Raw genomic sequence first — 72,089 nt, 5'->3', positions numbered from 1 at the left:
GCAGATTGCATGTAATGGTTAAAATGTTCTTTCTTTGATTCTCTAAATGCTTAGCACTCGATTTGATCAAAGTTTAGTCAGGGAGTGATCATGCAATCACTTCAACTTCCTTTAGCAAACAGTTATCACTTTTAGAACAGTTTCAGTGCCCCAGGAGGGAGATGTTGATTAATAAGTGGAAATGAACTGTGTGGAAGAGGAGTGAGTCTCCCTAGTCAGTCTTGTTCACTCAGGAAAAAGCCGAACAATCCCCTGTGTATAATCTAGTCTGATCCTTCAGGACTACAAACTCCGCCAAGGTGGATTCTTCAGTTCCTTGTTGATCTGAAACAGCATCCAAATACTCCTCTTGACTGTATCTAAATCCTCACAAGAACTCGTGACCCCAGTGGCTGGTGCCCTATAGGGGCTGCCACGACTGTAAATTCTGTCTGGGGCAAGAGAGTTGGATAGAGAAGATTGAGTGATTTAGTTTAATTTGTTGTCGACTGTTTAATCTGGCTTCAATTGGAATTAAGGAAAGACTGGGTGCATCTCCCTTGGAGTCTTCAGATTCACCACCACTGTGCTTCACTCCATGCCCTTAAGCCTAAATCCCCCACTGAACCTGAGCATCTACATATTTCATACGAGACTTCAAAAGACCCTGTAAGATCTTGAAGAGCCACCCACATTCAGACGCATGTCTATCTAAGAGGTCTAAATCTGGGCGTGTGAAATATTCATCACTGCAGGGACCACAGACAACATCCCTTGATTCCCTGGGGATTTCTTGTGACATTGTTGAGCTTGAATGTGTTCGCCTTGACATCTCTCTCTAATGTGTTTTCCTTGTTTCCTCTGACTTATCATTGCATTCTAATATAACCAAAAATGAGAGCTGCTTTATATTAGCCTGCCACATTGGTTATTCTGGGCTGGACTTAGTACGCAATGGGGCCTGACTGTGAGTATAGCCCCGCATCTCTTATATAACTTCCTCAACCGGGAACACAGAAAACACCATATCAGACAGTTAAATTTGTTGAAGGTCACCTAATCTCACATATAGAATTCATTGGAGATAGCTGGAGAACTGATGGTTGTTTAATCTGACAGTATGAACATAGACCAGTGTAGGAACTAAATAATTTCTTATGGCTTCATTATGGCTGATATGTCAGAGCACCATGAAAGCCTGTTTGAGTAGTCAAGGCAGAGTAACGTTGTGTTTCTCTTTAATTTTGTCACTATGTACTGCTATAAGTCTGATTGATCCCTGTCACAGGGGCCTCTAATCAACAGAGAGCCATTGATTTCCTCTCCACAGAGCCTACGAGGTGCCTAAGACACCTGCTAGCAGCCAGCTGACAGACACTAATGCCTGCTAACCAACAGCTGACACGAACTGATGCCAATGCACTGTGCTGGAGAGGGTGAGTCACACATGCTCAGATAGATCCCACTCTCAGGGATGCTGGATGCCTCACAATGTGAGATCCACTGTACTGTCATTCTGAATCATATCTGATGCACGTGGTATGTCACAGATGGAGTCTCGGTTAGCAGTGGTGTTTTGTAATAAGAATGGACAATCTTTTGTGCGGGCAGAAAAAAACCAATATAAAATACCCTGAAGATCATCTGGTGTGGTGCGAGCTGTGGAAGACTATCCTTCCTAGAACAAAATGAACTCTGTCATAGCTAAGTATTATTGCAATCTCAAGCTTATCAGCACTGTACGTCTGTAGTGATTTCTATCTGCTGGGAGACTGCTTCAGTAAGCAGTTTTCCTGTGGCAGTCACATGCTCTGGGCTGGGGCTCACAGCCTGCTGTCCCCATCATCAGTTCACACAATGCAGAAGCTGTGTCCAAGTGAGATTTAAAGCCACATGTGTGTTGCACAGGCTAGAATAAGCATAATGTCGTTGATCTTCAGCATTACAACATTGCAAACAAGGACGAAGACCTAACCTGTAGGTTGTACCAATGAACAACTCCATGAAGAGTAAATTACAAAAGACGGAAAAAGGCGGCTGCACAAGGTACCCAGAGTGATTTTCTGCGGACAATGTTTTCACGTCCCAAACTGATGGCACTGTTGAGCTTTTGGATGTAAAAATTCTCACATGAGGTTTTATGAATTCAAAAAGTTAGTCTCCAGACTCCAATTCATTATCAGTGAAGCAGCTCCAGGCCATACAGGCTTGGTTCTTTGAGTTCGACCTGCCTATGTTCATGAAGACTGCTTTTATTGTCTGGTCTCAGGAATAACATATTTATTATATTCTTAAATTGAGTGGTATTCTCCTTAACATTCCAGCTGATTAAAAGTAATTTCCTGCTCATCCATCACAATAAAGTAACAAATTACAGTATATTGGCACCAGATTGATTTTCTCCATCACCAAGTCTACTGATGTCCAATAGCGTGGGAGGAATACCAGAAGTGACCAGTCAAGTGTAGGATGGGAGAACAGGAGGCTTTTAACACAAGTCCCAATTCAGACAGTTTCTGACATCGTCTACAAACTTTCTAAAAATGTAAATGTCAAATCTGTTTTGCCTACCTACGAGGAAACTGATTACACAGCATGTATCAGAGCATCACACACCTTTGGGATACTAAACTATAGATAGTTCCCCGGAAAAGTTGAAATGCCCATATGTCCTTAGGGGCTTGACTGAAGCAAGGAATAATTCAGAGATGAGCGCTGAGTGGAGACCGCATTGCTGCTCCAAGACTGAACATCAACCGACACCCCCCACCCCCCCTCCCCCAACGCCCCCCTCCCTCCCCTAACGCCCCCTCCTCCGATAAAAACACGCACAACCACGCCTCCGGAGACACGCACACAAGCGCAGGCTCAGACACACCTCCTGCTTGCTCTCCATCACACACACACACGCAGAGCCATAAGCGACGGAAAGCATCACCGGGTGATTTGGACAACATGTAAGAAGACAGGATGAAAGACGACTGGAGGGCTCCGGTAGGCTCACAGCAGGTGCGGTAGGCTGAAGCTGCACCTCGCAGAGAGCAGGCTGCATCGGTAGACCATGTTCAACGCATCCGATCAAGTCACTGACGAGACGGTAAGGCCCCCTTTCTCATTGCAAACGACACATAATATTGCAAAACTTACAGCCTGACTCGTTTTCTCTTTCTGCTTCGCGGCGAGCTCTGCCCGGATTTGAACCCGCTGCTGCTGCTTTCTTTCTCTCTGTCTTTGCAAATGATGTCATCCCGGGCTCAAAGGCATTAGGTCAGCCACAAAGGATGCAGGGCCGTCCGTGCCGCAGCACCAAAATAAAAGGGGTGCTCAAGTGCGTTAACAAGTATTTGGTGACGTTTCAAAACTGAATTCGCCTCGATTTGCCCCACGGCGAGTTTTCAGGCAAATCGAGATCATATTCGATATTTTCGCTTCTAGTTTGGCAAATGTCTTGCACAGGCTACAGTCTATTTTTTTTTTCGACTGTGAAGTTGTTTATTTTTCGTTCCACGAAATAGCGCACTAAGTAAGATTACTATCCTCTAGGCTAATATAGGCTACTGACTATAGTTTAGGTGGAGGCCTATAACCATAGCACGTTACGAAAAAAAGAAACTATACTAATATCACAGCAAAAAGTCCCTATAGGAATATTATAGTGATACCATAGGACGTAAATATACCATACAGTACGATAAGGTCACAATAAACTCACTGTTGAGTATCACAGACGCACTACAAGCCTGCAGGAATATTATATGAGTATTGCAGTGAGGTGACTATTTCTCTGACTGAGATTTTGTCCCTAGTCTGCTACTCGGAGTGTTTCATGGTTTCATTGCTGTGTGCTGTAGCCATGGAGACAGAGGTATGTGGCATGTGGGTTTATACTTGTGCTAGAAAGTATAGTCCCTCTATTGAAGAACAGCTTTACAGGCGAAGATGACGGGGAAATATAAACAATTATATAAAAAATAAAAAATAGTCTAAATATATTCTGTCCTCTTATTGCTGATAATTTCAGGGATTTTTCTCAAGTCACAGATCAGTAAGATCAATTAAATCCTTCCCAAGCGAAAAACCATTATAATATCCCTACAGGGTCTTAAAGTGTCTGTGGTGCTCAGTAGTGCAGTTTATAGTAACATTATTGGAGGCTTAGCCTACTTTATGTTTTTTGTTTTGTTTTTTATCTCCTATGGTATCCACTATAATACTCCTATAATGTACAGGGACTTATAGTGTGTCTATGGCACTCAATAATTTATGATGACTTTATGGTGTTTTTCTATCTCCTGTGGTATCACAATAATATTCCAAAGGGAACTTTGCTGTGGTATTTGTATATTGTCCTTCTAAAATCATTTATAGCTCTTTTTCACAAGGGTTGCATTGGGTTTAAACAGCATTTGAGATTGTGTGACGTGATGGGCTTACAACTTTATTGGGAGCTGATAGCTATTGAGACTGGACAGCTGCTTAAGACTGATGGGCACCAAACGTTGTTCACTCTTCACCATGCACCTTATTACTTTTATGCAGGCTCAGTAAGGACTTACTCTCTTGCTGACATCTCCATTAATTTAAAACCATAAGGATGTTAAGATAGAGAGAAAGATGGGTTTTAGCAACTTTTTTCCCTGTTCAATGGCATATAGTTTAGACTTCAATACCCATCCTTTTCCTATTTTTCACTAATAAAGGATATTAATAATGGATTTCTCCCTGCTATTTTGGGACAGCTGACACAGACTTAGTCCCAGATCGTATTCCTGCTATTGTGACATTCAGCCATCAATTAGACATCAGTGACCCCTGTGAAAACTGCAGAGTCCCTGTGGAAATGGAAAAGCTGAAAAAAAAAGTATGTAAACTGTACGTAAAAGTATGTAACCCCCTTTTTCAAGACCAAAAAACTTTTGGAAAATGATAATGTTCAAAGGTTTTGAAAAACCATAGAAATTTGTTCATAAGACACATCGCACATTTCTTGGCCACATATATTCCAAATGTTAGTTTTAGCAAGCTAAATCAAGACCTGGAATATTTCCATCAGGCATTCAGGGGAAACACTCACATTCTAACATGAAGAAAATTGTATTTATCATGTAAAGTTGCCATATATAATTAGACAAATGTCATGAGATCTCTTCGGAAACACTAATGGAATATGATATGTAGAAAATTGATATCTTAAATTGTTGTGATCCATCTTGCCAAAGACAGTATGATTAGTTATTTTTTGCATAGAAAATGTCATTACCCATTCATACCCACTGATGAGAATCTAGTAGCAATCCATTAAAACAAAAGCATTAATCCTTGTATACCAATAGTAGTTGTTATGTGTAATTTTAACATCATCAATTAACAGCACCAAAATGTACACAGTACACAGAGTTAGCCTGCCATATAACAAAATTCAAGTGAATAGCTGGTAGGTTTATGCTTGGCGTCTGTCGAGGTTATGGTTGTGTGTGTGAACAGACGTGATATTTAGGTGTGTTGAGGAGACATGACAGGGAGATGGTTGGTCAGTCCTCTCTCATCAGGATGAACAGATGGTAACTCAGGGTTAGCTCATGGGTGAGTGCCAACAAAAAAGCCTGTGTGTGTGTGTGTGTGTGTGTGTGTCTTTGTGTCTATGTCATAGACACGTAGAAATCCAGCAAACCAATGTTGGAACTGATCTTTTTCTGCATAATAATCAATGAAGGCCTACATAAACAATGGCATCTTTTAGGCAGTGGTTGACAGTAGTTGACTATCTTTGTTTGATTTCTTTATAAGACATGAATAGTGCAAACAATATACCACAGGCATGTTTTGTTCACATTGCAATGGCTTATGTTTCTGCACAGTATGTACATGATTTATTGTGATCTATCATGCCTCATTAGCTTTTATTCCTAATCCATTACCATTTACCTAATGCAATTTAAATAGTGTCAAGACAATCAACTATAACCATATTTACCCATTATTTGTGTAAAATGATTTATAATCTCTTAAAAAAAAAAAATTCCCTTCAAGCATGTTTCTAAGTAATATGACAAGTAAAGACCTATTTTCTTTTTAATTAATAATAATTTTGTAGCTAATTTCAAAATGACCTATAATCTTTTTCATTTAAGAAAGATGACAAAAAACAACTTCTGTTAGTGCATGATAATGTGAATAGCTTATTTTGGACCAAAACATCACCTGTATAATTCAAGGTCTTGTTAGTTTTTATATTTAGATTACAGATACAAACCAACTCCACAAAAATACAAAGTGAACTCAAGATTTTAAAATAATTACTGGTCTTCAAGTTAAAAAGGATATGGCAACTATTAACTGCTGTGGCTTTTGCCATGAAGTCTTCCATTAAATTGGTTAGTAAATCAACAACTAAATCTGTTAAATTTAAACCCAATTATCTTCATAGGTATCAGACCAAAAAATCCAATATTGGTCAGGCCCAAGTATCGTTGACTGTAAAGTTAAGCTTTGTACACATATTTTCTAAAGAAGTTACTGTCTGCCTCTTTTTTTCAGAACACCAAATCCAAAGCTATACATTTCAAGTGCATATTTCTATTATTATTCTATCTCTTTCTTTTCACAGGTTGTGTTGATCTTGAATCACAGTGAATGGGGACTATTGGAGTTCCTTTAAGATGACACGAACACATCCCCCTGATATATTGGTATCCACTCTATATCAGGACATTACTCTAAATCCCATCACTGGGCACTCCATTTCTCTCCACTCCTCTCAGCAATGTGACTTGCAAATGATTGACAAACCAGAAATCATCAACAAAAGACACTGCCGTAGCTTTGACTTCATTGAGTCACTGGACGACCCACAGTCCTTCTCTTCCTCAATGGAGTACCCTTACAAGAGGACTGAGCATCAGACACTGAGCAAAGATGCAATGTGGAATGGGCTGGATCAACCGGGGCACCTTCGTTTCTCGTCTCCTGATCTGTTTAACACTAGACAATTCCAGCAGCACACCAGCCAAGACAAAACCAGTCATATTACATGGTCTGATTCTAAAAAGAGAACAAGATCTAAAAGTGCTCCCAGAGTCAAGACCACCCTCACTCCTGTGCCCATCTCAGTTTCCCCTCCAGGAGCCAGGAAGGGGAGGGATGCACCTCAGGCTGCATCAGACACTCTGAGGACTTCTGAAACACATCGAGAGTCCTTTACCTCTAACAGGACTTATTTGAACGAGGTTCATCCAATCAAACTGCAGCCCCATTCTCCCCTCTATGTCTCAGACTGTTTTGAGGAGGACAAACAAGATAAACCAGCCATAACTCCTCATGTCAGATGCCGTGTGGATATTAAACCAGATGCTGCTGTACTACAGCATACATCCAGGCAGGTCCCCAGTGTGCGAACTGAGCATCCTTGGCAGAGATACTCTCAGTCCAGTAGCAGTAGAGGGTTGTATGTACCACGGCAGATTGTCTCCTCACCAACGCCCACTCCAAGCGAATGCTACAGCGGAGATTTTAGACAAGGATACCACTACACCACCAGCATGTCTCCCATCTCCTATCAGCATCTAGACATGCACAGAATGCCGTCCCCAACAGTACCATATCTAAGTAGAGAGCAAAGGGCATACTCAAACCCTAACATACCCACTAAGTTCTTCTATACTGAGGACCCAGTTAGATATCCAGTCCATCCCTATTCTAGAACATACTTTCAGGATGATCAGTCCAGTCTAACCAGCCATGGTAGCACTCTGACTAGTCAGTATGATCCAAGGACTCGCTGGGTGCACACCCTCCCTGTCAGGTCCTACTACACAGACCAAATATCCAACCGAGAGCCAATGCAGACTGTCTATAACAGACCTTACTCCACAAGCGAGGCAGGGTCATACTTTTCTCAAACTCCACTGTCTAGACCGTACTATGGGGAGGACCACCGGGCCAATCCATATAATTTGAATAGCTCCAGGATGTTTTACTCCAAGCCGTTCAACCCAGCTGCAGAGCAATACATTCCACCAAGGCCATATCACACAGAGGGCCGTCGGCGCCCTCGGATGTCCCAGGCTTTTACAGATGATTGGTATCGCTCAAGTATATCTGGTTACTCTAACCAGTCCTCTCAGCACACTCCACCAAGAGTAAGACAAGACCCCACTATGCCCCCCTGGTTTGCTAACAGCTGTGTAGAGACAAGTAGACTAGGAGCAGAGGTCAAAAACCACTCCAAGTCTTGGGACAATATTCTATATCCACGCCAGGACAGAGAGCAATCAGTGCCTCGTGGACGCAGCTATGAGAACCTGTTTTACCAGGAAAGGCATGCAACATCCTCTGATGGTACAGCTCAACCCGTTATACTTAACCTCTCTAGTTCACCAAGGCGATATGCTGCTCTGTCCCTCTCTGAGAACTCCTTAGAGAGGGGTCCAAGCAATCCTTGGAGGAACACTAAGAGTGGGCTCTGGTTTGTAACTCCTGAGATCACCATAACAGACAATGACATACGTGCAGGTAACAACAAACGGCGTGACATGCACTCAGTCAGCTGGGATGCCTTGGACAATGAGAAGACACCGTCTCCCAGAGAAATGCATCAAAAGCAGCCATCCGACACAGCAGAAATGACCAAAGACAGGAAACACAATAATTTCTCCCTGCAACAGAGCCTAGAACAACTGGACGAGCTATTAGCTGACCTAGTTGTTGATTACAAACCTCCAACTAGCAGGAAGTCAAGTGAAGGCCTTTTGGACCAATTAAAACAATTGATTAGTGAAGATGATGAAAAGGAAAGAGGATCCTCTGGACTGGAAAATCTAGGATGTCTGAACACCCAGCTCCCATCCACCAAATCCAGCCCTGACACGATCAAAGACCCTGACAGTGGCTGTGATGGTTTACAAAGGAGTGCCGAAGAATGTTCTCCAGACCACAGCACAGATGAAGACGACACTATGGTTTGTGCTAACAGGAAGTGCAAGCGGATAGAGACTCTGTTCAATGCTTGTCTGTACTTCAAATCATGTCACAGTTGCTACACCTTTTACTGCTCCCGAAACTGTCGCAGGGATGACTGGGAGAACCATAAAGAGAACTGCCTGTACGGCCGTGTCAGCAGTGTGTGTCGGCACACCCTGAAGTTCTGCAGAGAGAATTCAGAGATCCATAAAGCCTTCTCTCGCATTGCTAAAGCTGGCTACCTCTCCAGAGGGAGAGGCGTTCTCTTCCTGGGTTTTGCTAATCCAGGGACAGCTGACAACTTCCTGCAGGTTGGGCTTGAGAGCCTCCTCATGTCTCCCACATACTTGTCTCTCAGAGAGCTGGATGGCTTCAAGGACAACCTAGGTGACTACTGCAAGGAATTGCAGCAGGCAGGTAATGAATATGACCCCAACGAATGTTTCCTTCTGAATGTATCCATAGCTGTTGGTGAACTAGTGCCTAACAGACCCTCACCAAGAGTCCAAGCACCAACAGTTCGAAAATATGCAAAGGTGTCTTTGGCCTCTTCCAGCCCAGACAAAAAGGTATTCAGGAAGGATAGTGAAATGGAAACTCTCATCCTTACTCCGCCTCCAGGCACACCAGACATTGATAAGGAGGGGGAGGAGGGAAGAAAAGCAAGAGAGGTGTGCTTTGTCAATATCCAGCGTGAGCTCAGGACCAGGGGAGTCTTCCTCCGTCATGAGTACCCCAAAATCTATAATCAGCTATGTGAGTTTGTGGAGAGCAATCAGAGGTTCACTCCTACTACTATTTACCCAATAGATAAGAGAACAGGGAAACAGTTTATGTGTATGATCATGGCTGCATCTGAGCCACGAACACTGGACTGGGTGGGAACCCCTCATCTCTTGGATGATATTATATAGTCTAGCACTATATAGCCATGATAATGATGTCAGCTACACTATGTGTACATACTGTAAATACATTACAGTGATTTGGCAAATTGATAATTGAAATAGATATATGGAAAGTTTAAAATTTTGGATAAATTTGATTATTTCAGACCAATCTCTCTCTCTGTCTCTCTCTCTCTCTTGCTCTCTGTCACACACACACATACGCACACACACACACACACACGCACACACACACACACACACACACACACACACACACACACACACACATACAAACATTACCCTTTGTTGTTTTTGGCTTGTTTTGATCTTGATGCACTCAGAAGCGTTGTTAGCCTGCATGTAGACTAGGCACAAACCCAGTTATCCAGGTGTTTAAGATATGAAAATGTATGATCTGTGCAGTTTCTGCAGACAGTGTATGAAGCACACATTATTTATGAAGTACACATCCCATTGTCTCCAATAGGAGGCACTGCCACATCTCATATTGTAACAGTTACCTTCTATTGTTTTCTCCACCAAATATTATATCAAACCTATAGTGTACCTTGTTACAGTGGTTGTAATATTACTACTGTTTAGTAGTACTTTAGTATTATTTCTAAAGTATAGTTGTGTGGGTGATTATTTATCTTATTGCTATATTAGTTGTTGTTTGATAGACAAAAAGGAATACAATCAAGCCACCTATTTCTTTTCCCACTTAATTAAGAATTTTAGTTGCAACTTGTTTTTATCACGTTATCAGATTTGATGTCATTCTTGTGTAACTTGCTTTGTTTGAAAGTGGCCTTCAGTCGAAAAAAATGCATTTGACACAAAGCAATGTATAGATTTAGCTATTTCTTAAGGCTTGACTGCTCTTGACTTAGGTTCTTTTACCTACCATTGTAAATGAACAATTATTTTGCTTAAAGCATGTTATTTATATTCAGGTATTTTAATATTGATATTGCTTATAATGAAATTAATTATGTTAATAATAGAAAACCATTTGATGCTTGGAAATGTAAGATGTATATTATATATTGAATATTAGATAAATTGAAGATATGACCTTGAGACCTTATTGTAACTAATAAAGTATGTTCAAAAACAATATGCAATAAAAAGATAAAAAGAGCAACCTTATAACCTATATTGTAAACAACTATTTTATTAATGATGTTGAATAATTCCTTGGAGCCATGAGCTGCAAAGACTTTGTTTGCACTAAAACGTAAATGATAGAATACGAATGTCCCTAATATAACTGCAGTACAGCACTTAAACAAGATTGATATCATGCTTGTTTCCATTGCCATCGTTGACTAATCTAAGGTTGCTCTTTTACTTCATTATATATCTTTGTGCAAGACCTTCCTCAACTTTCTATTTTGTGATGTTTATAACCCAAATACAATAAATGGAATTTAAAGACTGATCTGCTCTGTTTGCATTTCTCTTCCAGAGTAATCCTTATCAGGCGGTTGAGCAACAGGGCAAAATGATGCAGTACTGATCAATACAATTGATTTACACATTGATTACTGCCTTTGGAGAGAATTGAAGATATCAGTTACTTGTCCCTTTCTCTGCTCAGCTTGGGTGTGAATCTAAAAATTGTAAGGGAGTACCACCAAATTTAAGAATTCATATATGTTATTGTTATGGCCTAGGAGGATTCAGAAATAAGAAAAAAAAATATCCATAGTACCAAGTTATTTCATCTTGCATACTACTAAAACCCTATTTATCTTAAAACACGTGAAAAAAAAAAACTGTCCATACGGTGAGATATTTTCACTTGTTTCCAATACATATCAGCTTTTTTTCAATTGTTTTCTTTAAACAAGTGCTAGTGGCTTGGTATATCTTATTTCGAGACACTGACACATTTCTAGAAAACTCCTGAAATTACAAATGTAACTGCATAGAAAACAAGTGAAATTATCTCAGGCCATTAGTAGACACTTTAGCTTGCTTTAAGATGGACATTTTTTCAGTTTAGCTATGATGCCTGTTACAGACACACAGTCACACAGTCAACATCAGTTGGCCCAAACACAAGTTTCATATGAAGCTTCCAAGAACCTATTAATATGCAGTATTTTCTCTTGTTCCTTGCAATACTGTGGATAAACACTGAACAATATTACATTTCAATTCAGAGACCAAACTAACAACACTGCAATATTTTATTCAGGTTAACAGGTTGCTTACTCCAGGATTTACAATGTTTCATCACTATCTAGTTCACAACACCTTCAGACTATGAATTCTGAAAGTGGCTTTCTTCAAGGTGTGTAATTAGACCACCACCTAGTGGAAAATGTAGACATTACTTCCAAAGGTTGTGAGTACTGTAACCACTAACAGGCCAAACCACATAATTGAGAGAATTCTTAAAAAAAAAAAAAAAAAAAAAAATCTTAAATGACCAAATTTTTCTGCAAAATTGTACAATATATCTATGTTTATTCCAGACATTTTGTTCTATGTTCTCCAAGCCAATGCATCTACAGTGTTACCACACTCTTGATAGACTGAATTTCATATTCTCAGAAATATGAAATGTGTCTGTGTTCAATATCACAATATTTCCTTCCCTCTGATCTGCATTCCACTTTCTTTATTGAAAAGCTTTCCCTTGAAAATATCAAAATGAAAAACAATGTCTGTTCGTTTTGCCTGTTTTATTGTAACAGGATGTAATATTACAGTACTGTGCCAGGGGATCTAGTTGAGGTGAATTTCCTGCTTGTTTGTGTCAGAAGCTTGAGGAAAACAATTCAGTAAGTCCTTTACTATGAATGTGTACTACAGAAAATACTGTAGATATAAATTTATAAGAAATTGTACCTCAGTCAGCATATTTGTCCCAATCAGTATTCATTACCATTGCTGATGTACAATAAATTATGGACATGCTTTTATTGACAGGGTTTGGATTTTGCATTACTACAAGAAAGTAGTATTCATGTACACAGCCAGTTTATGTGTAAATGGTTGTTTCATACTATTTGTATCAATGTTTTTATTGCCTATGAATTTTCAAATTACAGCACTATATTACCATGAATTCTTAATAAATTAGCAGAGCTGTGTTTTGCATAAAAGGTTTGGAATTTATTATGTTTTCCCAATGCTCAATCAATCAAAACGGTGCTCTCTCTCCTGTGAAAAGATTTGGAATTAAGTTTACCCCCGCGCTCTCAATTGGCAGGCATGCACATGCACACGCACTTGAGCCTTGTTTGGAGGGAGGAGTTACGGGAGGGAGGGAGCAGAGGGGGAGGGGGAGGATTTTTTTTGTGTACTTTCAAATTCTAATACTAGTACTAGTACTACTATTACTAATAGCTACTACTAGTACTACCACTACTGCTGCTACTACTACTACTGCTGCTGCTGCTAGTGGTACTAAAGACACTTTCATTTCATTATATCTACAAAAGTCAGCTTTTTTGTTTTCATTCAATTGCTTGAGCTCCAAATAATCAAAAAGTAAAACATAAAGTAATTAAACTCTTTCTAATGAATTAAAATTTTTAACCTTTCAAACTAAAGCAAGCACACAAATTTTCTCCAGAAAATGTAACCTTTTCTAGTTCAGTCTTTTCTTGTACAAGAAAACAGGGACCACCTACCCCTCTCAGGTCATCCAGACAACTGAGGATGAAGCTCCTGCTCTCTCTGGACTGGATTCCAGTTTCGTAGTTAAACTCTGCCGGTGTCTAAATAAACGCAGAATGCATTAGATACTTCTTCATACATTTTTAACAGGGTTTTAAAGGGGTTATTGGATCTTCTGGGGGAGAAAAAGTTATTGGTCCAGATAGGACCGACGCAGATAGGACCAACGCAAGAGGGTGTTACGATACCTTTAGCCTCCAGACGTGAGGGAAGGAATCTGGGTTTCTTCTGAAAAAAGAGCTGGTCCTGGTCCCAGCATCCAGCAGGTGCTCCCTGGCTCCACAATGAAATGCATCTGGAAAGACAATATAGCATCACATTAGCCTACATGCAACATCAAGTCTCCACATGGGTTTGGAGATTTGTCTGTGGTGGAAACCGCCTGGTGGTCTTAGAGCAGCTACACAATCAAGTATAGGTATTATATTACTGACCGCATTATACTCACAGTATGCAGGGTAGAGGTGTTTGCCAAGAACATGTATGCCATAACACAACCAACAGCCCACATGTCTATGGCCTCAGAGACTGGGAGGCCCAAGAGGACTTCTGGAGACCTGAGGGTGGAAGAGAAACATAGAAGAGGCAAACATAAGAAATGACCAAGAATACAACATCTGACATGGTACCAATCCAGACACATGAACACACTATACCAGTACTAAACACTGACACCAGCTGTGAATTACAAAGTTAAATTCAACATTTATCCTAGTAGCTATAGAGGAATGACAGAACCTCAACTACTCATTTACAATAGTGCTAGCAAACTGCAAACACACACAGCAGATGAGCTGTCCAGGTCTCATAGAACCTACCTGTACGCAACAGCCTGAGAGGTGTAGCCACGCTTCACTTCTGAAGCAGAAATGGCTACATCAAGTCAATTACTTTGACTCTGAAGGGCTGTTCCATATGGTTGACCAGCATGATGCTATCTGGTCTGGTTTTATCTGGTTTTAGGTCTGTGTGAATCCAACCTATGCTCTTCAAAGCCTTAAAAGCCACGACCAGCTGCAGGTGCAAAGGCAGAAAAAAAGATCACATGCCACAGATGAAAATAAACACTTATTAGATATTGAGCTCAATAAATATTTACCTCCATAGAATAATCAAAGCCACAGAGTCTACACCTGCTGCATGATGGTCCTTATCTCCTTAAGAGACGGGGGCTGATAGTGTCTTGATAGTGTGTCCTTGATTAAGTCATGAAGCATTTTATATGCCAGACAAGCATGTCCTTGATGCATGAAGCATTCACACCATTGCTTCATGTTACCCCTATCTGGGTTAAGAATGCTGACTCTTTCCACAAGGCCCACAGTGGGGGCAGAAGATGAGAAGTTGGCCAGGTTCATAGGCAGCTAGGTAGAAACAGTTAAAAAGCCACACATTTTAATTGGCCAAGCAAAATTTGAACATGTTACCCAAAAATTTCAAGAGCATACTCCTCAAAAAGAGTAAAATTATCTACCTCTCTTTTGGCTTAGAAAAGCTTGTGACATATCTTTCACATAAGGCACCATTCCACCTGATTAGCCAACACTGATCAATCAACAAAAACCTACAAAAGGTTCAAGCAACATATCCTACAGTAAAATGTAAATGAATTGCCCATATAAAATAGAAATACCCCTGCATATTCTGTGATAGAAATTGCTTTTTTCCCTAGCTTCAACTTCTGTGAGCTACTAGCAAACGTTAGCTAACGTTAGTGTAGCCACCCCAGTTGGTGTAAAGCTGTTAGGAGGTAGCTAGCTAGCTACTGTTAGAAGTGCTCTAATGAAAAGAAATGTTCATCGAGGAGACCAGTACAAAGTGGAAATTTGTATGATAAAAGCACTTACTAAAGTTATTTACGCAGGTCAAATGGGGCACTTTGTCCAGAGAGGTGCATATAGTATATAATATATATAGGTATATACATATATAGGTGCATAATAGTCTGTGACAGACTCAGGCGTTTCGCGCGTTTGTTCACCAACGTGGGAGATTTGCATTCAATGAAACTCTTTGGGACACTTGCATGCTGTATTGTCTCGGAAATTTGGTTATTAATCCGATAACGTAAATAAGTAAACTTTATGTGTATAGCACCTCAAAACAATAATTAAAGTATTAAAAGTGCTTAATAAAGCAAACAAATATTGAAACAGCAAGCACATATACAGACATCAAGGCATACAACAATTTTAAGTTAAAAGTCATGTTAAATTAATATGCTGTGGGACCTGTGACTATACTACTTTTCCAGAAACCTAGCTGCAGTCGCAGTTTGATGAGAAGAGGGAATTAGAGTAGTCCAGGCTTGAGGACACAAAGGTGTGGATCATTTTCTCCATATCAGTGTCTGACATGACTGGTCTAATTCTAGCAATATTCCTAAATTGGAAAAAACAGGACTGAATAAGTTTGTTCTGGATCATTCTGATGCAGATAGCACATGATCAAGATTGCAGAGTCCAGTTTTGCAGTATTAAATACACCTCTATGTCGACATCTGGTGGACAAATAATGTCTCAGCATGTTGTTGGCCTAGATGAAATCTTGTAAAATACTTTTTACTCGCTTACCATTTCTCTGCTGTTTTCATTCATTATTCAAGTACCCTTAATAAAAGTTCACAAGAGCATCTCATTGACCGTCCAGTTAGTTCATCGGGCTGCAATTGAGGCTGCTGGTGTAAGACTTTGTTTTGAAGGTTTTATTTAGCCTATTTAATAAAATGTAAACATTAAATACAATTTTTTATCCATATCCAAGATGCATAGGCTGTATTTTCCCTACATCCTCATCACTCACATTTTTTAGAAGAAAATATAACTTTTATATTTAAGTTTAAGTCTCTTAATCCACCCTGAATCCCTTCAATTCCTAATCTTTGGCATAAAAAGTAGCCTAATCTCTGCATTCTAGTTTTGAAAAACAACATTTATGCTTGATAAAGGTTTCGAAATTCCCAAATTTCAGATTTAATCCAGTCTGGTTACTTAAATCCTATGAAAAGCTTTGAAAAACTGGGCCCAGATGAGGACAACCTGGCAGGATGAGCTGTGGACTCACTCTGCTTCAGCTGCTCCTCTGTGTTTATTTCTCACAGAATGAGTGTCAGAAGTTTCCAAAAGAGCTACAGAACCACTCCAATCTCTTAACAGTAAACCTGCTTTTTCAAGCAAAACTGATTATATTATACTGACTATATTATTGACAATTGCGACATCGTTCATGTGAAAATGACAATACAGCAAAACAGCATTCCACAAGTTCCTGTGAGTAATCATGAGACTCTGAAGAGTCCTCATAGGGTTCTGAGTGGAAACCATATATGAAAGGGATCTTGATAGCTGTGGATAAATGTCCCAACTAGAGTCCAGGGCCATCAGAGTTTGGAGCCAGTTTGACAAAGATATCAGATAGGATCATTCTGATCCAGATACAAGATCAAGATTTCAGAGATTTGCAGTCTTTAAATAGAACTCTATCCTGCCATCTGTTGGACAAATAATGTCACAGCTGTTGTTAGGCCAAAAAGACTTGGGTGAACTACACTAGATGTGTAAAAGACAGTCTGTATTCACTTACCTGCATAAGTACACAGTTCATAGGAACTTAAAGACAAAATTCAAAGTCTCAAGTCAAAAATAATTCAAAGCAAAACTTCCACTTTCTCTGAAAAGTGTTTTCATTCATTAAGTCAAGGACCTTACAGCATCTCTCATTGACTAGGCCTTCCACCTGGAATGGCAGCAGTGGTATGAGACTTTGTGTTGAAGGTTTTGTTCATTTAATAAAATGTGAACATTAAATACTATTTTAATCTATATTCAAGATGTATAGACTGTACTTACCTTCACCTCCTCACCAGTTACATCACAACTTCTGGGTTAAATGTAATGTTCTTTACTTTATGTCTCTGAATCATCCTTCCAGTAGGATCAGGATTATTCTGATTTTGGGCATCAAAACTATCATAATCTCTGCCTTTGTGTTTTGAAACTTGCAAAAACAGAACATTGCAGATGTAGATGGAAGAACCAAAAAGGTCTTTACTTAATTTGTTTTGAATATAATTGTAAGATCTGTTTCCAATATAGCTAGTAAATTCCCTGTTAGCTTCAATAGTTCAGGAGAAAGCTGAGAGGGAACTATAAGGGCTAACTCGCTGTGTGTTCAGTGGTCCTAAGAACTTCAACTGAGTTTCCATGGACATGGGGCAGAGTAGATAATGACTGAATTTTCATTTTGGGCTGAACTTTTCCTTGAAGGTCCCACTATAGAGTCCCACTGCCTCTCTGCCCACTGCTGATTGTCCCACTGAGAAGATGGTTTGGGAGGATTATTCATCTTAATCCTGTAAAATGAATGGCTTGTCATTTGGTGTTTGCTTTTCTTGAGTCCTAAATATAGTGAAGTATTAATACAGATATAATAAAAACTCAGTCCTCTAAAGTTGTGGCAGCCTGTTTTCCTTAGTGAACCCTAACACACCTCATAAAATTCACTCCCCACCACCACCACCCACGATGAGACCAAAGATGAGACTTCGGGGCTGGTAATGGGGAGGATGGCTCATTTAGGAGCAGCTCTTTGCAATGCCAAAGGTCACAATTTGCCTCTTTTCTTTCACCGTATTAACCAGTAAAAATGTCTTGTCACCTGCTGGTGTAGCCGCAGAATTAACGCTGACCGTTCAGATGGCACGCAGAAAGACCTTTCACATTCATAAAACATTTGCATATGATTCCCATAATATCATCCCTTCAGTGTCTGTCAGAGAGCAGTGCACTCTCACACTATGGGTCATTTGTTTTGTACAACAAACTCACATTGAATGACTACACTTGAATATACTGTCATATTGAGAATCAAAATAATGCACCAACTGAGACATCCTGTTTAGGACAGCAGCTACTGGGCACCTCAAGTCATTATTGCGATATTTCCGACAGCATCTGAAGGCAACAACACTGCTCTACAACCATGAGCGCAAGCCTTTGCGCATGCGGGTTGCGCAGGTCTCCTCGTGATGACAGCAAATGACAGTTAGCAGTGTTCGCTCCTGCAGAAGCCAGAGTGAGACGACCATCCGCTAACAGACAACACTCTTTCGAAAAATCTCATGATCAACGGTATTTAGAGAAATTGTGAACAGTCAGTACACATTAACTACACTTGGTAAGTTGTTGAATTTACGTTAGCATATTTTGTTCATCATGTTTGGCCATTCATCAGCTTGCAGTCTGTAGCTAAGCTAACGTAGCTAACTAGCTTAACGTTAGCTCACCCTGTTTGGCTAGCTAACGTTAGCCGACTTTAACTTGGTTAACGTTAGCTTGGTAATGCTAGGTTAGCCAGTTCGGCAATTTGGTATCTGTGCTCCTCCTTCACAACAACAGAAGCACCAATTCGTCTTGACTGGTATCACGGATGTGCTACGCAACTATTGTCGTTTAGCTGACCTAGATGTTTTATTAGATAACGTTATGTGTTTCAAACTCGCCTGGTGGCAAGCTTAGCCAAGTTATCCTAGCTAGTGTTAGCTGACGTTAAGTTAACTCAGCTCGTTTTGCTGGCTGCCTAGCGTACGGTGTTTATCAAGCTCGGGTGGCTGGATAGACAACATATTCGGATCAAGTGAATTCTACACATGTAAGTTAACGTTAACAGCATATTAAAATGTTATTTTTCTGAGTCGGTGGTTCTCAACTTTTCGTGTAAAATTTGCCTCCACCCGTTTAGGCGGGGCAAGGTATGTTTAAAGTTTTGTCCAAATGCCATTCAGACACATTACTTGAACAGTTGTTCAGGTCATTTAAGGTCACTGAAAGTAGAATATAATGGCATTCTGTCGTTAAACGGCACAGCATAATTAACAGCACTGGATTGCAACCTGAACTCTTAATAGCTTAGAAGTGACTGTCTCCTGTTTTGTCCTTAGTCCTCTGTCTCTATACAATCATTACTTCCCACATTGGGACTGGTCATTTCCCCGAATTATCCATGCTCTCGTCTGCATGCCACAAAAGGGCTGAGTCTTTGTGGTCACTGCACATTAAGCCCCTGGTGTCTCTGTTACTTTGTTTTTGATATTGTGGGTTACTTAGTTAAAGCAGGTTTTGGAGCCCTCACAAATCACCAGTCTCCACCCTGGTGTGATGATTGGATTACTTGTCACAGCTGCCATTGGTATTTTTGTGCTAACATTATTAAAACTGAAGAGAAATTTTGTTCATGGCTGAGCCCAGTGCTGCAAATGGAGCCCACAGGATAGCAAATTGGACATTTACATGAAAACTCCAGATCTCCGTTGAGAAAGTAGCTTTCAATATTTAATGCTAAGTGATGGTTGACAGGCTATAATTTAAATGTCAGCAGATCGCACAAGCAATCGTTGCAAGGGTTTGGATAGCATATCGCTAAAGAATTTTATTATGAAGTAAGTGTACTTTTCCTTTGTCCAAATGTCTTTCATGTAGCTCATTATAATTTTTCCTGTGCCCATTTCAGCCAAAGCAGGTGTGTCACGTGTAATCACCTCTGCCCAGCTACCTGTCAATTGTGTGGTTCTCCTCTGTTTGGCTCTTGACTGTCATCTGGTACACTGTCTATATTCTCCCACTAACTTGAGTAATTTCTTGGTCTTTGACAAATGGTGAATTTGGATTAAAAGAAAGAAAAACTGACTGTACTACTGGGTTCGTGGGCAGACAGTCTATTGTTGATGATGTACAATAGGAGTGTACCAACATGGATCCATTCAGTTGAAATGATATATTGTCAATGCATCCATCTCCATGCTCCTTGCGGAGATCAGAATGCTGATGTCATTATGTCACTTCTTGAGGCTCAGTCAGTGGGGGTCAGTCAACTGTATGCTCTGGGAGTTGTAAGAGTCAGGAAGTTCAGATATCTTCCATTCATGGGGAAATAAGTAACTGTAGTCAGAGGTAATCAAATATGTAGCAAGATTTTGTCTAGTAATTAAGTGAGTATGAACAAGGGTTCTTTGCCTTGAAACTGGGTGTTCAGTAATTCCTAGGCCCATTCTGTAGGCCTAGCCCACATTGTTTAGGTGTAGGCTTGTGTTTTCTTCTATAAAGCCTATAATATCTTGACAATTAGGGCTGGGATTGTGGCTATACATTTGTTCGGGTGGTGCTGCCACTAAGTGGTAGGCCTACTCTTTTCCTTCACACATAGTTTTTTTGTTTAGCCCCTTAATCAATACAAAACACCTAGATGTTTCTAAGGGTCAATGGGATGGCAGAGGAGTTGGGCAAAGCAGTGGAATTAACTTGTAATTTTATAATTAAATATAAATTGTCATGATAGAACCCAATACAACAGTTCCATAATATCATAATTGGAGCAATGCTTACGACAAAAGTAAATGCTCTGAGTTGCATACGCTAAGACACAGTGGAACAGGCAAAGGCCCTTTTATTAGATTTCTTTTTGTTGTTATTGTCTCTGCAAAACACTGGAGACATTGTACTGCAGTGCTGGATTATGACAATGTTGGTGAATGATTTCTAGGAGCCTTAGTTTTGTGTTCACATTTATTTTAATGTTCTTTACCCATTTTAAGTTTCTCCGCATAATCTGTATGCATCTGAATTGGACTAGCGACCATAAAATATTGGAGTATTTATCTATGCTGTGTCTTAGTATGCAAACCCACTGCGTGACAATGCTTTGTCTAGTAGTGGGAAAGCTTACTGATTAATTTCATGTACTTACATTAGTTGTTTGCTGAGCAGCATAAGAAATTATTGGAGGGGAAGTGAGAAGGGGATGTTGTCTCCAAACCATGAATACCCTTTTTAGAAAGTGAAATCATTTGAATATCTATAAAAAGCACTTTGTTCCATTGCTCTGTGTGTGTTCATGTAGTGGGAAGATTGGGCTGTGTTCCAAACACCTTCACCGCGGTGCTTTGTGATGTTTTCCTACATCACTTTATGGAGTAGTGTTTCTTTTTTCTTTTTCTTTTTCTTTTTTTTCTTCTTTTTCTTTATCTTTTTGTCCTTATGTCGCCTTGGCATTATCTAATCTGTTGTCCAGTGGAGAACTGAAATGGTCAATTATGCTGATTTTGAATATTTTTGAAGCCACTGTTTTGTCTCGATCTTGCATCTTGTTGGTGTAATTATGATGCAGCCAATGTACAGATGCTAGGATTGGGTGGCTGGTCCTCTTGTCTTTCATCATGTTAACAGTATTCATTGGCTCTCCTGCCTCACCCATGATCATTCTCACACAACTCTGAAGGTTGCAGACTAGGCCTATGCCTTCCCTCCCACCCTCTTTTGTTTGGTTTCTCTTCTGCTTTAGACTTCCCCAGTGCTGTCCATGACTGACTCACCAGGTAGCTCTGTGCAAGTAATTGATTTGATTTGGAGTAGGCAGGCACAGGAAGTTCATGAAACATGGCAGTTGAGCCATGTAGCTGCTTCATAGCCTAGCTGCTTTTTCACTTCCGTTCAGGTCTGTAAGGAATGTGCTTGTTTAAGAACGTGCAAGTGCATGCATGGAAGTTTACTTGTCAGCCAGTCACCTGTGAATCCACCCTCGTATGTAAAATAAATAAATCAAAAGGAAAATTAGATTTGCTTATTTGTTTTCCTATCTGATCTATTGATTATTTAAAAGGCGTACTGATGGTAGAGCGGTAGATAGTAGAGATTGAAGCGGTTGACACTTACCTAACCATTATCTGGTTTAAAAAAATGATACAAAATCTATTACGGTAATTAGGGATAAGCTCGATCATAATCACTATCCTATTTATTCATGCCTTATCAAGGGCTTTGAATGTAGGGCCTCTCATATATTTTAATCTGCATAACATATTCGATTTGTCAGGCATATCAACCATGCTGTTGTGGTTGTCTGTTAGCTTGCAGGCTTTGACACTGTCTTGTAGTCATTCCCACTCTGAGGCAGTTTTCTCTAGTCTGCTCTCATTCACGTCCCAGAGTCCTAACTCCACAGTATGGTCTGTTTGCCATGTTAGCAGCCAGCCACAAAGAGCTTTTTGTGCAAAGGATTCTCCAAGAAATCATTTAAATTTCATGCGTTCAGTTTGGTTTGTATGTCCTGGCTGTGTATATCTGGAAAACGGAGAATGTGATTTGCATATTCTGGTGTGTATAATGACACCCGTAGCTTGTGGAAAAAAAGCTTGAGACTGGGGCCTTGCTATTGTTGCCAGCCCAGAGTGTGTGAAGCACACTGAATGCAGATGATCACTTCCCTTGTATGACGTGAGCATCATGTGTGAGCTAGGATTCTGCCAGACCTTTACAGGAAAGAAAACCTTTTCCCGCTCTTCTTCTGGATACTTTTACTTTTGAATGTTGCTTTGTTTAAATGGTGAATACTGACACTATTTCCCAGAAAGGAAATGGACTTTTTTTTTTTTTTTTTTTTGTTTTTTTTTGTTGAGGAAACTGGAGTTGAAGTGAACCATAAGATGTTACCATTCTTCATTCTAGTTGATTTAATCTGTAATGGCATTTTCCTTGGCATTTGAGTTATATAATATGGGGGCTCATAAGAAAAAAATAAATAACAAATAATAATAATAATAATAATAATAATAATAATAATAATAATAATAACAAATGTATCTAATGCAGTAGTTCAAATTCAGTATTGATTTTAAGACAATAATTTAATACCACTGTGTTCTTCACATTAATTTAGCTGTGATGGCCCCACACACCTGGAAAACTGCCCCACAGCTAGAAAACTGTAAATACAATTACAGTTTATCTTCTGGCCTCATCACTCAGCCCACCACCAAAAAATAGCCTAATAATTACAGAAATACAACATAATTACCATATATCATTAGCCGATATCCAAATAAGAGCCATTCTTAAATTGCAATATCTAGTCTACTGGAACTCATCCTGCTAGGGGTCTATGAATAAACCTGAGTCTCAGAACCAAAATCACACTAATTCCCCCATCTGCAAAATGTTCTACAGGAAACACTGAATGCATTTCTTTGTCAACTGAAAGCACATTTCATTAATATTTGCTTGTTATCTTCAATTCTCAATAGAATCAGACCATGCTCAATTGATTTCCTCAGTAAAAATGCCCATACATAAAAAGAAACTTGTGATCCCATTGGAAGAATTTAACAGTTTGAAGGTTTTTAGAACCAAAATGTTTTTAGAACTAAAAAGTCATGTTCTTCTTTGTTTTTGATACCCAGCCCTGTGTCTGCCTATATGCAACACTCAATTTTAATGTGTAGTGCCGATCACCATATTTTTGTGGCAGCTACTGTGTAGTAGACCCAACTCTTTTCTTCGTTGTGCATTTAATACTGAACTTAAAACTGACGTTGGCTTTTGTTACACGGTTTAGCTTCTGTTCCTCATGTTCACCTAATTCCTTGGGAGTTTCCACCATTAGTCGCTGCATTTCAGTGTGACTGAGACTTTCTGTCTTTTCCCTGCTCCAGTCCTTTGCCTCTCTGCCTGCCTGAGCTGGTGAAGATGGTGAAGCCAGACATCCACACTCTGGCCCACCACCTGAAGCAGGAGCGGCTGTATGTGGCCTCGGAGAAGCAGCTGATCCAGAGGCTCAACGGTGACGTGCTGAAGACGGCTGAAAGGCTGTACCGGGCCGCCTGGATCGCCAAGCAGCAGAGGATCAACCTCGATCGCCTCATTCTCACCAGGTTAGTCCTACCACTACCCTACACACTGGCACGAGTAGACAAAAGGGAATGGACACCAAATGACAACTGGGGATGCACAGATAACATTTCTTCACTGCCAGTACAGATTCCAAGTGCTATGCTTTATGTATTGGCCGATACAGAGTGCTGATCCATTATGGTTACTGAACATTATAGACTTAAGGGATTGCGATATAATTGATTTTTTTTCATTAGAGTAGTCTGGCATCCCTCTGTATGAAAAGAATAGAAAATCAAGTCGCTTTAATTTCTGACCTGGTATGCGTGGCCTTTGGTAGCGGATTTGGGATATTCTAGGATAAGATTTTGTAGTCTTTACCAGTATCCGTATCAGTTCATCCCTTGTGTCAACACACTAGGGCTACAACAAATGATTATTTTGATAATTAATTATTCTGACAATTATTCTAGTGACGTATCGGTTCGTCAGCTCAAGAAGAAATGTAAATTGTGCCATCATGTTGTCATCATTATGCCAAGTGATAGAAACTGGGACTGACGTTGCTAGTAACCGAGAAAGGAAGAGCTCAAAGGGCGCAAGGAGCGTTATTCTCGTTGCTATGGCTGTTCAGGTTAGCTGAACTGTAACAAAGAGGGGATAACATTGTTGAAAATAAAAATAGACAAGAGAAAGTGAGTGATTGCTGTGCTTGCTCTTAATAAACAGGATGAGGAGCCGTTGATGAAATGGAGGGTGTAGCTAAAATTATCATTGCTCACCAGGTCACTGTAAGAGGCTGTGTACTTCTCTCCAGGCACTGCTGATTTTGACATTGTCTGACATTGACGTAATGCTGTCAAGGACCTGTTGTGCTATAGCAAGGCATTAAAATGCCCGTTGTCATTTTGGGGAAAAAACCAACAATTGTGCTTTCATTTAATATGGATTCCAAATATCCAAGAGTGCAGATTCCACATTTGAACTTGTCCTGTGCTTTAAAACATGCAAATATTTTACCTTAAGTTTGCAGTTTTCCTATCAATAAGTTCAAATGCTACAACATATGTTCAAAGACACATAGTGAAAATTTTCTGTGAGTACAAATACTACAGCACAGGTACAAATACTAAGTAACAAACACCAAAGCACAAATACAAGTTCAAGTTTGATTCTGTGTATTGTTCTTGCATACATTTGGTAGCTCCACTTGCTGCTGGGTTCTGTATAATAAGCTCAGCAGAAATCTTGGGTGTGTTTCCAAACCTACAGCTAGGCTAATCTCTCCTGATGGACATTTGTATGACTTAAAATGAATAAAGTTGAGAACTAAAATTGAAACTTGTGGCTTTGGACATGCTTCCTGTTGAGCATTAAGTTTGAGTAGCCTACATGTTCCCAGAATCAGTTGGCAAAGACTGAAAAGGTATTTTCCTCCTGGTTTTTGAGAGAAACCTAGACTGTTTTTTTTTTAATAACACAGTGACATTTACATTTAGTGAAGTAAGTATTTATAGCATTAAACACACTCTGATGTGATGGTTTTAATTGTATTAATTCTGTGTAAATCTCAATAAGGTCTATGCCAGGGCCCCTAGACTACAGTTTAGATCAGTTGTCCTAAAGGGAAATTGCAGAGTCAGAGCAGCCCTTTGATCGTTGAGCATGTGGTACAATTACTTGTCTGTCTAACCACCAATCAGCAGCCTGGGCTTTATGCATCTCTGTTAAAACTTGCTGTCAGTGCTGTGTATAGCTTTATGCTCTGTTAATAATGAAACAACCCTGTCTTACAGTGCGGAGGCCTCTCCGGCTGAGTGCTGCCAACATGCCAAAGTGCTGGAGGACACACAGTTTGTTGATGGCTACAAGACTCTGGGCTTCCAGGAGAGCATCTATGGCGAGTTCCTGTCCAGGATGAGAGAGAACCCCAGGTTGGTAGCGTCCTGCCTGGTGGCTGGAGAGAGGCTGAACCAGGAGCACACCCAGGGGGTCATTCATACAGTCTTCACCTCACTTTATGGCAACTGTATCATGCAGGAGGATGAGAGCTACCTGCTACAGGTCAGTGGTGTTACTCTGGTGTTACACATTTGCAGAACACATTCATAGCTTCTCAGTAAGATGAGACCTCTTTAACTGTTGTCAGTAAGGCAGGACATCTCAAATTGGCGTATCTGTTTCCTGTCAACTCCCAGGTGTTGCGCTACTTGATAGAGTTTGAGCTGAAGGAGAGCGACAACCCTCGGCGTCTGCTGCGGCGGGGAACCTGTGCCTTCAGCATCCTTTTCAAGCTCTTCTCCGAGGGCCTGTATTCAGCCAAGCTCTTCCTCACTGCCACCCTCCATGAGCCCATCATGCAGCTGCTGGTGGAGGACGAAGACCACCTGGAGACGGACCCAGCCAAGGTGACGGAGCGCCTCACTCCGGCCCAGCAGGAACGCTTCGGGGAGAAGGGCTCTGAGGGCTACAGGCAGAGGGTGCAGGCGGCCGTGGAGGCCAATGAAGCCAAGTTGGTCGCTCTGGTCAACAAGTTTATCGGTTACTTGAAGCAGAACACCTACTGCTTTCCCCACAGCCTGCGCTGGATTGTGTCCCAGATGTACAAGACGCTGTCGTGCGTGGAGCGTCTCGAGGTGGGTGAGGTGCGCACCATGTGTACAGACCTGCTGCTGACCTGCTTCATCTGCCCAGCTATAGTCAACCCGGAGCAGTACGGTATCATCTCAGATGCCCCCATCAATGAAGTGGCCCGCTTCAACCTAATGCAGGTCAGTGGCAGAGCAAGTGTTCACACTCATACAGTATATGTGGATATCATTCTGCAATCTAGATGGACATTGCATCGTTTTTGTTGTACAGGTAGGGCAACTTCTGCAGCAACTGGCCATGGCTGATGATGATGGAGACCCCAGGCGAAAAAGCAGTTTGTCCAAATTTGATAAGGTAAGCACCTCACCTTGGTGTCATTTAATATGTTACCAGTGTAGCATTTTTGTAATTGCAGCCTGAGTGCATGATATTTATTTCTCCTTGTACTAAGTTACATTTCTTGGTCTGTCTCTCCAGAGTTGTGTTGCAGCGTTTCTGGATGTGGTGATTGGAGGAAGAGCAGTGGAGACTCCACCCATGTCCTCAATGAACCTCCTAGAAGGCCTCAGCAGGACTGTGGTCTATATGACACATAATCAGCTGCTAGCGCTGGTAGGTTCCTCATTCAAGTTTTTACTAGTGATACCCAAATGAAACATCAGTATTTGAGTTGTTTAATGTCCCATCACCATAGTACATTACTTGGTGTGTGGGACATTATGTTGTCATGGTGCTGTCTGTGTGTAAGTCTGTCTGTGTGTATATGCATTATCGTGAACGCAATAACTCAAGAACAATGCATGATAGAAACTTCACACCTACACCACAGAGTGTAGAGAGAGAGAGAGCAGATAGAGTAGATGATCTGATTCGATTTTGGAACACCTTGCTGCATAAATTTGCATATTAATAAGGAAAAACTGATTTTCTTGAAACTGCTGTAACTGCTTAATTCTTTAAAAACAGAGTTCATATTAATAGTGCTCATGTGTTATGTGAAGACAAGTATGTTGACAGAAATATTTACAAATCAATGTATTAATTAGCTTAATTCATGACCTCATTAGTGTAACTGGTTATGTTTAATATATCATGGTGATTATGGCGGGACGTTAGGCAACTCTAGTGCCTCTAAGTGCCTCTTGTTCTATTTGTAATTCCATGTGAAAGTTTTTAAACATTATTGAATATATTGAAGACCCAAACTTTTAACCAAGTTTACAGAGTGACTCATGGGTCACTCATTGTACAAAACTTTATTTGGTGGATTATAAAATTGTCCTGTGAAAAATATGTTTTTTCCTTGTTTGATTTCAGCCTGACTTCAATAACTTGTACCACCCATTACCCCGTCCCTAGTAGGCAACAACTATCATGGCTATGTATCGATGACATCATATACTTGCACCATATAGGCAAAACCCCTATTGGAAACAGCCATTAGAATCAAAAGAATGTTGGATTCTGTGCAGTGCTTGCACCTGACAAACATCCAATGCATCAGTCAAGATGACCCTATGACCATTTTGAGCCCAAAAAGTGGCTAGGTGAAATGATATGAAATCAATTATATTTAACGTGTTTTACTAGCCTTGGTCTGTGTGTGGCCTTAACTGTAAGCCTGGTGTATTTTAAACTAGCGACAGTTTAGATTCCAGTGCAACAGAATATGAGCTTGACAAGCCCAAACTTGTCAGACCAGAAAGGGAGACATCTCACACCCCTCTTCAGAAGGGTTTGTTGTTGACTCCCAAGGACTGAGAACCATGAAATGTGATGCAGTAGAGCTGAACGATGATCTTAAAAAACGTGTCTTGCACGTCCTGCTCAGGTGGACTTTGTGCGGAGTGTGATGGCAGGGGACCACCTTCGGGAGGAGGAGCACATGGCTTTGGAGACCCTGCTGGCCAACGTGCCCCAGTCCCGAACTGTGAAGAGTAACAGTCTGGAGCTCACCCCCTCCAACACCCCCCAGCTCTCCCCAGCTACCACTCCTGCCAACAAGAAGAACAGACTCCCCATAGGTACCTATCTTCGTAGCCTCTAACGTTGTTATTCCACACCTGCAGCCTCTGCCTCTCGGCCACTCTGGCTCTCAGAATTCATTATTGATGTGCTGAATATGATGCAACTTCTTGTAATTTCCTGATGTGAGGATTTGAAGGCCATTGTGCTTTTTATGAACACCAGAATTTGAAACAAGAAGTGGAAGCTAGAACTCTTATATTTCCTCTAATGAGGAGTAAAATAAACAAGTTGAGTTGAGTGGTGATGGCTAGTGAAAGGCACTTGTTTTGTAGGAAGCTAATGAGCTTCTTCTCAGCTTGTTATAAAGATAATTAGCACGGCCTGGATTGGGGCTCAATTACAGAAATGACAACCAATTAAATTACCAAATATAAATGAACTCATTTTAATTGGAATGGATGGAAAGATGCATAGACTACCTTCATTAGCATTTCCAAGACAAATGATGCTGTAGCAACTCCCCCTCGATTAGAAATGAACCACTTCTACTTGCTTCTCTGAAATATGATGTTTATATACATAAAACTTGACTTGTGATACTTGAAATAGTATTATATTGAATTTTGAGATGTACTTTTCCTCCTTTCCTCCTGTGCTGCCAATGAATGACCAGGACAACACTTAGCAGCTATAACATCCTGGGACCCCACAACCACCACTCTGTCTGCTCACATTCCATTAGTAACCCCTTTTGGTGGGTAGCCTAGCCTGTCAGTCGTATTAGGGCTGGAGAGAGCTAAACCGTGTATCTGTGTCTCACCCAGTGACGTGTTAGATTACGCTCATCCAGCATCAGTCCATGCTCGAAGCTGTACAGTCATCACCCTGCCTCCCTATTGCTAGCCCAGCACCACTCTTGTCCATGTGCTTTCACCATGCCTGCTTTGCCCTGCACCCTGCTTCGGCCCATTAGAGGCTAACATGTTTTTAACACACTCGGTTTTCTAAGTTTTCCTTTTTGCTTCCTCATTCAGCGGGATATGGCTATTCATTTCCAGGTAGAGTGGGAAAAGAAATATATCTTTCTTTGCTCCTTCTGGTCCATGCATGAGGTATGGTCAAAATAAAAGAAACACTAGTGTAAAGACTGCCCACAATGATGGTGGCTCTGTGATGGCGTGGTTGTGCTCTTAACAGCATAGTTGGCATCCACTCATCTCCTAAAGAGGAAGGGCAAAGGTAATCACTTAAACAATAGCTTCAAGTATTTTGAGTGATCATCTTGGCCCTTCTTGTTAATGAATGCGGTTGAAGAGGACTTCTCAGACGCAATTTCAGGATCTCTTATAAATGCCCAATTGGGATAATGTTTTGTTCTTGAAGGGCTTGGCATAGAGCCAACATCCTTTCCATGCTCTTCAAACCTTTTAAGAGACCATTCTTGCCTTGATAGATGCATTGTTATATTGAAAAACATCACTTGTGTTCACAAAGAATTGCCACCCTGGATGAATGTAATCACATGGAATCGTAGTGTTGGTCTTGAGTTATATTTGCATAGTCGTCAAGAGATGATTGGAAAAATTCAATGCCAGGCATCCCACACAAATCCAGAACCACAAGAAACCTTCACCTGTCTAGGACTTGTATTTTGGTGTTTCTGTAATTGTGACTATATCCTGTGGATGAAGCCAAAGAATTTCCTAAATCACTGCAGTGCATTATAACCATGCAGAGCATCATGCTATAACAACACAAAATATTGGGCTGAAGTCCGTCAGACCCGTCATTAGAATGGTATGCACGTCATGTGCTGCTTGAGAGTGCTTCACTGTGTCTAGCATGCAGTTGTGATCCCTGAAATGTCCTGGAAGCAGGTCAGTTGGTATTTCAACATGCACAGATTACAGCGTTTCAGCATAGGTGATACAGAATGATAATTTACTTTGGATGCTAATATTTAAATTTGTTAAATATTAGGAGTTAATGTGTAATGGCCACACAATTTCAGTCTTCAACACTGGACAGGTTTTTAAAAATGTTTTTTTTATTTTTTATTTTTTAAACACTATATACCAGTGCTGAAATATTCATATTATTCAAATAATATGGCAGATCTAGGGTCTCTATTCCTTGTAGGGCTCATTTGGAATGGTAGATGAACTAGATGTAATGAGCAGAGCTGTCTATGTGTTGTCCTGTGTGTAAAATGTGTATGCAGATTAACCTGTGGACTGTGCATAGTTAAATAGGGATACTATGTTCAGGTTTGAAATGTTATTTTTATGCCACAGGAAAGTTCAATCTTTGTTAGTGAAAACTAACTATTTACCATAGCCAGAAACAAGGTTAACTCATCTTTGATGTGAAACCGGTGTATAGCTACATAGAGAAATAACTGGAAAACATGAAAAGATAACTGTGACAATTTCCAAGAGGATTTGCTCAAGGTTGACATAATTTTCTGTGTGGAACTGATAATGCTGCTGTGACGTAAACCTCACTTGGATGTAAAATTTGGACCAACATTACAGTCCATAAAATCAGTCTCATTAATTTTGAATAGCAGTTACTGGCAGCACGTTGGTGTGACATCACAAATTAGAGTCTTGGTTCTCTGGTTTCCAGCTTTGGGCTAGAGCTGTTTGTTTTCACAAGTACTGATTGGGTTGCCCATGGCTTTAAAAATGACACATAAATTCCTAAATGTAGGCTATTGCCTAAGTCTAACAACTATTTTGTGCCTAGAGCATAGTAGCATATGTTGTTATTTAGTGTCCTCTGAATGTAACAATTTGAAAATAACACTTCTTCCCTACTAATCCCTTTCACCCCAGCAGCCGCTCGTAGCCGCAGCCGTACCAACATAGCCCAGGAGGGGGAGACAGAGGCCAGCTCCCAAGAGTCCCTACAGGAGGTGATGCCAGAGGAGGTGCTGGTGGTTGCACTAGGAACAGGCCCTCAAACTGTCCCTGGGATGATGTCAGAGAATGAGGTAATGGGACTTAAATGAATGTACTCGTTCACAGGAGAGCGGATGATGTGATAAAGTTGGTGTCATAAAATTTTCTCCTGTCGTTGAGGACGGGGAAAAAAAAGATTTCACATGGTGTCAACATTTCATAGTGCTTTGTGGCTGTTGTTGCGGTGTTGTGCAATTGATTAGAAACCTTGGATGTCATGTAAAAATTGCCTCACACAAATTTGACTGCCACCAGCTGTCTTTGACTCAGGCAATGTCTCTAGCAAGACTGAGTTATGGTAATGCAAGGTTACACCCAAAAAATAAGTGAGTTGCATGTTTCTTTGTGACCAGTGCTGTTCCCTCTCTATTGCACTGTAGGTTTTGAACCTGCAGATGGCTGATGGGGCCCAGGGGGACGCACCTGCTGATGACACTAAACTGCATGGGAAACCAGACAAAACCCTGCGCTTCTCCCTCTGCAGTGACAACCTGGAAGGCATCTCAGAGGGTCAGTCTACAGTCTGAAGACACATGATGCTAAAAAACAAAAAATACAGATCTGCTGGCTGTTCTTTGTATATTTTCAGAGCAATAATACACGTAGATGAACCATAGAAAGAGAACCTAGTAAAAAGTGACCAGTATTCTAATTGGGGACATGTAATTTGGACTATGGATCGGTCTCCACCCGTTCCTTTGTCAGTCTATCATGTGCGATATCTCAGACCCTGCTGATTGGATTTTGATAAAACTTTGGAGAATGATACATCTCACCACTACACTACAACAGTTTTTACATTACACTGATTGGCCTAAGGGTTTGCTACAATTACAGGTCAAAATAAGGTGATATATTTCCTGATTGGCTCAGAGGGGGACTGCATCATTTGTGAGGGATGACATGCTTACTGTTGCCTTGTTTTATTTTTTTCTCAGGTCCGTCCAACCGTTCTAATTCTGTGTCGTCTCTGGACCTGGAAGGAGAGTCTGTCTCTGAGCTCGGAGCTGGACCATCCGGGAGCAACGGGGTGGAGGCTCTACAACTTTTGGAGCACGAACAGGGTGTGTGTGTGTGTGTGTGTATTTGTATGCGTGGTTTGTGTGGTTCTGTCTGTATATTGCCAAAAAAGGTTGAGTTGAAAAACGTTCATAAGCAAGGCCACTTATACTTCAATGTCCATGCGTCCCTCAGCCACCACTCAGGACAACCTGGATGATAAACTGCGCAAGTTTGAGATCAGAGACATGATGGGCCTGACAGATGACCGGGACATCTCAGAGACGGTCAGCGAAACCTGGAGCACTGATGTGCTGGGCAGCGACTTTGACCCCAACATGGATGAAGATCGGTTGCAGGAAATAGCAGGTAGGGAAGTTTGTTACCTGGAATTGTCAATGGTTGCCCATGAGTATGTAGGCAGATTAACTGGTCTGAACAGGCAATGCAATCTTTATACATTTTGTGAGTTGAATTTCCTGCAAATAATGAGTCTTTGTGAATGTTTATTAAGTAAATCTAGGGAAATATTGCCGCCTTGTGGTTTGTGGCTGAAATGGCATCTTGCCCATCAACTCAGGTTCTACAAAGGAATACACCACATGCCATGTGTCAATGGTTATACACATGAATGGTCATTGCTTTATGTTTTCTATGATTTTAATAAATAAATTAAATTTGATTAAAATATTTAGTATACATTATAATCAATTCTGTTACCTATTAATAATCGGGCTGAAAGAAATGACAGACCAATTTTATTTGTTTTATTTGTGTTTATTTGTTTTTTAGGAACTTGATTTTGATGAGGTAATGTATGTTTTGCTATAGTTAGTATTAGAGGTATTGAGGCATTTATGAGAAATTGGTGCTGATGTTTTGCAAACTCCATGCAAATACTCATGCAATTTACATATTAGACAACCAAATCTTAACTTCAAGTGAAGTTTATTTTGAATAATGTATCGCAGCACTTTGTTTATCATATAATATATCATATATATAAACACCCATAGAATCATAGTCAATAATATTCATCTTTAGATCTGAAATTTGTATGAAGGTAGAGCAAAAATAACCCATTCCATTGTCCCAATGTTTGCCACTTACTCTAGATTTTCATGAATAAGCAATTAGATTCCTTATTGATAAAATACACTGGTGTGTACACTGGGTGTAGAAAACTTTTCTCTAAGATGGGGACAAAATTTAGTTATAAAATGTTTCATGTGTCTCTGGAAATATTTCCTAAGCTTGGCTTGATTCATCCCAGTTACAGTAGTTGATCAATGCATAGTATGCGATAAACTTTTCCAGTAGACCGTGGAAGCTAAATTGAGCCTATACCTTAATCAGCATTTCCTAATCGACAGCTTTAGTGGTGGAGGGCTTGGAGCAGTGTGTGGTTGTATGTGTATGTGTATGTGTATGTATGATTGCACTAGCCTTTTCCATGGTTAAATTTTGAACCAGGACCAGAAATGTTTTTTGAATAAGAAGTGTTTAAAAAATTATGTTTTATTTTGACAATTGTTTAGCACACCAACAAAGCAAAGAACGTAGATTTGGAAAGTCCACATTAGCACAGCACTGAACTACCGTACAAGATTAAGTTAATTAAGAAAATATGTTGTATTGGAATGTTATGCTGCCATAACTGTATATGCTTGGGTAATGTTAAATTATCTACTTACTAGTTCAGATAATCATAGGCGTGGTTACCCAGCTAGCTTCTGTGAAGTTAAATTAATTCTGTTTGCTTGGGGATGGTTATCTACTTATTGTTTAGCCTATGTTGTTGCAGTACAAAGTAATCCATGTAAATGGTTTAGTAGATCCTTAGGATTGGGAAAATTATTATCTGGGTAATGTTAGCCCGCCATTTTAAGTTGAAGGACAAGCCAAAGCCTCACTACTGTACAAATCACCATTACTTATTTCCTGATATGTTATAGCTGTATTAACCAAATAAACCCAGGAAGAACATATGGTTTAGAAAATGGGCAGAAACAGGCAAGTTAGTTGGGATATGGGCCCCTCCAAAAGTTCAAACAACCTCTGGTTATTTGACAGGGATGTGAGAAGCCTAAATAAAATATAACAGTTCTCTAACCACAGTTAAAGTCATTTTAAGGTGCTAGGGCCTTGATTTGATTGAGAGTCCATTCTTTTTTTAAAGGTCGCAAGTGCCTGATGTGCAGTTGCCATCACTGCCTTAGATATAATAATCAGAATTCCTTTAGACGGCACAGTTGATTCTTCATGTTATTCAGACCCCCATCTTCCTGTCTCTTCTACCTCAGTCTCTGTTTGCCCTCACCACCCCCTTCTCTCTCCTGGTTGCTCACTCACTCTGTCTCACTCTTTCTCTCCCTTTCTCTGACATTCACTCAGTCCCTGCAGTCTTATTGACCTTGGTTCCTTCTCATTTGCATCCACCATTTTTCATTCTTCGGAATATGGCGTTGGGGGACTTTTCCATCATTAAGTGAATTTACAGCGATTTCCTTATGTGTTTTCTCCAAGGGATTGGGTTATGAGATGCACATTAAATATCCATTAATACCTCATTATCCCACTGATAAGATTACCATGATAATGAGGCAGAAATTCTAATTGTTTCACTTCTTGTTGTGCCACTCATTTAATCATCCACCTGAAAGACAAGTGCTCTGCGCCCCTACCTTGAAGACTGTAAACACGGACAGCGGGATAGAGCTCTCCCACCGCCAATGAGAGCCCTGCCCCCGCCAACATCAGCGCACACTGTTGCCTGGGTGCTGGCACGCATGCATGCTCATGGCGTGCGTGTGCCATGAAGTGGAAGCGTGACGTACCAGGGGGTGCGGCTACCACAGGTCGACTTTTGATCTTCAACCCCCGGCCACTGTACTCCCGCTAACACCTGCAAGCTCTTTTCCCCCTCCTCCGCATTCTTCCGCCTTGTTAAGCCGCTCTTCCCAAATGGAGATGGAGGGACATTGTGCCTAGGACTTTGTGGGAGGGTGGGCAAAGGGGTAATTTGGTTGTGAGTAATGCCTGGCTTAATCAACAGCTCAAAGTCATGGCCCTGGAGGCCGGGGCAGGGTGAGATATTACCATTAACCTCTGACCTTTGGCACAGTAGTATATGTGCCTGTGGGTCCCAGCATGAAATGCCTGTGACCTCCAACTCTCTCTGTGTCTCTGTATGCAAAGCTCACTGTCTCTGAAGCCCCATCCACACAGCAGTCAGTAGAAAAGCTTTATTTAGAGATGCAGTCTTGCTTATCTCAGGCCCTTTCACAATGTCTTTTCAAAGTCAGAGCCGAAGACATTGAACTGATAGAACAGGCATTTTGCCCAAATTAAATTTTTTAAATCAGATACAAGGTAGATATAAGTCAGCTGTCATAGAACATTTGATAATGTTGTTGTGGAATTGACCATTGGTTTCATGCATGCGACTGAGAGAAATGTAATTTGTTACTTGTTAGAATGGTAATAATTCATTATAACTAAATCGTATAATGTAAATGAATACAGGTGCTAAAACAGCACATAGAACATGGCTGGCTAAAGATGGCAAAAGGGTGCCTTCAAGCTGAGTTTGCGACTATGGAGGTGACTTATTGCTGGTCTGACACTTTTCCACAGATTGTGAAACCACCAAGAAAGCAGTTTCAGGCTGTGTGGCAGGGGCTTAACTCTGTGTGTCTCTATCTCTCTCTGTGTGCTCAGGGGCAGCTGTGGAGAACATGCTAGGCAGCCTGCTGTGTCTTCCTGGCTCTGGTTCGGTACTGCTGGACCCCTATGGGTCCACCATCTCAGAGACCACAAGCGAGGCCTGGAGTGTGGAGGTGCTGCCTAGTGACTCAGGTGGGTTCTCTAGAACTTGTTGGGGAGTTTGGGTTCATTCTCCAATTATAACTCTCATAGCTGGGAGGAGGTCCATTTCATTCTCCTGTTGCAGATATCTTGTAATCATTCTGTTTTGGTTATTGTCTTGATTTATGCACTACATCTCCATGACTCTCCATGTCTCAAATGTGTGTTCCTGCACACGTGTATGCATGCGATACAGTATGCATGTCTGTCTGTTGTGTATGGTGGGGGTGGAAACACCAGGTGTGGCTGCACTGCATCCCATACCAAAGATGTGTGCATGCATCTGTCATCATGTTTGTGTGCACTTGCCTGTCTTTCAGGGCAGATCTGCGCGTGCCAGTAAAAGGCAGCTCAGGGTTTCCCTAGAGGGACCTCCAGGTGTGTTTGCACCTGTGGTGGAGCAGTGGGGAGGAAAAGCACAAGGACAGCAGCTGTCCTCAGTCAGTTTACATGGTGTCAACCCTTTATCTGGCTAGACTCACCAATATCTAGACTTTACGTCACATTGCTCTGACACTGGTTTTGCTGCGTACATTTTCTGCTGTGGAAAGCCTTGACACTGTGGTCCTCTTGTGGCATCAGTATACCAATTATGTCATTGTGTCAAGGCTAATGTCAATACAGTCCAATAAATCATGGAGTAGACCTTCTCTATTTGTTCTAGCTAAATTAACGCACTTGAGTCCAAACCTTTTATTAATGAGAGATTATGTGCTCAACCCCCCTTTTGAAAACCAGTGTTTCGTGAAAATCAGTAGAGTGCTTTATTAACAGCGTTAAGTGTTTCTTGGAAAAACCTGGGCCTTATGTTAATTGAAGTAGTACACCATTTCAATATGTGCAGCGTCGGAATGACATGCATGAGTGTCTTGATTGCTTTTTGTTCCGTTTGCTGCCCCTGTTCTGCTCTGTAATAGCACGATCGGAGGCTTGCTTGGAGTAGAGCGCTTGTTTCATGGCTAGGCAGCAGAAAACTACACTCTGAAGAGCACTTCACCACCACATTATTACTAACGAGCATGCAAATGAGTACTGCTGTTAGTATGGAGCCTCTGGGTTCGACCCAACAGCTCCACTGGGTAGCCAAAGAATTGGCCGTACTAGCTTTTATGGTTTCGTTTGGCAGTTATAAGACATGATAATGTATGCTTTGTTTGATTTCATGCATATGTGCTTCTCTTGGATACCCAATAATCTTCTCAGAGAGGGGGGAGGGGGGGTAAGGATGGCCATCATTTGCAGCAAACTGCCATGAGTACAGTGGATTATGTATTTCCTTTAAATGATACTTTGTTTGTCCACACTGCAAGTGAGAAAAATACACATTCTTGTCCCAGATGTTTTTTCTTAAAGAGGGAACTGTGTGTTTTTTTGTGTCTGTTTGCAGAGGCCCCAGACCTGAAGCAGGAGGAGCGTCTACAAGAGCTGGAGAGCTGCTCCGGGGTCGGTAGCACCTCAGATGACACAGAGGTCAGAGAGGTCAGCTCCAGGCCCAGCACACCAGGCCTCAGTGTTGTCTCAGGTATAAACCTACCTACACAGTCTCTCTCTGTCTCTCACCTGTATTGACAAATTGTTTATCAGTTCCATTTTGGTTTATTTTGATTTATTGTTTTCCTCCCTATCTACCCTTTTGTCTTTTGTAAATTAGAAAATGTAAATAAGAATTAGTTAAAATAATTCTTAATTGACCTGCATGATTAAATACAATGAATGAAACTACCTCTCCCTCTCTTTGATTCTGTGTAGAGCAGTCATATTGCTGGGAGTGCTTGTTAACAGGGTAGTGGGGTCAGTGTGAGTTCTTCTCTAGGACACAGGGGTTAATGCTGGTTGTCTTTGCTGTGGGCTCAGGTGGACAGGCTATGTTGACATGCATGAAGTAGTATCCCAGATTAAGAAGCCAGCGGTGACGCCCATGGCTCGGCTCACAGGAAAACGTCCCAGGAGACCCAGCCGATGGATAGTCTGTGTCCGATGATCACTCTTTTCTGTGTCTTCCCCCTGACCCATGGGAGCTTACGCTACCAATTTAGAGGTCCCAGCGGGTTCTCTTCTGAGAGACACTATACTGCATACCCTAGAAAAAACACATCCACTGGTGTTTCACTCTGAGCCATCATAAAAGCCTGGAGAACAGAGAACACGCAGGTTTTCTTTTTTTGACTTCTTCCAAGCTGAAGCATCTCACTGTAGAGGTGATATTGAGTCGCTTTTGTCCTGAATGTCAACACAAATGTATGTGTGTTTTGTTTTGTGCCGCAGGTATCAGCGCAACCTCAGAAGACATCCCCAACAAGATCGAGGACCTGCGGTCAGAGTGCAGCTCAGACTTTGGAGGGAAGGACTCTGTGACCAGTCCAGATGGGGAGGAGGCAGGCCACGGTAGGAGAGTGTCACCTCCCCACCAGGCTAGCGAAGCCATCACTCCACTGTCTACCTGGTCAAAACAGCAGCAGCTAGAGCTATCAATCCCTGTCACTCCCACAGCTGCCACCAACACCTAACTAAATCACTATTTTACTTGCTCACTGTACTGGACAATTGTAATGGTCTACTCAAAGTTGTAGTGGAAGGTTAAAGATTCTTTGTGGGAGTCGGGAGTTTGTCATAAAACAATGCAAGTTGATGAAACCAGGCTGTTATCTTTTTAACATTACATTATAAACCAATTTTTTTAACTAATGGTAATGTGAATTTGCCAGTGGTTGATGAATTAAACGCTGATAATTCTCTCATATCTTCTCGTATTGTTATAGGAGCACACCATCTGACATCTCCGCCCTCGCAGGCCGACTCCTTACTGGCCATGTTCGATCCCCTCTCCTCTGGCGAAGGTAATTTGCACTCCCGGAATGCTCAGGAGCCAATCAGAGCTGGAAATGAGTGTCATTAAGCCCCGGCCTTAATGTCGTGGGCTCACAGAACAGCTTGAGCTCTGAGAAATGAACCAAAAGAGCGTCTGCGCCCCTCACCCAAGTCTTACCCCAATTACTGGACACAACATTAGTACAAGCGAAATGCGTAGGAATGTCATTTCACTTGGCCCATTTAGTATCCTGTGTTTTCCTTTGCGTTCTTTGTTCCTCCTTCTGTGGCTTTTGTAAATGTGGAGTGTAACTGCAGTGGAGATGGCTTGAGAGAAGAATGGTAGTGGCTGTGTGTCTGTGGCAAGGTGAAGGGATGACAGGTTGAGAGACCTCACCCCAGGCTCTTTGGCACTGTCCCCTCGTCCCACTGTGCTCATGGCACGAGGTTGCCATTGGAAGCTTTTCAGGAGAGTGTGTCTACCCTTGGAACAGGTGGCCTACCTACACCTAGGGCTTATCTCCCACTAACAGCTCTCTCTAGCGCTCTCCCCCACTTCCTCTGTGTTCTTCAGTTTTTTATATTGTCTATCAACTATTCTCTCACTCCCCATTTATAAACAGGTGAGATGCAGTGGCACAGAAAAACACTTAAAGTCTAAGTTACCTCTTAGTAAATTTACTGTACAATTTAGTTACACATTAATGAGTAGTATGTTTGTCAAACTGTCAAAACGGTTTGTCTTTGATGTGGCTCATAAAAAGACATACCACATAAAACAAATAAACAGACATAAGAATAAACACACAAACATTATAATTTCTAACTGGTAAAAAAAATATATATTGCGCGATTCAATTTGTTGTGAAAATTTGAATTTCTTTTCAGTGCTCTGGTAAATGACTACTCAAAAGATGAAACCTACTAAAAGTGCACAGGGATATCAAAACATTGTGCCATAGGTCACTGTCCAAATTCATTTGTCTGTCAAAATTTCATTCAGTATAAGTATTCAATCCTGCATTTCTATTTTTTGCCTCAGGCTCTTCCACTGGAACCATAGTGAGGCCTAAAGTGCACTACGCCAGGCCCCCTCACCCTCCCCCTGACCCTCCCATCCCTGAAGCCTGTGCCCTGGGGCAGGAGCCCCGCCACTCTCTCTTCACACCCCACTGCTTGGCCCAGGCTGAGCTGGAGCACACCAAGCAGCGCCACTCCTTCCCTGACAGGCTGGTCCGTAGCCGCAGCTCTGACATAGTGTGCCCAGGCCGCCGGCCCACAAGCGACCCTGGCCTCAACCGGCGGGCAGCAGTGGAAGAGCGCGACCCTGCCGGAGCCTTCGCCTTGGGGCCGTCCTCGTCCCCCAGCAAGGACTCCCTGAAAGGAGAGGTAACTAACTACAGCAGTGCTGCAGGTCGTTGCCATAGGCAGCTCTGTTTTTGCAAATGCTGCTTTAAAACGGCTTCAAAATAACTAAATGTTTTGTTTCTGTGCCAATTGTTTACTTGTAGTGTGTAATAAGCTAAATGCTAATCTCTAAGTGTAACTTGGTAATGTCCATCCAAAGGCTGAGGAGAGGAAAGACAGTGATGATGAGAAGTCTGATCGCAACAGACCATGGTGGAAGAAACGTTTTGTGTCAGCCATTCCCAAAGGTAAGGAAACCGATCAATGGGTCATTTTAACCATGTCCCCCTTTCAATGTGGAAAAATGAACTTCTGTATATTTAGAACTGATCTGTGTTTGATTGTATTGTTACTTTTCTGTATGTTATTTTTTTGTTCCTCAAAAAAGTTCTCTTAATCACACCTGACAGGAAATATCACACTTTAAAGAGCGGAGCGAAAACGATTTATAATGTGAGAAAGAGAATGATGATCCATGTTCTCCACTCCATTGCTGATGTTCCAGTTGGAAAATGATGTTTCTTGTTGCTGAAAGTTACTCCAGAGACATGTCCAGTCCCTTTTCTCTCACGTCTCACTAGCTGCAGATTTATTTAGACTTTTCAAAGCTAATCAGTCATCAGAGGGACTTTAGCTGTGTAGATAGTACGGCTGTAGCCCTCCCAGCAGTGCTGTCAGCCAGCGGCTAATGGTCATTAGATAGACCTCTCTGTCATCAGCACTGATAGATGACACATCTCTTGTTGCAGTTCAACTCTACAACCATCTCTCATACATCTGTCTGGAAAATAATGAGCTGTGCGCACACGAGATGACTGCTTATTACTCTTTGAGATAATGATGGTCCTCAAGTAAACATTAAACTGGTATTCATAAAATGGAGATCCGTGTGCACACGGAAAAGTGGAGAGCCCTGAAGCCTAAACCACCAACCTCCCGCCATGTCGAGTCCATTGTGTTTGTCCTGCTGCTCTGCATGGTGACGCATAGACAGTTGTCCCACAGAGCGGCAGCCTGTGTGTGAAAGGCCAACCCTGTCTGTTGTGTTCCTCACAGTGCTGTATTGGACGGCAGAGAGTGAAGTCCCAGGTAACGCCTTCATGCTGTCGTCATTGAACTAGCCTTAGTCGCTGGAGCCAGTGGCTGCGTGCCATGCTGCTTTGTAGACGTGGGCCTTTGTGTTAAATAGAGCTGTGATGTGACATGGTGCGGCCTGAGTCGACATCCCCACGCTCCTCATCCATGCATTCGTTTTGTCGGCCACCACTTTTCTTTTTACACTATGTTACCATTCTACTATATGGAGAACACAGAATATCAATGTAGATACTCCCTCCCCGCCCCTTCTTTCCTGCTTAGGGATTAATCAAATGCTAGTCCTGTCCCAAAAAACAGTCTCACTCTTGTTTGTCCTGTTAGCACATTGGTGTTAATAGGATGAGCCTCACTTGGCTGATTTACATCTAGGTCTTGACTTTTTATAATGGGTTACAGTGGGTCTTTGTGATATTCTGTTATCAGCCAATGTTTCTATTTACCATTTCAGCATTTATTTGCTTTCTTTGCAGTACAGTACTGAACTAGTTTTTTTAGTGGTATGATGCAATGCATCTGTCTTTGAGATTGTTAGTCTCTGTAAAACCCATGAAAAAGTACCAGACTTCTATCAAAATGCATTTTTTGATGGGCTGTCAAGAGGTGACTCATGATCAGCCTCATCCAGCGACCGCGAACATGGCATCACTCTACCCAACTCTCATTACACCCCTCTCCTCCACAGCTCCAATAGCAGCGTTTCGGAAAAGGGACAAGCAGGAGAAAGACGATATGGCCCATGAGCGTGTTCCACAAGGTCTGGCCTGATTTATTGTCATTACACTCCCGATCGTCAGGGACAAAATGTGGACATGTGCACCATGTTGGGTTTAATTCAAATGTGTCCTGTGTGTCGGTAGGTTTGTCAGATGACCCACTGCCCAGACAGAGCTCTCAAGCCCAGGCAGCTGAAGACATCCTGGACAAGTACAGGAACATCAAGAGGACCAGCCCCAGCGATGGAGCCGCAGCCGGAGCCGCCTACGACGCCACAGGAGGTCAGGGTTTCCGGTGGACACCCAAGCAAACACATTTGCACATGCATATATTCATTCATACACATGCTTGCGTGAGATGAAGTTGAGAGATTTATATTTTATTTGTGTTTTGTATATGTTGACAGATCTGTGTGTCGAGGAGAGTGTGCACGACTCTCCCAGAGACGATACTCTGCAGAACATTTCCACAGACGACATGCCAGACTCAGCCAGCCAAACGGCACAGCAGCATGACTCCAAGTTCTCTTTCAGGTCAGACATTCACAATCCTGCAGAAAATGACAAAGCAAGCACTCAATAATATCTTGGACCATCTTTCAAAACTTTCCCTTCCCTTTGTAGTTTTCTTAGTAGGTAATACAAAAATTAAATGTCAACTTGAATATCTTGGTGTAGCACATCTTCATCTCAGAAATCATTTTTGAAAGAAAGTTTTTTTTCTTTTCTTTTTCAGTGATGCCAAGAAGAAGTTGAGATTGGCCTTGTGTTCTGCAGACTCTGTGGCATTGCCCATCATGGCTCCTGCCACCACACGAAATGGGCTGCCTGACCACACAGACCCTGAAGGTAGTGTCAGCGCTGTTACATTGGTAGCTATCACTGAAGTCCCCCATCATGCATCTATTCTGAAGTCCTGCAATAGTACTTCAATCCACTGCAGCCTATTCTTTGTCACTTGCCTGAATAGGCATAAAACTCTTGTCTCTCAAGTGACTACTTGCCTCACCACTCCTCTTGCTTTCTGGCGGCTGAAAATTTCAGTTTTCCAATTTTCCTTCTGAGCTGGAACAACAGTGTAACACTAATGCAGCATGCGTGCAGTATGAACTGGGACTACTATCAAGGCTACATCAGTGCACCTGGTCACCTTTACCTGATGGGTATCAGTGCAGCAGTCTTGATGAAGTCTAGATAAGAACTGATCATGAAACACAATTCACTTAACATGTTTAGTGTGTACAGTGTGTACAATGCACACAGTGTACTGGTTTAGAGCCTGTGTTGTACCTTGTACTGTCTGAGAAACTAGGCATTTCTATCACAGTGCTTCCCATTATATGGGGGCAGCAGGGTGGCATAGTGAGGGAGAAAGACACTCAGAGGACCGATGTTCCTGCCGCCATGCCGGCAAGTGTCAAACTTACTGAAGTGTCCTTAAGCAAGACACTGAATCCCTATCTGCTCCAGGGAAGCTGTCCTGTAGCTGACTCTGTACTGGGTGGGGGTGGGGGGGGGGTTGAAAAAACAATTTCCATATGGGTTCAATGAATTATCATGTTATTAAACCATCATACAAACCAAAAGTAAATAATTGTATAAAGTCATTTACACACAGATTAGTATTGGCCAAACATTTTACCAGAAAATCTAGAGCCCACATTAAGCATTTGGATGCTACACAAAATGAGACTGACCTCAGTCACTTGCCTTTTCTTGCAGCAGTTCTGCAAGGTCTCTCCTTCACGTCCTGAAGCAGGACAATAGCAGGCAGAATAGAGAGTGACATCCTTTGAAATGGTTAACAGCGAAGCCATAAGACTCCATCTTTGTGGCCATCAGTCACATTCTGGTGTGGAGGCGGCAGGCTGATCAGATTACAGCAACCAGCCTCTCCTTTGTGAGCGGCGGGCAGTGTGTCTAACACTGTCTCCCTGCCGTCCCCCTTCCCAGACAATGAGATCGTCTGCTTCCTGAAGGTCCAGCTAGCGGAGGCCATCAACCTCCAGGATAAGAACCAGATGGCCCAGATCCAGGAGACCACGCGCTGTGTTAGCCGCTTCGACGCACGCACCTGCAGGAAGCTGCTGGCCGCCATCGCAGAGGATTACAGGTAACCGTGGGGGTCTGAAGAGAAAATGTGAGCTCACTTAGAACACTGCATGGGTTTTTCATGATGTTATCCTTTCATTGTGCAGTGCATAATGTTGTTTTGGACAGCTGCAGAGATGTAGCCAGCAATACAATGGTAATAATAAAATACTAATTTGTGTATTTGTGTGTATGTGTTCCCTTTTAGAAAGCGGGCGCCATACATAGCCTATCTGACCAGGTGTCGTCAGGGCCTGCAGACATCACAGGCCCATCTGGAGAGGCTCCTGCAGAGGGTGCTGAGGGACAAGGAGGTGGCTAACCGCTACTTCACCACTGTTTGTGTTCGGCTCCTTCTTGAACACATGGAGGCCAAGATGCTGGACTTCATTAAGGGTACAGGGTGTTCAGTTCTATTGAAAGTATGCTCTGCTAGTTGGTCATCTTGAATTGAGTGCTCTTCAGTTGGTCTTTGCTGCTAGCCTCTAAAGTATAGAGATGCTTTCCATCATCCCATTTATTTTTTTTGTATAGTATACAGTATTTATTATGCTTTTCCTTTTTTCACTACACAAACCGAATAAGCAAACCGACTTGCAACCATACAAGATATGCAGTTCACAATATAAAAGTAGTCCATCCCCAAACAGTCGATGGTTAACTAAGAGAAACTAAGGTTTCTAAGACAAGGACATAGTAAATAATCCTGTATCACATCAGTGATAAGTACCATTTTGCTGATTTTGTGGGGCATTCCTTTCAAAACAGTGCCTGATAATCTAGGACAGTGGTGTCCAATCATCAAGAGTATGCAGGGCTTCATTACAACTAAACACTAGTTGATTTCACTGATTAGCACACCTTCAGCCAGAAAAGAGGAACTAATTAGTGAAATCAGCTGATGTAATAAACCTGAGGCTCCTTTTCAAGCTGAACATCAAAAATCCGTTCAAGTTTTTCAACAACTTTTCCCCAGTACTCCTCAGTGTCACTTCCAACCTCACCCCAACCCTTAACAACCTTTAATTCTTCTAGAAGTTATGGTGTGTGTCCTGTGCTGCTGTTTATTACGTTGTTTCTCTGCTTCCCCTTCAGCGTTCCAGGGGTGCACAGCGTCTGATGACAAGACGGCAGCAGTGGAGGATTTTCTGCGCTACTTGTACGGTGCCATGGCCCGTGATGCCATCTGGCAGTACGCAAGCGAGGACCAGCTGCAGGACGCCCAGATGGCTATCGAGCGCAGCGTTATGAACCGCATCTTCAAACTGGCCTTCTACCCCAACCAGGACGGGGATATTCTCAGAGACCAGTGAGTAGCTGGGATGGCCACAGTGTGACACACAGTGCTTCTGGTAGTGGTCCAGGTTTCTGTGCGGCGTTTCGTAAAGATCTAAACAGCTGGGAATTGTGTTGTCGCCACACCGCAGCGCCATGGCCTTTTTAAGAACCAAAGTCAGTCAGAACAACACACTTCACTCCGTTATACCTTTTTTATTGAACAGTATCTAATTAATCAAAGGAAGTAAAAGTTGTATTATTGTGAAAGTTGAACTCAAATGACAAATCTTACACATCACATCTTATCACATCAATCACATCTTAGCTGCAATTTTTCACTAAACTCCCATAATCCTCTTCATATGCAAATGAGTTTCAGTGATGTCACACACCGGGAGAGCGTACTTCTGGGCTCTTCATATTAGTTTGTATGGACTGCTGTGATATAGTGATGTATGACGATATATGTAACTGCATTTTTTTATGCTTGTAAATCACACATACTCCCACATTTTATAATAGATCATATTGTTGTATCAGCAGTGCCTCTATGTACAGTATGTATGTATAATGCTATAAGCTATGTTTGCTAATGTTAACTAGCAAGACAAGTAGCCTAACATCACTGTATTCCCCATAGAAGAGATGAAGCCAGATGATCAACTGGAGAGCCAGAGAGCAAGGTCACATTAAAATAAACCGCTTATTAATTAGGTCTATATGTCATTGCAGCAAAGGCACTGTGGGACTGGACAGAATCTGTACTTGTTGTGTTGTCGTATACTAATTTGTTTTTCTCTTTGCAGACTTTTCCACGAACATATCCAGCGACTCTCGAAAGTTGTGACGGCCAATCACAAAGCTCTTCAAATCCCAGAGGTATCAACATGGTGACATTATTACATATTATGAGCATTTGTAGAGAAGGAAGAGATGTCCAGGTAGCATCACCAAGTCTTTAGCAGTGTTTGAGTGTTGTGGCTTGTATGGTTGCAGGTTTACCTGAAGGAGGCTCCCTGGCCCTCTGCACAGTCTGAGATCAGGACCATCAACGCCTACAAGACACCACGAGACAAAGTCCAGTGTATACTGCGCATGTGTTCCACCATCATGAACCTCCTGAGTCTGGCCAATGAAGACTCCGTCCCTGGAGCGGATGACTTTGTCCCTGTGCTCGTCTTTGTCCTCATAAGGGTGAGCCTTTGCCCCTATTCTTACTAACATTCCTCCACATTATGTTGACAGTAAACTCATTACTGAACTGTATTTTTAAATAAATTGTTCAGTTTCTAAGGTTTTGTACCTTTTTAGTATTGATCATTTATTGACTTCTTGATGACTGAAGGTTGAGAATAATCATCAGTTAGAATATCCTTCCCCAAAATAATTGAATTGTGATTGTGGGCTTCCATAAAGACCGCTGTCTGATATCCGCTGTCTGATATCCTGTGCGGACATATTTTACATATTTACACATTTATGGTCGTAATCTGTATGGCATTGCGCGAGGTTCTTTCGGCGGTTAATGTGGGCCCATCCCCACTTCTCCTCCCCTCCAGGCAAACCCGCCCTGCCTGCTGTCCACCGTTCAGTACATCAATAATTTCTACGCCAGCCGGCTGAGTGGGGAGGAGTGCTATTGGTGGATGCAGTTCACCGCGGCGGTGGAATTCATTAAGACCATCGACGATCGCAAGTGAAGCAGAACAGCCACCTGTATGGGCAGACTGCGGGGGAAGGAGCCGGGAGACTGGGAGACTTCCCAACCAACTGCTCCCTCTGCACAGCTCACAAAACCTGGCCCTCAGCCTGCTCTCTATTTGTATAGCTTGTACATAGCCAGAGACGTTGAAAGATTACAAAGTATATATGATTACTGTATGTATGTGGACAAATCCAGGTTTTAGCCATGGCAGAAAAAAGGCCTTGGGGAAAATTGGCAACATGTTAACTTCAGCTGATTTGGATTTTTCCTTATCTCTGTCTCTTCATTAATGTTGAGGTTTTGGGGTCTGTATTAGGAATTTTATATCTAAGGTTATCATTATAACATTAAATCAACACAAAAGATAATCTGATGAAAAGGGACCATGCTTCCTTGATGTGATCACGGATCTTTTTTTTTTTCTGGAATGAGTTTTCCAAGTGAGAGGGAAGGGCTTCCAAGTTAAATTATGCGATCTAATGTTCATTAAATGCATTGTAACCCGGGGATTTACAGTGCGTGATGGTTACTGATGGGAGTTGGTGACTCATATACACTGAGATCAATTCATAATAATCATGCCACTCATAATGTTAGCACATCAAACAGTAGGGCAGCTTTTTCTTTTTCTTGAAATGTTCGTCATTCACCTCATCCTATCCCAAACACGTGTCTGTCAGTAACAATTTGGACATAAGGGCCCACATATTTATATGAAATAAAATGTATTTATTTCTTTAATTCTATTTAATGCTTTGTTTATCTTACTTTTAAGAATGAAAATGCATATCATGCCCATTTAAGATGTCTTGAGGCAAGTGATGATGTTATAATGAACTTGCTAGAAAGGCTTCAACATGGAAGGCACCTTAGCAATGAGTAGCCCACAGGTGGGAATTAGGGGCGATTGCTGCAGTTAAGATACAGGGTCATCGCTGAGCAACTCGAGCACAGTTGGAGTAGCGTTGGTGTGTTTGGAAATATTGAAAATAGTGCCTTTGAGGTGGGGCGCTCTGTATAGCTAGTTTTTGAGTTTTCCATTGCCGTTTTTAACCCAGCGTAGGCATTATCCACCCCACCGCACCCCACCCCCCCACACTCCAATGGGCCAACCACGTCTCACTGAGAAACCTTCATCGTCGCCACATTACTGATTGTCATGGCTCAGTCCCTTTAATGCACTTGCGTACTGGGTTTGAACAATATCCCCTTTGATATTCTAGATCCTACCTCAGAGTTGAAACCAATGAGCCTGATATCTCACACAGTAACTGTCTTACATTGGTTGACAACAGAGTACTGGATCACATTTGCACTGGTCAAAGGTTTGCTGTAGGTTCTTAGATTCAACACCTTTTCATAGTAATACAATGGGGGGGGCATGTTAGAAATGGTTGGATATTGAACTGCTGTGATGCTTGTTGTGGTCAAGTCATCCTTAAGTAACACAAGCCTTTCTTAGTGAACAAAGACATTTTAGGGTTAGTTTTGATCTTATTACTGAGATACTACACGTGTCAGTATGGGCAGACTAGTGAACTATTGGATTAGCTCTCTACCTCCTCATAAGTTCAAGAAAGGGACTCATGTTTAATGTGCACTTATATTTCTTTACTTTGTTTTTCCAATTTGGCGTGCTGTGATATCCCAGTGTCATAGTATCCTTCCAATTATAGTACAAGCATGTCTGTAATTATTCAGAATTACTAAAACTCTTTTTCTCTTGAAATCCTCTGCTTCTTTTTTTGACACATGTATTATAGTTTCAATAATCCATAAAAATGGATAAATGACCTGACAGCACAATGCACAGTAGGAAAAAAAGAGCAAATAATCAACACTATTGACTTGTTACTGACTCGCAGCGTATGCTGAAGTGGTCGGTGTAGTACATGAGTGAGGTTTGTCTAGTGAGTGTGATTGGTTGACCCTCTGCCGCCTCTTGCATGATGTCATTGAATGGTCTGTACATTCTCAATCATGATAAACAGTACAATAGGATTAGTATCTGCCACAGGCCAGTAATTGAAACTGTAAGAGGATGCCAAGCTTCTCTTTGTGTCCATGATCCTTGCATATCAGAGCTCACTGATTTGTTTTGCACAAAGCAAATGTCTTTTCCTAAATATTTGACATGGAGCAGTACATTTTGAAATGTTTTGACTTGCGGCCTTTGCAGCCACACTCATCTGACGAACATTATATTGTAATTGAGATAATTATTTGGGTAGCAAAGCTAAGGACTGTTACTCTTTGTCTATTCAAGATTATGAATATTCACATTTACACGGCAACGTGACAATTGCAAAATGTTTTTTTGTTGTATCCTTCAATGAAATATATGCAGCTGGTTTGTTGAGGTACATTATGTATGTGCAGTATACAGTAGGCCTATACTTCCCTGCAGAGTCTGTGTAATCAATTTGAAGAGAAAACCATGCACTGGAAAATCAAGTTGCAGGTTGCATCTATACTAATTATGTTTCTGTGATGTCACTTTAATTAGAAATACATACAGACCAAATCTGATGAAATTATTTGGACCTGGCTTGTGTTTCAATGCTTCCTCAGATAGCTGGCCACAGCCGTTAATGACCTGAGTGAGGTACTGTTCATAGCACCGGATTATTCGCAGGCTACACAGGAGAACACTTGGAGAGGTGAAGGTCAACTACACGTGACAGTGATAGCAACTGTAATTTAGCATTGATTGTATGCAAACCACCGGGCAGATGTTAATACAGCGGTGTAAAGTAGACGGACTAAAGACATCTGTTCTGTAAAGCTTTACAGCCCTCCCGCTCTGCTCCCTGTACAATAGACTCGGAAGGCTGAGCAGAAGAATGACTTTTACATCTCGCGTCTAATTTTACATGTAATTGTAAGCTTGCACAATTATGACATGCGGGGAAAAGCCGATTTGTCTTTACTGTGATTAATGCATTATGTAATTCTTTAAAAACAATAAAAGAAGCAGAAGTTTTTTTGTGGCTCTGCATGATTGTGTTTGTGTACAGATGCATTATGTATGTTCACTGTAGGGAAGGGACGTCACTGCCACTGTGCACGCAGCCCGCAGTAGTGTTTTATTATTCCGTGGCTTCTTGGGACAGTCGGAGGTGTATCTGGTCGACAGTTCACACAATAGAATGGATGTTCGGGAAATTTATGCATGGAATATAATTGTTAGTGGGGGCAGTGGAGCAGCATCATCCCATCTACCAGCCACAAATAGCAACCTCTCAGCAAACATTTAATTACTGCTGACAAGTGTACGGTGGATTGTAATTGGAGATATCCCCCCATCTAAAAGCCCTCCTTACTTCACCGATTGCCTCCTCTAATAGTCATCTTTTTTCATCATAAACTTCTTCGTGGGGTGCTTTGTATCCCCTGATGATATCTCACAAATGTTCATTTAAATTCAAATTTTGGTGTGTGAAGTTAATTAGTTGCAGAAGCCAATGGCTAGATTGGCCAGATTTGGAGATTGGATCTTTTGACTATGTGGCACTTAGCTGATTTGAGATACATGGAGGATTGGGTTTGTTTTGCAGCCTATGAGCTGCACACACAATATTGGCTAATACCTTGTTCAGCATTGAGCTGAGGTGGAGGAAGCTCCGTAGACTTCACGTGCATAAAATGTTACTTCCAATTCATACAAGATGTCAATGCAGTAACGTGTGTCTTATCGGTGATGATGGCAGATGGATCCAGTGGAGAAGATAAGGTTTGGGCTGCTCTGACTCGTCTGTGTTTCATATCGATGTCATACTGTTGCATGAAGATACAAACAGGCCCGGGGTCTCACCCAGATGGCTGCGGAATAACAGATGATCAGTCCAGCGGGGCTCGTGCATGACTTCACTCACTGGGCTGGTACTACTTCCTGACTCTAGGGGAACAGTAGAGGAGGGCCTCCCCCTTCCCCACTGGAGCCTCCACCGGCTCAGCAGCAGCCAAACCACGGGGCTGAGATAACACTTCCTCTTGGACTGGTTTGGGTCTGGTTTGAAAATACAATACAGGTAAATAGTAATTTTTTAAGGGACTATAATCTCTCCTCTGCAAAATGAAAATCATCCCACAGCTCCCGTTGACTGCAGACACGCTGGGTTAACAATGGGCAGTTATTGACCGCTTGCCAGTATCAGGAGCCTGTGGATTTTACAGTGAAAGACTACATTTGCCATTTATGCCCCTATGAAAAAGAATTATAGCAATCCAATGGTATTTTTTAGAAGGATATATACAATACTATTTAATTACCTATAAGAATATTATAGTGATACAATAGCAAAATACCATAAGTATAATAAGGTCATTAATAGCGCCTACCACAGACATAGACACAGGCTATAAGTCCCTATGGAATATTATCGGAATATTACAGTGATTTTAGGTTGGGATGTGTGTATTTATTTAGAGGATCCATTCTTAAAAGCAGGGGTCGAGGCTGCTCCATATCAACCACATAAACCTGCACTTGACATGCTGGGATTGTTACCATGTAGCAGCACAAATCTCAACCAACAGCATCAGCGTTATGTTGCATTAAATGCCATCCACTGTATGCTGTGTGTATGTTGTTCCTTCTCCGTCCTGCAGATGGCAGACGCACCATTCCCGACGACGGTCTCCAGATCTGATCTCAGAGCGGCTCAGACAAAGAACACCATGGGGCATGGCGACTTGACATTTAAAGCCAATGGGACTTGCAGGCTATGAAGTGAGATCTGTTCTTTTTTTTTTTATTATGGAATTCGTAATATGAAAAGGTATTATTATTATTATCCATTTACCCTCATTTTTTCAGAAGTTGGCATATTCACCAAATTCTTAGTCTGACACGACGGACGTTAAGCATTTCAAACTGCTGCAGATGAGATAGTAGGTATAGGTTAATGTTATTAAAATGAATAACTGTAGTATCTAAAAAAAATCACACAATTGGCACCCAGTTTTCTGTTATTCAGTTTATGGACTTGGCTTAGAAATGGTTTGTTCAAAAGTCAAAGTTAACTGACACCATACAGCAAATATATATAGGCATTTTGCATGAGCTGAGAAGTATAGAAAAGGATCTATAGAAGGCAGCGTGCGTTTCCTCCCCTCCTGACGGGAGTATACTGCAAGGCACAGGCCCACACCGTGTCTACATAGGCTAGAGTAGTCTGCAGTTGATGGTGAGAAATCTTCACTAAGGAGAAAACAAACAACACAAGGCAGCAGCACGTCAATTAAATTAAAGTTTTGGGTGGGGGGGGGGGGGGGGGGGGGGGTGTCTAAATGAACAAAATGTCAAATACACATATTAAAACTTAAATGAAATAGCCGCGAGGATGCTGGGAGACGAGGAGATTAAAACTCAGAGGGATACCAAGTCTCTGTGCCCCGAGGTGGTGATACTGTATAAGAGACGCAAATAGTGAAACTGAGCTCTATTCTCTGTAATGATTTCAGCCCAAACTACACAGACCAAAGAAACATGATGGAGATTTGTCACTGGTAACAAATAACTGAGAGCAGCTCTGGTTCATCAGAAGGCTGCTATTGAGAGAAAATATTAAATCAATGAAATAAAAAAAAAAAAAAATCTGAGCCTATTTATGATGGAAGATTACAGTTTTTTTTTAAAAATCAATCAGTAAAGGAGGGTTGTGTGTTTCATTTTATTTTAAGCTACATATAGCAGATTCATACAAAAGGACAATTATGTGGACTATTGCATCCTGAAAAGAAATCCCTCCCTATGCTTTCCTTTTTTTGTTGCACTACCCACTGAGCTTTGCCTAACATAGGAGCCATAGGGGTAAATGGTGTTCCATGTTTTAATTTATAACATCAATTAGGCAAAGGTGTCAATTACAATTGTGCTTCTGTGGCTACTGTTGCTTCCTGAAATTGCGCTTATATCATTAGAAAAAGAACAATTTTCATAGGCATGGCTAATCACCTATGAGAGAAAGAGTGGGCGGTGACATCAAATTGAACCGTGGAAATGGAACAGGAATTAGATGCACTTAGCCATCACATGTTAATGGCAGCAATCAACAGCCAATTACCCAGTGTACTTCAGCACCTTGACAAGTGCAGGTGTACGACGAGCACATGCCTCTTTTGCGCATTTCCATAAATCCAGCAGTATACTCCCTCTCTGATCGTACATGCGTGTTCCATTGAGCTAGCAATTAGCAATGTTGGGGAAGTGTCAACTGTGGAACGTAATGAAAAGTCCCCTTAGGGCAACAATAACACTCATTTCACCCGGATGCATGTAAATCAATAAAGCCCTTTCTTCTTTATATTAAAATGTACTGTGTTATTAATAATGCCTAGAGAAAGTTCAGACTGCTGATACACATTTGTTGATTTGAAAAGTTATAAATGAATGGTACTAAAATGTGTGGTACTGGGGTGATGCTGCCAGTCCGTTGGCAGGCAACATTTTTTACAACTGGACACTGCGGCGGTGTCACTGGCTGGCATGGCCCTCATTGTGAACATGATCCAGGCTGAAGATCTGCTGCTGACGCTGATGATCTCTGTCACTGGGGTGGATTTCAGGGCTCGGCTCTGGCCCTGACAAGTCTAGGAACACGCATGCACACACACACACACACACACTAGATGAACACATCAGCCCTGCACACTCGGCGAGGCCGGCGTCCCGGTATGACCCACTTTGATTATTCTGTCCTTAAGCAACAGGTGATGGGCTTCCCCGGATGTCATCTGTGTCATTGGCCTCCGTTCAGAGACGGCATTCAGGACCCAGGGAGAGCTGGCTGGCAACATGCCCGATCTACAAGTGAGCTGTCCTATCATTGACATCAAGTGAGCTGAAGATGTCATGTCTTCATCTTGTGAGAGTTCAATCCCCCTTTCAGGACGGATCAAGCTCTCTGTCGCTGGAGAGAGCCTGTGAAGATAAGTGTAGCGGATCATACTTCCTCTCGGGAATGTCTGGAAAATAACCCTTGTGACACAGACATTCTTAATAAGGGCGACCTTATGGGTGATCATGAAATCATTTTTTGCACTGACTTATTTGCGCATTGTGTATCTCAAAACACTGACAGAGCCACTACTTTAAAATGTATAAATAAATACCTTAATCTAGGACTTCTACTGTATATTCCAGACCCAAAAGCTGAACTGTATGTTTTATTGCTCACATTGCACAAGTGTGCAAAGTGTTAACTGCTATTTCTGTATGGCCAGGCAAAGAAAAGGACTTGTATGAACCCTGGATAGCCTGATATTCAGGCTACAATCCATCTGGTGGATAGTACTGTAAGCTGCTGGGAGTGCTGGGCTCGGCTCAGCAGCTGGTCGACAGCCACCACACTGGAAAGGTTACCAACATGCAGGGAGAGGAGGTAATGGAATATACGTACCGGGTATCAATAATCTGATTTAAGAGAAATCAACAACTGTAATCTGTTTTTGAAAAGAATAACAGCATTGCGATTGGTTACTCATGGTTGTGGGTTATAAAATTAACATTATTCTAATTATAGTCTATAAATTGAATTAAATTTTACAACTTAGTACATTCAAAATGAATTCAAAAATAACTGAAAGTCAGATTACACAGCTGAGTTGTAGTAAACCAATGGATTAAAGCAAATAATCTGCAACTAATCTATAGTCTTAGTTAGATATGGATAGTCAATATCCAATAATGCAATCTTAACATGAAGCAACCATATTGCAAAATAATATATATATTACAATGTGGCCATTGACAATCCATTAGCTTTTAAGAATGACCTGTTCTCTCCCTCCTCCTCCTCTCTCTTGTGTTCGCCCTCAAGCTACTTGACTTGTTCTACTTGACTCCTGAACCATTTTAATATCAGGCTGCCATGGGTTTCCTTCCTGTAAGCCTGCCTCTTCACGAAATTCTACTCAACAACCAGGCAAATTTCAGCTTCTGCCCTCCTAGAACAAGAGGTAAAATTTGAGTACTAATTATGTTGTTGGTATACTGTACCAGTGTATATTTGTAGAGTTAGTGACCCTGTAAATGACCCTTCCAAACACTGCGGAGATTGTGCAGGGAGCACAAATGTTGAGAAAACATTTTGGATTAATTTGACTGTTATTTGTGTAAACATTAAAAAACAAAAAAAAACCTCTGTGTCCTCTGTAATAAATGCTAGGAATTTGTATTTCCCAAAAGTGAGGACATGAATTCATGCAACCAGGAGCGAAGTGCAATTCTGCTTTGCACTGGCAGTGATTTGCCTCTGTAACAGGCCAGTGCGCTGAGCTGAGGATCATTTCCAGGAGCTAATCTGAATGAGTTAATTTGACTGCTGCTCAGCATATACTAGCATGTGATAATACCCCAAGGTGTCTACACATTGGCTCCTAACAGCATATATAATGTTATCAAATTTTGGCTGTTTATTATGTCTATACATATTCTGAATTAATTTCATATTTTATGCTTGATTCGGTAATGTACAATGTTAGAAAAATCAAAGAAATCAATATAATTCAACATGCCAATTCAATTTTGTTTTGTGGTAAATGCAACAGCTAGTTAACAATTCATATTAATCAGTTTTGAAAAGACATCAATAAAGCAGCCCAATGGAAAAATGGCAATTAAGCATTTATTGGCCCAACGTGATCAGTGTTGTCAGAGGTCATGCGCACACATCAATGGCAGTGTGTGTGTGTGTGTGTGTGTGTGCGTGTGTGTGTCAGTGCGTGGGTTTCTGTGCTTGCGCATGTTAATCCTACCTAACTTTTTTCCTTTATGACAAGCAATGACGCAGCCGCTATAAAAGATGCACTCCTGTCTTACTGCAGCAAACCTCTTTCGCTCCACCTTTCTGTCACCGCCGCTCCACTGCTTACTCTCGGAGCGCTCTCCACAATGCTATATATTAATTAAGGGTTTCAGAAACGATAATGGTGACAATAAAGATAGTCCTCCCTCTTCGTCCTCCACATTCTACTGTCAGACAACATTAGGAGGCATGTGAGAGGAGATAGGGGAGGAGGAGGAGGGGATGGAGGGAGAGATAGAGCTCCTTCTCTGCGGAATGTAATCTCCCTGATGTTACATGGTGCAGCCTAAACTGATAAATTGCAGATTAAATGGCGGCCACACTCCACTTCACCCTACACCCTACACCACACCCCCTTAGTTCCACACATTTTTGCTATTCACTGCCTTCTTGGCCTGTCAATTCTGCCTAATCGTGAGAGGCACTAAAACACCAGGTCTTGACAGAGCCAGATCAAGAATGATGAACATCTCTCAATGGCAAAAGACTCGTGCTCCTAACTCTACTAGAAGGCTCGCATCACTTATGCAGAAATCAGCGGCGTGCCAGCATCCAGGAATTATGCCTGCTGACAGGAGATGCATGAGGTACGCATTGTGCGGCTGGAGCAGCCTTGACAAGTTATAGTTAACTGCAGCAATGGCGACCCCGAACACAAAGGATACAGCGGCTTATTAATGGTGGAGCATCCATGTCAATAATCCCTGCTTTTGGGTTGTGTCCAGAGCCATGCATCTTGCCACTACAAGTGACATACACACTGGTTTTTACAGCACACACATACACACACACCACCCATTTCCTCTGTCTGTATTCTCTCTAGATTTAGGCTATACGGGCCAGAGAGCTTTTTGTTTCCTATAGAATAAGTGACATACCAGCTGGCAAAAATGAAAGGTGAATAGAAATATCGTTATATACGTCTGTGTTTAATTATTTATCTGTTTTGTCAAAAACCTTGCCTAGGGGGGCCACAACCTAATCCATACGCATGAATACAAAGAAATAAGTCATTAAAATCCTAACCGCATGTTGCTGATGTCGTCTATGGAAATATTTGTAATGTATATTCTAATTTTTCGGAATAAATTAGGCAGAGATGCATTTCCATGTAAATTTATTCAAGGCGAAAGGAAGAGAGTGTGGGGGGTGCAGTAAGATCTGCCAGATTATGCATAATTGTAGTATTGTAGCCCTCATTTCTACATCTAGCTCCGTATTGCCTGGTCATTAAATTCTAAAATAATGGCAACCTCACAGCTTCTCCGTCCTAATTGCCCCTTCCATACAATTGCCTTCTCAAGACAATATGATGAAGTGTGCTGTAGGATGTGTTAATAAGATGGCATTTCTAACTGAGGAGGACAGTCCTTTGGAGTTCAATTCCCACTGTATACCAAGTGGAGTGACTTTGCTCACTCTCTGTCTTTCTTCTGTGTTCGCCTTTTTACTATTTGATGCCTCTGAGGCGGCAAACAACCGAGCTCACTGTAGTCCTGACATATCAGGAGGAAACTGGGATTCCGGCTTGTCTCTACTCATCTCAATATGTGGGGAAATCAAAGAGGGAAAAAGGCTCATTAATAAAAAGATGTGTCTGTAATCCACTCAGCGGTCGGGAGGAAATTTTTTGAAGAGTGCATTTTTTTAATGAAATGTAACACGTTCTCTAATTGCACGGCTGTATCAGGAGTGCAGTATACATTTCAAAGGAAAATATGCACGAATTTCAAATATAGTATCTCTCAATTGAGACCACATAGGCTACCAGTGAGAGGAAGGAGAGATCAATCTTTGTGATGATGTGTGAAAAGGGCATGCTCCTCACCCTGCACATACTTTTCCTCATTACCTTTCATTTGGCAACTGAGCATCTTCTGCTTGATGCAAAATAAACAACTCAAATACAGTGTAATGATATCAACCGTCTACCATCGCGCCGCAACCCGCATGCGTCCTCATCTGAGCGTGTTTTTGAACGCGGTCCTCAGACTAAAAGGTTGAGTTGTGTATGATAGAGGGTTATTATAACGTGATTAAAGTGTCTCCCAGTGGACGTTTTGGTCCGTAGTCTGACTAGGTGGACTCATCACCAACAGTTCTGCAGGCCTGGTCTCACTGCGCTGCACTATAACCCCCCCCCTCTCTCTCTTTCCCCCCCTAGAGTCCTCTCCATAGTCGAACCCACCTAAGCATCCTCTCAGCTCATTCTATCTCTGACGTTTAGCCATGCTTCATCTCCACATCCTTAAAAGCAGAAATTAATGACAAGCACAAAGCTGCTCATTTATAATTGCTTCATTATACCGTTGTGTTCTCCTGACAATAATGGTGTTGCTGGTGTTTTTCTAATTATATGGCATTTTTTTGCTCGTTATCAAGGACTTCAGGTAATTGTGGAGAAAATAATGACTGCCTGCCTGCCTGCTTCCTCTGTCTCTCATGGATTGCACATCACAAACAGTCTCAGTGCAACCCAGAGCCTTATCAAGGAGGCTGTTGGGTTGCCTTTTAAAGCTGACTCCATTTACACTGCTAGTCATCAGCGGCCCAGTGGCTCAAGCGTCTTTAATGAGCAACTTGTATTCAAGTGTTTAACTCAAGGTTTATGACAGATTACAATTAGCTTCTATTTTTGTCGCATTTGAATAGCGGACTTCATTAGTAATTCTCATTTCTTTTTCTTTTTTTTTGTTCTCTTTGCTTGCTTTGCCAACACATTGCTCGAGGCTTGAGGTCCTCGCAGCAACTCAAATAAAATTTGAAACACAAATGACTGATATGAAGTTAGAAAAAGCATACATCAAACTCCATTTTATGACTGTTTATGTCTCATATGAGTAGTCTCAAATATGATTTGCAGTGGTGATGATAACATCACTAATAATGCTGTCTGTGTTGTGTGATTTCATTCAACAGTGGGGAGATTAGTGACTTGCATTTAATACCCGGTGTGCTCTGGTGTTCCTTTTTCATGCAACATTGCCGGATATGGATGATGACATTATAATAATTAAAGAATATTATGGACAGAGGGAGCTTTGCTATTTGCTACTGCACGTAATGGCGGCCACCACTGTTATTTCTATTTGAAGAATGCATTCATGTGTGAAATAATAATACTCCCTCCAGGAATACCATTGTCATATTTTATTCTTCAGTATAAAAAGACGAAACAGAAAAAAAAAACATAAGGAGAAGAAGAAGAAGAACAAAAAGAACTCTCACTCTTCATTTATCCCCCTCTCTTTTCTTTTTTAATTCTGCTGTTGCAGCATCCAGCACCATTGCTGTCTGAAAACCTCAGAGGCGGACTTAATTAGTTGCTAAGAGAAAGCTGCCAGTGGTGGGGAGCTAAGAGAGTGGGGCAGATTTTAGTTTGCTCTGAACTTTGCTAATTATCAGGTAGGCTGTAATTTTCTCCGCTCCCAAGAGGCTCCCAGCGGAGAGCTGCACCAACTAAAAGGAAAGAAACAAGACTGAGCCTAGAGAAAGTATGAAATATTGACTGTTTTGAACAAATCCTTTTGTTACCATTTCTTCCGCCACATCACTAAGAGTTATTTTTTTCTGCTATTTCTGGAGGTGTGATTATAGTCTAATACCATGACACATCATTGAATGCTACCTGAGAGGGTGTGGGAGAACATTTGCACAAAGTAGTGATCATGGAAAGGAGGGAACAGGACGTAGTATCAGTCAGCACGGGGAAGGCAGGCACAGGGCGTATATCATTTATATCCAGCAATGTCTGAGCAGTGACAGGGACTGTGTTTAGCAGGTTCCTATCCCACATGCATCACATTATGATTCTGAAGTGCCTCAGACGAAAGAGGAGGTTGAATTGCCGTTGACCTGAGTGAGCTAAAATGACATAGATTCAGACAAATAGAGCACTGAGCTAAGCGGGAAAAACAAGATGGATGTCTAGTGGCAACACATCCGCACAGGCTCTCTCTCTCTCTCTCTCTCTCTCTCTCTCTCTCTCTCTCTCTCTCTCTCTCTCTGTTGGGTGAGCCCAAACTTTTGACATTTTCTCCAGATACATCACATCTGAAGCTGTCTGAGAAGATTTGAATTTGAATATTTGGAAATGCACACTCCTATAAATGCAGTTTAAAGTGCTAGGAATTACACGCTCATTTGAAAACATTCACCAACTGCTCGACACAATACTTTTAATGTTGCTGTGATGCAGCGGACGGCCTTTACTGCGCAAAACCTGACAGACAATTTCAGGGCCTTTCAGGGAGATTTTTCTGTTTTCTACAATGTTGATGTTAAGTTTTCCGAGCAGCTTTTAGAAGCTGCCCAGTTTAAGTCTTGGCAGACTCTGTGTGTGTGTGTGTGTGTGTGTGTGTGTGTGTGTGTGTGAGTGCATCACCATGGGTGCGGCGTCTAATATGCACGCCCCAGTGCATTGAGAAAAGAGAGTACTTCTTCCTCACTTGGTTTAATTGTCCCTTAGAGACCTGTGGAATTGGAATCTAAGTGGAATACCAGCCTCACTCTCCAGCCTCACCCCCGACACCACCACACCACCCCCGCCCACCCCCCCACCCCACCCGCTCTTTCTCCTTCTCTCTCTCTGGGCTTGGAGCGGGTGTTCGGAGACTCTTGATTTGGTCCTGTCTTTATTTCATCACAGGCGTCTTCTCGCCGCGCGCCTCGCCGCGGTGTTTTCAGCGCCACAGTGTTAGGCTTTATTAACCCCCCTAAGCAAGAAGCACCTAAGGGAGGTCAGACACTGGTCGTTAAAAATCTATTGTGACTTGTCTGAAAAATGAATAAATGAGCACATTATTTCCCCCCGTTCCAGAGCCCTGGTGCACTGTTTGTCTAATCAAGTGCGAGAGCAGGCAAAGTCAACCAGGGTTGACATGCACATTTTATTTAAGTTTTTGTCTGTCAGAGGAGTTTAAATGTGTAATGAACAAAGGAGTGGTGATTTGAAATATAATCCCATTACACTGATGAAATTACAAAGACGGCGAGAGTTCACAAATCATGCTCATTGTTTTCTATCATGAGCGATGCCCCTGTTGAGGTTGCGGAGCTAGTAGGAAGGGCAGACCGTGAATGAATAGTGACAGCACTGTAAGGGGATTGGAAGTGCAGCGCGGCGCGGCCTCGCCGCACCTCCCCGCGCTGGGAGATGCTAAAGGCTTTTGTTCTCGCCTCTGCCACTGTTCAGGAGGAACCCGCTGGAGCAGGCCCACCTTAAGACTGTGGAGCCTTGGAGCCGGGCGGATTTTCAGGAAAAGATCATTGCGATGGTCTGGGTTCTCACAGCTATTCTTTTTCCAAAAGTCTTGTCTACCCATTAAGGGAAATAGCTCTCACCCAGCGCGAGCAAAAGAGAATTCTCAGAAGAGAGGTTACGGTATCAAGTTATGTATTATGCTTTTTCACTTTTTGTGCTGATGTATAAAACATTTAAGTTGCTTCAGTGACTATAACACTTAATTTGCCAGAGAATCAAAATGTTACAGTGGATGAAAGACTATTAGTTGAGATTATATACTATATTGCCCATGCTAAGATTTGTTTAGGCTTACTAATCCTACCTCCGAGTTACCTTGAGTCTGAACAACATCATCAAAAACGATTAAACTATTCATTTTCCTTTTTCTCGTCAAGCTTATAAGATCTCGTCTTTAGGATTAATATAGTTGCGAGTGCAGAAGCTGTAGAAGTCCTTTGATGTCTCCCTTTGATAAGGAGGGTGCTAACAGTTAGGCCCATGGCTTAGAAAAAAAAAGTTTAATCTAACTCTGTAGGAAAAAAAAAAAAAACATTGGAGAAACTTCTGTTTTACTTTTCTACAGCTTTAATTGGGAGCCTCATATGCCCCTTAAACAACATCATCTGAAGCTAATAAGACTTAAAAAGTACATCTGCCTCTAAAATGCTTACCATTTTTAACACTAATGAACTGAGGCATGCAGTAGAGATTGCCAAACTGCAGGGAGATGTACAGTATATTACAGAGAATTCCCTTGCTGCACAGGAGCTCATAAAACACATCTGAAGACAGGAACTTGTATCTGGTTATTCGTGTTTAATTGGAGGCGCTGAGTGATGCAAACTAGGTTTTAATGCCCTCCCCTGCTGCCTGACTACAAGTAGCATCAGTGTTGCCACCCCTCCCTTTCCATCTATCCCCACAGAAATGACCAAACACACTGCTAACAAAGTCTGGAACAGGCTCTTTCAAACTCTCTGCTAAACGTGTCAACACAACGCGCTGATTGTAGATGTTGTACGAATCTAAATTCTACTGCTTTATTTTTATCTCATGCCGTGTAAAGAATAGTTCAACTTCAAGACAGAGGTGTTTGTTATTTGTAACATCCAACCAAATCTACAGTATGTGCAATGTCACCTTTGGGAGCTTTAGTGAATAATGTTTGTCTAAAACTGTTTAACATGTGTTTTCTCAAGACTGGCCATGGCATTAATAATGTGATACTGATGTCATCAGTCTCCAGCAGGTGGGTTTTGGCTGGCTTGTCAGTTTAGCGGTAGGGGGATAAACCAACATGTAGTAGGAAAGTGGGAGAGCGGGCTGTCATCTGCGTGATGGATTGAGTCTTGACCCAATCAATTTGACAATTGCATCATTTAAAATATAGCAAGTGGGAGGCTCCTGTGAAACCTCCCACTGTAGGAGCCATTTAACATTACATATTTTACTGAGCCGTCATGCATTTTTACTGCGAGCTTCGTCGAATGTCCAGTTTTTTGTTAAACGCTCGCCGCGACGTTCTGTTATATTCTCCACGAGGCTTTGATCTTCTCCATGTACATATAATAGCTCATCCTGTAAACATGAGAACAGATTGAATAAAGAATACTTTGCTTTCCCTCGGCCCTGGAAAACAGTTCTGTCATCCGCTGTCCACGCTCATCTCAGCTCTGAGCTCGCCGCGGCGCCTTTATTCAATGTGACAGAGGAGAGCTGGGGACTCTTTCTCCTGGCACCCCGGTACGCGCCACACTGACACTCTCCTCTGAAGTGCCACATTAATTCTAATAAAGCGCTGCCTTACCAGGGCCCACGAAGACCAGGGCTGCTGGGGGGGGAGGGATGGGGGGGGGGAGGGGGCAGGCGCTAGTATAAATACCAGGCTTAATGAAGGGAGGCAGTGGTGGCGCAGGTGGCGTGGCAGTGCAGGTGGCACCTCTCGCCCCCAGGCTCCTGGGTGAGTCCGCTGCCACCGCCACTCCAGGGGGCACAGCAGCAGAGATTGCATTTTAATTACCAGGTACACCTTGTCCTCCTGATGGGTCACCGCCTTGGTGGGAGTCGGTCCGCATACGTGCCTGTTTCCAGACCTGTTTTATATCTACTCCACTCGCATGTTTACAATGAGATACTCCCCCCCCCAAAAAAGTTGTAACGCGATACTCGTCCGCGAATAGGGATCTTATTGTTCATGCTCGGGCTGTCACTACGCCACATAACTAAATTCTGTGTATGGGAGAGAGGCCGGTATTCTTCCCTGAATTATGTGCTCCTCTCTCCCTGTGGGGAGGCATCCATCCAGCCCCAGTCATTGCTAACCCTCCCCTTGAGGAGCTCTTTCCACAGGGAGGTCCGCACCTGTTCCCCCCCCCCCCCCCCACCACCACCACCGCCGCCACCTCCTCACTCTGGAAAAGTCATCTCTCTCCTTCCTCCAGCGCTAACTCAAAACTCTTGACATTTCAAATGCTTCTTTTCTTTGGCGATTTGAGTTTTGCGCAAGCGCTGTACCTATAGGTGAGGGATGGATCGTGTTTTTTTTTTTTTTCGAGACCCACCCCATCCCCTCCGTGTGTCAAGCCCCTGTGCAGATGGGTGATGAGAGGGGGCTTGGACGGAGGGGGATGGAGGGGGAAGAGGTGGAGGGGGGTTGTTTGTATGTCCAGGACATGTGAAGACCCCTCTACTCCCCCTTTATCCCCCATCACACCTCTCTGGGGACGCTTCTGTCGGCACACACCAGCACTCAGCAGCACAGATGTTGTTGCATTGTCTGGAGCACCAAAGCCCGGATCAGCCCAACTGGGAGCTTCTACTCATTAGCTATTGTCTCTGTGTGTCTGACTAGGCCTTTGATGAATGCAGCAGTTACCCGAAGATCAGACACCAGACAGAGAGTACAGAAAACGAACCATCTATCCATCCGCAAGATACAGTTCAGAAGATGAAACCCCCACTGCATTTCAGCGTGAAATGACCATTGCCGATTTCATTTTTTTGTTTTGCGTTAAAATTCTTGCCAGGCTTGAAATATTTTTTTTTTGTTGACAAATGCAAACTATTTACATCCATAGCAGAAGCGGGTCTTCTCTTTGATACATACAGTTTGTCTTTTTAGCAATTTTTTTGTTGGTTTTTTTTTGGTACTCAGCAAACATACTATATCATCTTAAGCTTTGTATTTACCATAAAGAGCATGGGCTCTAAGCTCCGGAAAATAAAAGGGCACCGTGTCTGCCACTTTGAAACTCTGCTCTCCCCTCTGCTTACTCACCCAGAGAAAGGCCACACTATTATTTATTTAATTCCCCCTCCTTCCCTTCCTCTCTCTCTCCTGCCACCCCCCCCCCCCCCCCACCCCCCCCCCCACCCTCGTACGCACCCGCCCACCCAGCCAGCCAGGCTATGAACACATTGCGGGGCCTGAGGGCAGTACTGTGGACAACCTGCGCTCTGTTCACATGGCTGAGCAGGGAGCGAGTGAGGGAGACTGGCACGCTGAAACCAAACAGGTGTATGATTCAGAGGCGTGAGCTGTGAAGGGTGAATTTCTTATACAAGGCAATGTTGCTTTTGGAGCAAACAGCGGCTTGGAGCCGTCCCAGGAAACATTTACACGCATCGTGACTTTTTCCTCTCATAAGCCAATCTGCGTTCCCATTGTTTCACGGCACGCTTATCAAAGGCTGTGAGTAACTTTGCATTCTCTGTCTTATTTCACTACGCTATAGATTTGTACGTTTATGTGCTGATTTAACTCAAATCGCGTTTTTATTAAAAACTCTAAACCTATCCCAGACTCCAAAACTCATGAACATGACAAATAAAATATGTCAATAAAATGACAAGTAAAATTTAAGTTATTCAGCAACATCTTTGGCCATAAGTGGTCTTTGCTGTGGTGTTTTCAAACCGTGTGTCCAGTAATGTGACATCTCTTTCCTTGGATTTTCTGTTGATGCAGTTTGAGTTTCTGTAGGTGGCGCTCTTTTCTTTGTCTGTTCAGCCATGATGGCTATTGCTGCTCATGCTAACTATCCAGTTCTTCTGTTTATTCCAAACAATCTACTGTTGCTGCTCCCAGAAACATAAAACACATCACTTCCTGTATGCCAGAGGATTTTTCCCAGGAAAGACCTACCAGACACAAACTTTCATGAACTGGCTAGCAAAACAGACATTTATTTATATGAAAATGTTACAGATTATTACTTAAAGGATAATTCTAGTTATTTTCAACCTGGGCCTTATTTTCCTAGTTCTTGCCATCATGCTAATTGATTCTGATGAAAGTTTCGTCAATTACTTCACTAGAGCTACGCACCTCTCAGTTGGCAGTGAGTGCTGCTCTCCAATAAAACCCCAAAACACGTCCTTTCAACACAAAAACACACTGCAGTTCCACGTCTTTAAAACGCTGTGATCGAACAATTATCACAACATTTCAATTAAGCCCATTTGATACTTTTTTAGCGTTGCTCACTCGGTGTACTCTGCTGGCTGCCGGTCAAATAGGAAGAGGCGGAAGATCGGCATTTCCTTGCTACAACTTGAAAGCGCTCACGTTTAACTCGTAACACCCACATCCAAAGTCATTTATTGTCAACCAAACAAACCGCAGCAGATATTGCTAGTTTTTCGTGAGTACAGTTGATTGTATTAGTGTGAATATAACCGACAATTTTATTTTTAATATCTTGGACTGCCGACATCGATGGATTCCCTGCTTTGTTTACTGCTTGTCTTGACAAACTTCGCAATACATAACACCAGGTGGAGAGCCCAAAAAACATTCCCACATATCCTTGTAATCACCAGTATATATGAGGTTGACGTGAACGTTTTTTCCAAGTCTGCAATTCGTATTTATGTTAAATCCAATATGACATGAATGCAGCATCAGAGTACTTGAACTTTCTACTTGCTAACTAAATATGCTAGCTAATATAACATATCTCATATATCATATATCAGGCAATGGATAATTGGAAATCAAATGTAGATCTCAATGCAGTGTGAGTGTTATTGTGTTGAAAAGAACATGATTTGATACTTTTGGGTTCAACTTTCGAGTTTCCCTTGGCTCTGTTGGATTGTATGGGAGAGCAGCACTGAGAAGCACGTAGCTTTACAGTTCAGTAATTGACAACATTTTGAGTGGAATCAATTGGCATGACGGCAAAAACTGGGAAAATGAAGCCCAGGTTGAAAATAACTGGAATTATCCTTTAAACAAGAAAACAGTTGTGTCATAATATTTTAATGTTGCTTTTTTCCAACCTCACTTTCATTCAGTGACGCTCAGGAAGTTAGGATTACCCTTCCAGCCCTTTCATCCCCTTGTCTCCCTCCACCACACTGCAGAGAATTTGACCTGCAAACTGAGAAAGCAGAGTTTTTAATAATGTGGTTTAACAAGAAGTCAACAGACCTCTCCACACTTTGGAATATAGAAATGACACAAAGTCCCAGAGGAGTCACTAAGGAACCGGACATAAATCTCTGCACAGCCAGTTCTTGAAGGCTAGACCTTGGGGTTAAGATAAGAGACCATGTTAGTGGTTATTAAGTGAAAGTTTCCAATCGATAGCCAGAGAGACGTAATCAGGGAGGGTTTAATTGCAGCGGGGAAGACATCTATTCAGGTTATTGCGGCAGCTGTCCAGAAAGGGTTCATTTTTGCCCTGCTGCCCCCCCCACCCCCCCACCCCCCCCCCAAACCTGACCTCCTGAAAGCCTACTGGTTGCACAGTGCAGACAGAAGTGTCACACATTAATGCCATCAATCTCATTTTCTTCTGTGACACTAATATGACTCATCTCTGTAACAGAAGTACAGTAGTATTTTATTGACATAGGTGCATTGTAAAAAAAGAGGGAAAATTAGTTAATTGTGTACAGTTCAAATTGTAACCAGTTTCATCATAGAAAATAATTATATTGCATGTAATATGCTGCTGCATGTGCTACAAACAGTCAACATCTTCTTCTTCTTCTTTCATACCAAATAACACAAGAAAACATTTCAATTTTTTTTTAAGACAATACTTTGCTTTGTCACAACAGCAAGTACGAAGTCGCCTAAGTATGGTGGGAAAGTTTATTAACTTCTCAGAAAGAGAAAACTTATGAATACAACTCCTTTTTTTTATGACTTGGAATTCTCTAAAGCATTAACCTTTAGAAATTAGATTTACATCTGCATTTGTCAACCTCCACTGGGTAAATCTTGCAATAAACACCTTAGAGACTCCAAACATCTCCCATGACCTCGGAAAATATCATATTACCTGACTCTAGTAATATATCAACCATCAATTCCCACTCATGCTAAATTAATCACTGAATACAACACAGCTTTAGCCATTTCTCGGCTATATACAGTATCTACACACTGACAACAAGGCACATTTTACCATGTGAAATACAGTATGTTGATATGGCTCAAACTAAAAGGATTTTCATAAACATTCCAGCATTTATCATTGGGAAATTCATTGTATCCATTGCTAATAGGGTTGTACACATTGAAGTGTCCCAGTGGTTAAATATAAGGATTCAGCATTTGAGATAAATTGGATTCTCATGGAGAAATTTAAGTACATTTTGCAGTGCAGTGGGTTGTCCACTGTAAAGAGACTGTGCTAAAATATAGCACGACCACAATAAGCATAAAAATAAAAACAAAAGCATTTATTCCTACACCACCTTCTGCATCACCATCATCATTGTGTGTGTGTGTGTGTTCTCTGTTAAAATGTCCAACCAGATGCAGCCAGAGTTTGGTTTTAGAGAGAAGGAGATTAGAGAGTCTCTTGTTCTTGGTTCTGCAGGCTGTTCATTTCTAGCTCCATGTGCTGCTTGATCACCAAAATCCAAAGGCGACTTATTGCAGGGAATTTCATGCCATGAAATGATGATGATGTGAACGGATGGCTGATGCCGCGTCAAATCCAGTAGATGTCACTAAATTGGAACATATGTTACTTAAACTATAACATCATGATAATTCTCCTCCAAGACGGCTCATAAAACTGGAATTTATTAGCTTAAATCCAGGGTGATGATAACATAGATAATTTTTAATGGAAGGTTAATGCGAGAATCAAAAGATAAAAACGGACCCTTTGGCCTTGTATCAGCTGGATACTACACTGCTGTGCTAAAATCTGAACAATTTTTATGCACCGTGGGGTGTTCCCCTTTCATTACATTTTATAGCTCAAAGCATAAAAATATACGGAACATTTTCATGGCTAATAAAATCCTAGATCCTTACATGATAAGGAGAACGGAGGCACAGTCTGGAGGAAATCTATGCTGGAGCAAAGCTTCTGCAAAATATTCCCTCTGCTATTTATCCCAGCGCTCTGTCCCACCAGAATGAGGAGTGTGTTCAGCTGCTTGCGAGCCATACCTCCTCCCAGCGGGGACCTGGAAAGCCTGCTCTGACACAAGCACAGAGCGCTCCCTCTATTCCCACAGACGCACTTTTAAAATAGGCCACATCGGAGAAAACATGACTTTTCACTATTCTAATAAATGGGACCCTGCCTGTTTATTATTAATGACATCCCAGCACACTTTTCAGATTTGGTTGGTGTTACGCCATGTGAGTAATTTATATTCATGCCAGCGTGAGAGCCTGCGTGTGTATGCTTACTGTCTTTTTACTGTCAGCTATGTGTAGTAGTTCTATGAAATTTTAATGTTTACCAGGTCAGTCCTGACCTTCTTAATCCTCCTGGTTATTAATACGGTAAAGCCAACACAGAGGAACAATTAATCAAAAACACCTCTTTTCTTCCCTTTTTCACCTTTCCTACATATTAATTATGTTCAGCTGCCTTGGGCTGAGGACTGCATTAGCGTTGTGTGCACCAATGGAGAGAAATAAGTCAAAAAAGCAAGAGATCCTCGGCCCCTACAGCATAAGGTAGTCCCCGGGATTAGGCATATGAGGCTGAGTGGCAGGAACTTGAACATGACGGAGCACTGATACACTTTCTTGTCCAGACAATTATCCGTGCCCTACTTTTAAAGCTAATTCTACACAGGCCCCCCCAGGTTGTGTGTGAAGCATCCTGGTAGGGGGGCAGCGGTGGAGGGTGTCAGTCACAGGAGGACCAGACTGCCCCGGAGCAAAGCTGCCGGTCCCATCTCAGAGGGAGGGGGCCGGGATGATTGAAATAGAAGTTGAGATGTAGGACACATAAATAAAGCTTTTTTTTTTTTTTTTTTCCCTGGAATACACTTCTCTCTCTCTCTCCTCACATTTACATAATACTCCATGATGCACATCCTCACTTCTATCAAGCCCAAGGTTTATGGAGTCATGTGGTGGTGCATTTAGAAACAGGATTGGCCAGTAATTCACATCGGCCTACACAATATTAGTATACAGCCGTAATGAGGGTACAACTCAAAACATGACATTTATTGTATTTACAGGTGTTTATATTTTCATGCATTTTAAAGAAGCGCTCCTCGGCAGCGTCACATTCGGAAGGAGGAAGGAGGGCCTGGAGTCACGCTCGCTGCTCAGGCTATTGTACTTGAACACCGCATGACCTCCAAGGAGAGACGGAAGACAATGCGAGCGTGCTGGATGAGAGGGCATCGGAGAGCGGCCACGTCCATGGGTGGGGGGTGGGGGTGGGGAGGGAGGATGGGAAGCAGATGGCAGCGGCTCTGTCCCTTCAGCACAACAGAAGGGGGACTCAAGATGGCCACAGGCCCCTCACATTAGCCGCGTTCGGGGAGACGCCTTATCATCCAGCCAGCGTGATACGTTTTTAACAACGTTCAACCCCCCAACCCCTCATCACAATACCGGAGATGCCGAATCAATCATCTGGGTACTTAGAGTATTACATTAAACTCAAGGATAGAGCCTATCGCAGAGCCTAAAAATGGGATCTAGATGAGGAATATACGTTCACCCAAAATGAGACAGAATAAAATCAGGTGTAGGATGACAGGGCACGACCCGCCTGACGTGGCTCATGGTGGACTATGAATGAGCCTGCAGCGTCTGAGCAGCTTGTCTGTGAGATAACCTTCAGCAGCCTCCCAGCCCTCGCGTCTCCTCTCAGTGTGAAGAGCATGTACTGAATAGGTGCTAATTAAGCTTAGTGAATATAAAGAAGACGCCATGCTGTTTCAGCCAGAGGATGCACGAGAAAGAAAAAAAAAAAACAGCATAAAGGAGGTATCACACTTATATATAATGTGCGTTACCTTTTTTCCGCCGTGCGAGACATCACAGTGTTCTTGGAATATCCAGTGGAACTGCAGGTTTGGTATTTGAGTATATTTCCCTAAGTGGAATGAGAGAACCTTGGTTTAAAAAAAAAAAAAAAAAATTAACCGCTGTAAATCAGTGGTAGAATGTAAGTGCTTCATCTGATGGCTTTCTCCCATGCGGCATAGTTCATCATACGGGGCAATGACGGAACAGCAAAAAACCTCAGAATCATGCATCTTTGGGAGTAGAAATTAATAAAAACACTATGTCAAGGGGCCAGAAAAATGGTTTCCCCTAATGGATTCTCCACAGAAAACAGCTTTTATACAATCAATCTTTTCATTGAAAGCCCAATTATTTAAGTAATTGTTCCTTACAATTGCCACAGGAATTTGTCCTTTTGACGTTATAAAAGTAAGCATCTTTTTGTCACTCGTAAAATGGCTCATACCATTTTTATTGTACTCATTTCATTTCTTTGCCAGAGGTCTACTTAACATCCTTTCTCTGCATTTATAAAACTATTCATTCTCCATTTGTCTAAGAACACACACACATACACACACACACACAGTTTGTAGTATTATGGCGCAGTAAAAGTATATTCCATCATACAGAGTGCAGTGTCAATCAGAAGTGGAGCTTTGTTTACAGTCTGCTATAAACACCTGTTGACTGACACATTGTCATTTGTACAGCAGTTGTGTAATGAATATACAGCATGATATCTCATTCACTTTGCTAAACTGACAATTGGTTCATTTAATTGTGCCATCATTCATTCAACCTTGAAAATAACACTTAACATACAGTAGCTATAATGTGAAATTAAATGAACATACACAAAGCAACACAACCACAAAAAAATCACTATTTTTGTAAAACTAAAGACAACAATCCACCTTATTTTGACCAGCCTTAGTCTTTTAAAGGAAAACTGGCACATACTGCAGAGTTCAGAGCTATTTACAATAAGCAAATCATATGTAGTAAATTTAAACTGGTTTGGGAAATCAAACAACCAAGAAAGAAACCAAAATTCATTATGACTTTTTGATAAATATATGGGCAGACAGTCTTTAAAAAGTCTTTACTTTTGCATTTGCATGATTTT

The 72,089-nt window shown here is 41.8% G+C and overlaps 2 protein-coding genes across 5 annotated transcripts; both read left to right on the top strand.

Annotated features, from left to right (window-relative positions):
- Positions 1–6,638: 6,638 nt before the first annotated feature.
- unm_hu7912 (un-named hu7912) lies at positions 6,639–9,851 on the top strand. Its single transcript, XM_078285358.1, has one exon. The coding sequence runs from the start codon at positions 6,639–6,641 to the stop codon at positions 9,849–9,851; it is 3,213 nt and encodes a 1,070-aa protein (XP_078141484.1).
- An 8,723-nt stretch (positions 9,852–18,574) lies between these two features.
- gapvd1 (GTPase activating protein and VPS9 domains 1) lies at positions 18,575–50,654 on the top strand. Of its 4 annotated transcripts, none has more exons than XM_071927839.2 (27): positions 18,575–18,698; positions 24,004–24,222; positions 25,978–26,245; positions 26,380–26,952; positions 27,044–27,127; positions 27,251–27,385; positions 28,605–28,797; positions 31,582–31,736; positions 32,085–32,214; positions 32,643–32,768; positions 32,899–33,072; positions 36,424–36,561; positions 37,958–38,092; positions 38,836–38,955; positions 39,330–39,407; positions 40,421–40,767; positions 40,946–41,033; positions 42,566–42,637; positions 42,741–42,878; positions 43,004–43,130; positions 43,333–43,445; positions 44,550–44,709; positions 44,896–45,083; positions 45,783–45,996; positions 46,772–46,844; positions 46,962–47,159; positions 47,525–50,654. In XM_071927839.2, the coding sequence occupies exons 2-27, from the start codon at positions 24,038–24,040 to the stop codon at positions 47,663–47,665; spliced, it is 4,353 nt and encodes a 1,450-aa protein (XP_071783940.1). In that variant the 5' UTR covers positions 18,575–18,698; positions 24,004–24,037; the 3' UTR covers positions 47,666–50,654. The 4 variants fall into 4 exon arrangements, with proteins under 4 accessions (XP_071783940.1, XP_071783939.1, XP_071783941.1 ...); XM_071927838.2 differs by having other exon boundaries at positions 31,579–31,736; XM_078285087.1 differs by lacking the exon at positions 18,575–18,698 and adding an exon at positions 19,112–19,172 and having other exon boundaries at positions 31,579–31,736.
- Positions 50,655–72,089: the final 21,435 nt, after the last annotated feature.

The sequence above is a fragment of the Centroberyx gerrardi genome, chromosome 8 (assembly GCF_048128805.1).
Source record: "Centroberyx gerrardi isolate f3 chromosome 8, fCenGer3.hap1.cur.20231027, whole genome shotgun sequence".
Taxonomy (NCBI): Eukaryota; Metazoa; Chordata; class Actinopteri; order Beryciformes; family Berycidae; genus Centroberyx; species Centroberyx gerrardi.
The sequence above is the reverse complement of the archived record's forward strand: the minus strand, read 5'-3'. Positions and strand labels throughout refer to the sequence as shown.

Excerpts from the sequence above, each read along its gene's own strand:
- unm_hu7912 (XM_078285358.1), top strand. The coding sequence starts at position 6,639 with ATGACACGAACACATCCCCCTGATATATTGGTATCCACTCTATATCAG.
- gapvd1 (XM_071927838.2), top strand. The coding sequence starts at position 24,038 with ATGGTGAAGCCAGACATCCACACTCTGGCCCACCACCTGAAGCAGGAG. Across the intron at positions 32,215-32,642 it reads CCTGGAAGGCATCTCAGAGG|GTCCGTCCAACCGTTCTAAT; the intron begins GTCAGTCTACAG and ends TTTTTTTCTCAG. Across the intron at positions 33,073-36,423 it reads TCGGTTGCAGGAAATAGCAG|GGGCAGCTGTGGAGAACATG; the intron begins GTAGGGAAGTTT and ends CTGTGTGCTCAG.